The following is a 72089-nucleotide window of genomic DNA, read 5'->3' as shown; positions in this document are numbered from 1 at the left end:
AACACAGGTTAAACAGGTTTAGGGTTAACCTATTGATTGCATGTTAGTCAAAAAGCGCACATGAATACGAGAAGAATGAAGTAGAGGCCTATTATTAGGGCAGATTCTTTCTCTTTTAGATTGTATTTGTACCTTCATACCCGAACTTCCAGTCATGGTTCCAGACCTATTGGAGTTAACGATCTCATGGATCGTTAAGGGGTGTAACCTTCACCCTGTGAACGGTTTACAAGTTCCTAAAATTTGTTGGCGACTCTTTTGCTCTAGCTTCCTTCCCTTTGGACGTCACCATACTTAAGTGTATGATCACAGTGGGGTTCAAATTTGGGGTAATGCTTGAAATATTCCCTACAATATGAAATATGCATCATACTTTCGTTCTCTTCTAATGTAGAAGAACTTTGTTGAGAACTCAACTTAAAATGCAAAGCAAGAGGAGTACTCACTGGTTTTGCTTTCTCCATGTTGCACCTTTTGAATATATGCTTCATGTGACAACCACAACCTTCGAGCCTTATGATCACGGATGATCCTCATGCCTAAAATATTCTTTGTTTGCCTGAGTTCCTTTATAGAGAAAGTCTTACTCAACCGTTGCTTCAAGCTGACAATTCTATTCACGTTTTGCCCTACAATAAGCATGTCATCAACATAAATTAGCAAAATGATAAAATCATTGTCAGAAAATTTCTTCAAGAAAACACAATGATCATAAGAAGTCTTCTTGTAGCCTTGCTCCCCCATAAAAGAGTCAAACTTGCGATACCATCGCCTTGGAGCTTGTTTTAGGCCATACAAGTTCTTCTTCAATTTGCACACATACTCTTCCTTCCCCTTGACTTTGAAGCCTTCTGGTTGTTCCATTTATATGTCTTCCTCAAGGTCACCATGAAGAAATGCGGTCTTCACCTCCAACTGCTCAATTTCTAAATTCAAGCTAGCTGCAAGACCCAAAACAACTCTAATGGAGGACATCTTGACAATCGGTGCAAAAATCTCTTCAAAGTCTATTCCCTTCTTCTGGTTGCAGCCTTTGACAACAAGTCTTGCTTTGTATCGTGATTTCTTAGCATTCTCATCTTGTTTTTGCTTATAAACCCAACTATTCCTTAAAGCTCTCTTACCCTTTGGTAGCTTCACAAGATCAAAAGTATGGTTATCATGCAATGATTTCATTTCATCTTTCATTGCATCTAATCAATATTGCTTGTCATCATTATCTATGGCTTCCTCATAGGACTCAAGTTCCCCCCCATCAGTTAGGATAACATAATCAGAAGAAGGATACCTCGTGGAGGGGCGTCGGTCTCTAGTAAACCGTCTCATAGGATTTGGTTGCTCTTTTGTTGAACCCTGGTCATCAAGCCCAATTGCATCACCATCATCATTATCAATATCATCATCTACCTCGGGAACATGATCCCCATTATTATTATCTTGCACCTGTTCAGCTGGAGTAAGTGAAGTAGTAAAAGGAGGTAGATTTAAATGAACCAAATCATCGTTACTGTGAGATGTAGATTCTTCAGCCTTCTGGATGTCTTCAATTGTCTGATCCTCGACAAATACCACATCCCTGCTTCAAATCAATTTCTTCTCTACAGGATCATAGAACCTGTAACCAAATTGGTCCAAACCATAGCCCACAAAGATGCATTGGCGAGTCTTTGAATCCAATTTTGATCTTTCATCACTTGGAACATGCACAAATGCTTTGCACCCGAAGACACGCAAATGATTATAGGAAACCTCCTTGCCTAGCCAAAATTTATCTGGAACATCACCATCTAAAGGAACACAAGGAGACAAATTAATCACATGTGTAGCTGTAAATAAAGCTTCGCCCCAAAAGTGTCTCGGTAATTTTGCCTCTGAAAGCATGCACCGTATCCTCTCTAAAAAAGTTTTGTTCATTCTCTCTGCTATGCCATTCATCTGTGGAGTCTTCTTTGGCGTGAATTGATGTCGTATACCCTGTGACTTGCAATAGTCATCAAGTGATCCAATATATTTACCACCATTGTCATTACGGAGGCACTTCAACTTTCGACCTATTTGTCTTTCAACCAAAGCTTGAAATTGCTTAAAAGTATCAAGCACCTGGTCTTTGTTTTTCAAAGCATAAACCCACAGTTTTCTTGAACAATCATCAATAAGGGTAACAAGGTAAAGTGCACCACTAAAACTTTTGACCTTGAAAGGGCCACAAACATCAGAATGAACAAGGTCAAGTAAACCTAACTTTCTGGAAGGAGGGTGTCTCTTGAGAGAGACTCTGTTTTGCTTGCCTGCGAAACAATGTGGACACTTGTCCAACTTTGCACTCTTCAAATCTGGAAGTGCATTTTTCTTCATCAAACAACTTAGCCCTTTTTCACTCATATGGCCAAGTCTTCTATTCCACAACTTTGCTGGATCATCATCTGCTACATTTACACTATCTGTGGAAATTGTGGCTTATAGCAAATACAGGCTTGTGTGCTTCTTCCCACGAGCTAACACCAAATTTCCCTTAGTGAGCTTTCACTGGCCACTATGAAAGGTGTTACAATAGCCTTCATCATCGAGCTTTCCTGTCGAGATCAAGTTTAAACGGATGTTTGGAACATGTCTAACATTCTTGAGCACTAACTTTGCTCCAATGTCAGTTATCAAGCAAACATCACCAACACCAACAACTTGAGCTAAGCCATCATTACCCATCTTCAGTACCCCGAAGTCACCAGGTGTATAAGATGTGAAGAATTCCTTCCTTGATGTCACATGTAGTGAGGCTCCACTGTCAATAACCCAACTTGTCTCATATCTAGCAAGATTCACCGAGCTCTCATCATGAACAATGATAAGATCATCATCTGTTGCTGTTGCAGCTCGATCATCACCATCTTGATCTTTCTGATCATGCTTCTTTTCTTGTTTGCCATTACCACCCCTGTTGTTATCTTTCTTCCACTTGTAGCAGTATTTCTGAATGTGACCCAGTTTATCACAATAGTTGCATTTTTATTTTTTGTATCTCCCACGGGACTTGCTCCTGCTTTTATCTCTGCCACTTGGAGCCTTGCTCTTGCTTCTCCCCTTGTTATCAGCAACATATGCTTCCTCGGACGAAGATGATACACCATGAGATTTCTTTCTCATCTCCTCATTCAAGATACCAACCTTAGCAAGATCCAACGTGATTTTTCCTTGTGGTGCAGAGTTACAAAGTGTCATTCTAAAAGTGCCCCATGAATCAAGAAGAGTACCAAGAAATATAAGTCCTTGAATTTCATCATCAAACTTAATTCCTATGGCAAACAACTATTGGAGAATGCCATGAAAATCATTCAAGTGATCTGAAAGTGTCTTGCTTTCTCTGTACTTCAAGCCCATCAGTTTCTTAATCAAGTACAATTTATTATTGCCAGACTTACTAGCATACAAGGATTCAAACTTCTCCTAAAGAGACTTTGCATGCACATCATCATTTATGTGATTCAAGACATTATCATCAACCCATTGGCTAATGAATCCACAAACTTGCTCATGTTTAAATTGCCATTGCTCATCACTTTTACCTTCTGGTTTTCCAGTACTAAACATAGGTAAATGCCAGCTCTTGACATAGAACAAATCTCTCATCTTTCTTTTCTAAAGATGATAGTTAGTCCCATTCAAACTAACCATTCTACTAGTGTTAATATTACCAGATTCCATCCCATAAACTTAATAATAAAGTCATGGATCTTATACCAGATTGTTGAGGATAAACACACCTCTTGCGGAATAATCAATCAACCAAATAAACAAACCACAAGCACTCACAAGCTACTAGTTTGTTCAAAGCTCACACTTAACCCAAGCTAAATGAAATATTCTCCAAGATCAACAAACCACCAACAATATCAACACATATAATGCATCAACTTAAGACAAAGAACAAGCATAAACAACCAAGCAAGAGACACACGATTTTTACGTAGAAAACCTCTTCGATTTGAAGAGTAAATACCACGGGACTTTAGGAGTCCACCCAAATTGTTCTTATTATGATCAAAGTAATGTTACACAAACACAATTCCAAGGCTAAAATATGGGTACTCAATTACCCAACAACAACAATCATAAAAACAAAACAATTGAGGAAGAAATTGAGAGATAAAACCATAATACGGAGCTTCTGTCCAGAAGTCTTATCTCACGAACCAGAGCAAAAAATGACAATCCAACCGTTGAAAAAAATCCCTAGATGTCTTGGAAAAGATGTCGAAATTTGAGCTAAATCGGATCACGGATGAACTTCAAATGGGGCTGATTTCTGAGGCTACGCAGTGAAAACCGTGAACTGGGCTACTCTTGTGAACTCTCTGTATTTTCTTTCACACTCTCAACTAATTTGCTTCCCTCATTAACTCTCACTATAGCTGACAGAAAGTAAGTGATGTTTTAAGGCTTTGTTACTCCATTTCCCACGGCAAAAGCACCACAAAGTCAAACAAAGAAGCTTACTTGTGAAGCTACAAGCTTGGGCAAAAAACTATCTAGCTAGTTGCCCCCAAAATCACAAGATCAAATGGGATTTTTCCACATAGGAAGGGACCCATAACCCAACAAATCTTCCCTCCCGACTATGTGGAGGTAGTTATCATTCTGGCAATCGAATGACAAGTCTTACCTTCCATAGAAAGGAATCTTAGCCTTAGTTGTGTTTTGTTTCAACAGATTAAAAGCACCAGCTCGAAAAGTATCAGTACAAACAAGAGCTGGTTTCCAAACCTTGTTCTAAACAGAATAACATTGTTCCTTTAATTTCTTTCTCTATATTTACGAACAATATTAATTATCAAACAAAGAAATTAAAAAAACAAACTCGAAAAAGATATGTACATATCAAACCAATAAACATAACTGTCACGAAATAATTTTCCGTTGTTTTCATTAGAGTATAGGATGCGTATATATATACAACCTAACAAGAGATTAGGGCTCATTACATAGGCCCGATAACTATTCAATATACACAATAATTAGGCCCTAACACCCCCCTCAAGTTGGAGCATGCAAATCACAAATGCCAACCTTGCCAAGTAAATACAAAAACTAGTCTTTACTTAATACCTTAGTAAAAATATCCGCTAATTAGTCTGTTGTTTTCACATACAACAGAATAATAATGCCATCCAGAATTGCGTCCCTAACATAATGACAATCGACCTCAATGTATAACACAGATTGACTATCACCAAAAAGACTCATCGCCCGCGGATGCGAAGCCCCTAAACTCTCGAGCATTGCCTTCAACCATTTTAACTCATCAATCGGTTTAGACATCGAACGATATTCTGACTCCGCAGAAGATTTAGCAACCGTATCCTGCTTCTTAGTCTTACAAAAAACAGGAGAATTACCAAGAAACACCAACCAACCAGTAATGGAACATCTCGTCAAATGACAACTAGCCCAATCCGCGTCACACCAACCTGTAATATGTAAATCAAAATCTGAGCTTAAAAGGATTCCCTAACCTGGACATCCTTTCAAGTATCTCACCGCACGGAGGGCGGCCTCCCAATGATCCTGTCGCGGTTGTTTCATAAATTGAGATAAGATATGCACCGCGTAAGCCAAATCCGATCTAGTAAAAGAAAAATAAATCAAACTACCCACAAGCTGTCGATACTTCTCTGGATCAAAAAGAAAAGAGGACTCTGATTTTGCTAGAGTATGATTCTGCTCAATAGGATTACCTGCCAGACGAGCCCCAAGCAAACCTGACACTGTAATAATATCAAGTTTGTACTTCCGCTAACATAAAAATATGCCTTCTGGACACAGGGCAACCTCAATACCAAGAAAATACTTCAACACACCCAAATCTTTCATATGAAAACAGTCACTCAAGTATGACTTAAATGTTGAAATCGCAGAAGAATCATTACCAGATATTATCAAGTCATCAAATACACCAGAACACTAAGTTGAATAGACCCAGATTGTAGAGTAAAGAGAGAGTAACTAGAGTACAATTGTAGAAATCCGTAAATCTTTTTTTAGAGATGAGGCCAGTTTAGAGAACTAACAACGAGTTGCTTGCAGAAGACCGTAGAAAGACTTCCGAAGACGACACACCAAACCTAGTTGAGTGTCATGAAACCCAGGGGGAGGTTTCATATAAACCTCCTCATCAAGATCACCGTGAAGAAATGCATTGTGGAAATCCATCTGATGCAATTCTCAATTCTTTGTAGCAGCCACAGGAAGAAAAGCACGAACAGTTTCCATTTTAGCAACGGGAGTCGAAGTCTCGTTATAATCAATACTCTCAACCTGATGATTACCAAATATAACAAGACGAGCCTTCAATCGCTCAAGTGTGTCGTCAGAATTAAGCTTGACCTTGTAAACCCATCTACACCCAAGAGCTTTCTTACCCGGAGGCAATATTTCCATTACCCATGTGCCATTATTTTCCAATGCATCATTTTTTTTCATAGCCTCTTTCCACCCCTAATCTTGCATTGCTCCTTGAAATTACGAGGCTCAACTACCGTATCAATAGCTGCAATAAAAATACAGTGTCGCGCAGAAAATTTATCACAATTCATAAAATGTGCTAAAAGGTAAGGAGTACCTAAGGAGCTTGGAGAAGGTGATGAACATTGCGAGATAGATGGACTAGGTAGAGAAATAGTGTGTGCCACATAATCTCGGTGCCACCCCGAGGCTTGCCTTGAACGTTGAGCACGATCCAACATAATAGGAGAAGAAAAAGAGTGGTCCGGAGCAGCCACATCAAGGCTGTCCGAACTAGTAGACGAGGCAGCAACAGAAAACTCCACGGAGGAGCTGCGGTCAGCACTGGTTTCCGTGGCAGGGGTGCGGTCCAGGTTTCCGTGAGCAGCGGAGGGGCAGGAGACACCACCGAGGTGCCGTGGTCAGGGGTAGCAGCCACGGGTGAGCCGTGGACTAGACTGTCTGTAGTTTTGGGTATGAGGGAGTCCTCACCCACCTCCAACACATTCTCCAAATCGTCCAAAAATTCACTATCAACCCCAACATTTTCGGTTGGCACTCTATCACACCCACATTAGTATCACACGAGTCCCCATTATGCACAAAGGGAAAAAAATTCTCATGAAACTTGACATCACGCGAGACAAAAATGTCACCAATTTCTAAATCATACAATTTCCAACCTTTCTTCCCATGAGGATATCCCACAAACACACATTTTCGACTCTTAGGAGCAAATTTTTCACCCTTTGCTTTTTGGTTATGAGCAAAATACAAACACCCAAAGGCCCGCAATTCATCAAAATTTGGTGGTTTGCCAAAGAGAAGCTCAAATAGAGTTTTATTGGCTAGCAAAGAGGAAGGAGTACGATTAATTGAATAAACCGCCCCAAGGACACACTCACCCCAAAAAGTAATCGGCAAATTGCCTTGAAACATCAATGCACGACTTACATTTAATATATGTTGGTGTTTACACTCTACCCTACCATTTTGTTGAGGTGTTCCAACATAAGAGGTTTGAAAAAGAATGTCATTGTCATTAAAATAGGGGATCATGTGTTTGAATTCGGTTCCATTGTCACTCCGCACACATTTAATATTGATATAAAATTGACATTGAACCATATCAAAGATAGAGCAAAAAGAAGAGTAGACTTCAGTTTTTTCATTCAATAAGTAAACCCAAACACCACGTGAAAAATCATTAATAATTGTCAAAAAATAATGAGCACCACAAGTAGATGACGTCTTACAAGACCCCCACAAATCACAATGTATCATCTCAAAAATACGACTAGCCCTACTATCACTAGTGGGAAAACTATCCCGAGATTGTTTAGCTTGTGGACAAATTTCACATGGTTTAATTAAAACATTGCTACTAGAACTAGCACTAATAGCAGGAACTAACTTGACAATCTTGTCCGACGGATGGCCCATACGACAATGCCATAGCTCGAATGTTAAAACTTTCGGATATGTCACCGCACACACTTTAGGAACCCGTCAAAAGTATTATAGTCCATCTATCCGTTCACCAGCTCCAATCAAGCTCCCTGAATATTGGTCCTGTATAGCACATAAAGAATCAGTGAGTTGGAAAAAACAGTGAGAATCATCAATCATTTTTGACACTGAAATTAGATTGCAAGTTAACTGAGGAACAAATAAAACATGATCAAGAATAATGTTGTCAGTCAAATATACACGCCCCTCCTTCGTAGCAAGGGCCTTAGCACCATCAAGGAGTCCAACCAGGCACAGTTGAATGAAGTGTTCATAAAATAAGCATGTGTCATCACCGATGACATGGTGTGATGCGCCGGCGTCGATAATCCAAGACAAAGAAAGAGACTCACCACTCATCTTATCTTGTTTTGATTATTAACCATTGTCACTAAAGCACGAAAATGTTTAGGTTGTAATGTAGACAAAGCAGAGAGAGTATCATGAGATAGGGACAAAACAGGAAAATGCCCTGTTTATGACCGAAAAGATCTGTCGCTGAAGTTCGGAAATCCGTTACAAAACACGTTTACGACGAAATTTCATCATTAAGTTCCGTCGGAAAACAGTTGGTAGGAAAAATATGTTTTTTCGAGGAAAATTCCGTCGGAAAGGGGTATTCCGACGAATTTTCCGACCAAAAATGGTCTGTCGGAAATTATTTTGACTTTTGAATATATACCGTCGTAATTTTACGACGAAAGTCGCAAAAAACATTTCCGACCGAAAATAATCCGTCGCTGAAGTTGATATTTGCGACAAAATATAATTCCATTGCTAGTTTACGACGGAAATTTCGGTTGCTAACTAGCGACGGATTAAAATTCCATCGCAAAATATAACGCCTACCGACGGATTTTCTGCCCTTTTTTCCGTCGCAAATAACAACGTTTCGACCGATTTTCTGCAATTTTTTCCGTCGCAAATTCCATTTTTTCGACTAATAATATCACTATTTTTCCGTCGCAAATGTTTTTTTTTCATTTCAACACATTCTAATAGATTTCAATAATAAAAAGCATCATTAATAGCGTATATTCCTGCACCTAATACCTGTGATAATTAAAATCATAATCAAATTACATAAATATTAATAAATATATTTCCACAAAAGCTATGCTTAAGTAGAATATACCCAAAAGCTAAATAATATATAGTAAGTTCTACAAAAGCGGGAACATAATCAAATGCTACATAAATTCAAATTAAGTACATGTCTATACTACATAAACCTAAGCTAAGCTAAACAAGTGCAGGGGTACCCTAGCCTGCTTCTCCACTACCCGGGTCATCCCTGGGGTCTCGACGCTGAGGCTGAAAGGTGGAACATGTGTCGTTGTTGCCGAATCGTCTCATGAAGTCATTCCACCTCTCCTCGGCCCTCCTCTCCATTTCGTCCACTTCAGCTCGAATTCAGGTTTGCATCTCAACTTCCATTTCACTCCGAAGTTCACATCAAATTTCACTCCGGAGTTCACTGCAGATCTCACTACGAAGAGCCTCAACCCTGTGCTCCATCTGATCTTGCATCTGAGAAACAATGGACGGTGTGTACTGCTGTGAAGACCTAGAAACTCGACCCATCCGGTGGCCATATTAGAGCTTTGCACTTTGGCCAAGTCCCCTCAACCGAACCTTCTTGTTGCGACCACCCACTGTCTCCCAATACAGCTCATTAGAACTCTTTTTAATCCCTTGAGTGGTGGCTTCTTCAACCTTCTTCAGGTAAGTCTCTTACAAGAAGTACATTATACAATTATATATAATTTTAATAATATACCAACAACATAAGTTACAAGCAAAGAAAATAAACATGTAAGTGAATGTGACTTGAAATTACATAAAAGAAGGTAATTTCTAAGTTTCTGGGTCCATATCATAAAAATAAAGCCATTTTGAGCCAAAATGGCTTCTCACATGCCTATTTTCTTCTTTTTTCAAATTATGAACTTATTCTTTCTCAATCCAACACATAATTACATATTTATAAGTGACTGTGACTTGAAATTACATAAAAGAATATAATATCTAACTTTATGGGTCCATTTCATAAAAAAAAAAAAAAAAAAAGCCTTTTTAAGCCAAAATGGCTTCTCACATGCCTATTTTCTTTATTTCTCAACTTATGAACCTATTCTTTCTCAAACCACATCACAATTACATATTTATAAGTGAATGTGACTTGAAATTACATAAAAGAAGCTAATTTCTAAGTTTATGGGTCCATATCATAAAAATAAAGTCATTTTGAGCCAAAATGACTTCTCACATGCCTATTTTCTTCATTTCTAAACTTTTGAACCTATTCTTTCTCAAACCACCTCATAATTACATATTTATAAGTTAATGTGACTTGAAATTACATAAAAGAAGCTAATTTCTAAGTTTATGGGTCATTATCATAAAAATAAAGTCATTTTGAGCCAAAATGACTTCTCACATGCATATTTTCTTCATTTTTCAACTTATGAACTTATTCTTTCTAAAACCATCTCATAACTAAATATTTATAAGTAAATGTAACTTGAAATTACATAAAAGAAGCTAATTTTTAACTTTATGGGTCCATGCCATAGAAAAAAAGCCAATTTGAGCCAAAATAGCTTCTCACATGCCTATTATCTTCATTTCTCAACTTATGAACCTATTATTTCTCAAAACACCTCATAATTGCATATTTGTAAGTGCATGTGACTTGAAATTACATAAAATAAGCTAATTTCTAAGTTTATGGGTCCATTTCATCAAAATAAAGCCTTTTTAAGCCAAAATGGCTTCTCACATGCCTATTTTCTTCATTTCTCAACTTATGAACCTATTCTTTCTCAAACCACCTCATAATCACATATTTATAAGTGAATGTGACTTGAAATTAGATAAAATAAGCTAATTTCTAAGTTTATGGGTCCATATCATAAAAATAAAGCCATTTTGAGCTAAAATGGCTTCTCACATGCCTATTTTCTACATTTTTCAACTTATGAACTTATTCTTTCTAAAACCATCTCATAATTGCATGTTTATAAGTGAATGTGATTTGAAATTACATAAAAGAAGCTAATTTTTAACTTTATGGCTCCATATCATAAAAATAAAACCATTTTGAGCCAAAATGACTTCTCACATGCCTATTTTGTTCATTTCTCAACTTATGTACCTATTCTTTCTCAAACAACCTTATAGTTACATATTTATAAGTTAATGTGACTTGAAATTACATAAAAGAAGAAAATTTCTAAATTTATGGGTCCATTACATCAAAATAAAGCCTTTTTAAGCCAAAATGACTTCTCACGTGCCTATTTTCTTCATTTCACAACTTATGAACCTATTATTTCTCAAAACACATCATAATTACATATTTATAAGTTAATGTGATTTGAAATTACATAGAAGAAGCTAATTTCTAACGTTATGGGTCCATATCATAAAAATAAAGCCATTTTTAGCCAAAATGACTTTTCACATGCCTATTTTCTTCATTTCTCAACTTATGAACTCATTCTTTCTCAAACCACTTCATAATTACATATTTAAAAGTTAATGTGACTTAAAATTATATAAAAGAAGCTAATTTCTAAATGTATGGGTCCATTTCATCAAAATAAAGCCTTTTTAAGCCAAAATGGCTTATCACATGCCTATTTTCTTCATTTCTCAACTTATAAACCTATTCTTTCTCAAAGCACATCATAATTACATATTTATAAGTGAATGTGACTTGAAATTAATTAAAAGAAGCTAATTTCTAACTTTATGGGTCCATTTCATCAAAATAAAAGCTTTTTAAGCTAAAATGACTTCTCACATGCCTATTTTCTTCATTTATCAACTTATGAACCTATTATTTCCCAAAACACCTCATAATTACAAATTTATAAGTGAATGTGACTTGAAATTACATAAAAGAAGCTAATTTCTAACTTTATGGGTCCATTTCATTAAAATAAAGCCTTTTTAAGTCAAAATGGCTTCTCACATGCCTATTTTCTTCATTTCTCAACTTATGAACCTATTATTTCTCAAAACACCTTATAATTACATATTTATAAGTGAATGTGAATTGAAATTACATAAAAGAAGCTAATTTCTTAGTTTATGGGTCCATATCATAAAAATAAAGCCATTTTGAGCCAAAATGGTTTCTCACATTCCTATTTTCTTCATTTCTCAACTTATGAACTTATTCTTTCTAAAACCATCTCATAATTACATATTTATAGGTGAATGTGAGTTGAAATTACATAAAATAAGCTATTTCTAACTTTATGGGTCCATTTCATCAAAATAAAGCCATTTTAAGCCAAAACGGCTTCTCACATGCCTATTTTCTTCATTTCTCAATTTATGAACCTATTCTTTCTCAAACCACCTCATAATTACATATTTATAAGTGAATGTGACTTTAAATTACATAAAAGAATCTAATTTTTAAGTTTATGGGTCCGTTTTATCAAAATAAAGCCTTTTTAAGCCAAAATGGCTTCTCACATGCCTATTTTCTTCATTTCTCAACTTATGAACTTATTATTTCTCAAACCAACTCATAATTACATATTTATAAGTGAATGTGACTTGAATTGACATAAAATAAGCTAATTTCTAAGTTCTAAGTTTAAGCCAACATAATAAGTTTAGATACAAAATTATATTAAAGTTGTTACCGCAATATTTTTGGATTTGGCATTTGTAGGCACTATTCCTTTCTCAGGGACCTCCTTGAAGTGTTTCTTCATGAAAATCTCATGTGAAGTTGGTAACTAGCCTTGGTTTTTTGCCGCCTTTGAATGTACATGCAACAAAACAAATTAAACTTGTCATTTCAATGTAAACCACAATTGTTATCTATTTCACTTGCTTTAAAAAGAAACTAACCATCCTTTTTGCATGCTTTACAGATGAAATTCAACCCTGGTAGTGGGTTGGTTCAACCACATTGTCCATCAATCCGCCTATTTTGTTCTTCTTGTTTTGTTCGGACCGCTTCTTACACGTATTATCATTGGCAAAAATGTGCATCATCTTCCGGTGGACTTCCTCGATCAGCCAGTCCGTCTTCTCACTGTTCATCTTGTGTGTGATTTTGTGAAACATATCCTTTAGCCGATATGCGAACTTGGATTCGAAGGTTCTCTTCACATGGTCGTTTAACTCAAGTGCCCATGTGCATTGCTTGTGCAATTGACAAACATTTAAAGTTGTCAACCACAACTCCATCAATACATTTAGTAATACGTAGTTATAATTAGAAAATGTCATATGCAAAACAAGTTCCACCAATGCTCCTTCGTTTTAGCATCAACCTCTCCGTAATTCCTCTAAGGCTTTCGATAGTAGCGTGTTAGGGTACCTCAGACAACCCTTACCACAGGTTTATCATCAAACCTTATTTAACGTACATCAAGATCAAAAAGTAAATAAGTAGTTCATGTTGGAGTAATACATAGGTCAGTGATAGGAAATATGGATACAAAGGGATTGAAATCACAACTACATATATACCAGCACGTGGCAGGGTCTATTTCCACCCTCTGAGAAGACTGCGAGGCTTGTTGCCCCTGAAGCTGTTGCGCCTTAAGCTATTGCCCATGATGTTCAAACTGCATCTATGTTTAAGGATCCTCGTCGTCACCCAAATCTTCCGCGTCCTCCATTTCCTCATCATCATCATATATCAAAACTTGCCTTTTCTCCTTTCCCTTTTTTCTCTTTCGACGTTTCTCCTGTTTTCCCTCCCGCCTTTGCCACCTGAAAAAGATGTTAGTAACATGCCATGTATTATTAACATTATAAAAATTACAAGTACAATAAGATGTAACAGAATTAACAATAGAATGACAAACTCTTTAATTGGTTTTACAATAACAATCAAATTAAACCAACAATTACATTCAAAGTACAAGCAAATGAATCCTATTTATTTACAATAACAAGAACATTCTCCTAGTCGTGACTTTCATCGCTACTATCCCTACCGGTATCATCACTACTATCATCTAAAAACACATAGATGTCATCATCCTCCTCACTGTCACTAGAGTCGACGCTAGATTCATCATCTTCATCGCTTGAGATTATTAAGCCGCCATCATCATCTTCGTCGTCATCCTCAACTAGGTCATAGTCAGGAATGTCATTCGGTGGACAAAGCGTTGCATGTACTTCTGGGGACAATGCCTACAAAAACTTAAGGTCCACTGGAGCATCAACCACTGACCTTGCTTGTGTTTTAAACACAACCCACCATTGAACTCGATCCCGTTTTAGGCTAGGGTAGGATGTGTAGTACACTTGGGTCACTTGATAAGATAATACGAAGGGATCATACTTGGGGTATTTCTTAGTATGATTCACTTCGACAAGCTTGTATTGTTCATGTATGTTCATACCCCTACCACAATCCATCCAACTACACTTAAACAAAATAGTCTTATACTCTTTTTTTGGACTAGTGTAGATAAGTTCATTTATATCGTCTAGAATGCCAAAGTACTCTCCACCGTCCTCACTAGACACACACACACCATAATTCATCTTAGACTTGTGTTTGCCATGGGAATGTGTATGAAAATTAAATCCACCAACAAAAATCTGCCTCCAAGTTCGAACTCGCTTGAAAGGACGCATGCACAATGCTTGTAGGACATCCGAATTTGGTTTCTCATCAACCACCTATTTACGTCACAATTCAAGAATTAATTAAAGTGAATTGCAATATCTAAAAATCATATTTAAAGAACAGCTAGAACATTTCTATCACCTTATAGTGAAACAAATCAGAGAATTCAACGTCGCATTTCTCCATGACTTCTTCTCCATACAAAAAAGGTCGGGTACTAAGAACGTAGTCCTCAAACTACCTATTAGGTTAATGACACAAGAGAAATTAGTAATTCAACCATTTTAATTCTTCAAAACTATGAATCAATTAAGTCCTTAACATGTATACCTTTCGTATTCACCAAGAATGTCGCAGTTTTGTAAAACAAACAAATGAGCACACTCGAGTTCCTTTTCATCTAAATACCGAATTTTACCCTCAGTTGAGACACAACCGCTATCCACCGAGAACAACTCTGGTAAGTCAGCGTTGTCCAATGTGGATTCCACGTCTACATTCACATTTCGACTGAGATCCCGAGTTTTTGTGTCAACTGACGCCTGAAAGTAATTTGAGCAAAAGTTTGCTATCTCTTTGGTGAGATAAGCATTGCATATAGATAACATTCAACTCGAGCCTTGTTCCCAATTTTACGTTTCAAGTGATTAAGGAACCTGTAATTAAATTAGTATAAATAATTGTGTAAATAGGTCATGACTATGAAGGGTTTGTATGAAAGAAGAAGTTAATGGGACTTTGATTTACCTTTCGAAGGGATACATCCATCTATATTGAACAGGACCACAAAACTTGCCCTCATATGGCAAATGAATAAGTAAATGCTCCATGGAGTTGAAGAATGCAGGAGGGAAAACCTTCTCAAGCTTGCAAAGAATTTCAACTATGTTTTTTCTCTAATCGCTCCATGTCAATAAATGTGATTGTGTAACAACACAAATCATGGAAGAATTGATTGATCTCTGTAACCGCATTCCAAATATGGGTAGGGAGCAATTCCCTCAAAGTAGTGGGCAACAACCTCTCCATGAACACGTGACAATCGTGGATTTTCATTCCATGAAGATTACAGGCTTGTAAATCTACGCATTTGCTCAAATTGGAGGCATATCCATCAGAAAAGCGCAAATGTTTAACCCATTGACACAACACTTTTCTTTGAGCCTTGTCAAGAGCGAATGGGGCTTTTGGCATGAACTCTTTTCCTCTATCATCCTCCTGCAGATGAAGTTGTGGCCGTTTACAATATTTGGCAATGTCATTTCGAGCCGATGGCGTGTCACATGTATGCCTTTTCACATCCATTATATATGGTGTAGATTAACTGATCAAAGAAGTTCTTTTCAATGTGCATAACATCCAAGTTGTAACGGATGAGCAAATGCTTCCAATAAGGAAGCTCCCACAACGAGGTTTGCTTGAACCACCCTTTTTTTTTTCTTTTTAAAGGTGTTTCAATGCCTTCGGCCCATCAGTTGCCTTTGGAAGGTGTCTCACACATTCCCATAATTCCTCACCTGACATGATGTGTGGCGGTGAACCTTTTTCGACTTTGTTTTTACAAAATGCAGTTTTGATATTTCGAAAAGGGTGATCTAGTGGAAGGAATTAGCGATGGCAATCAAACCAAGAAACTTTGCCACCGTGTTCAAGCCAAAATGCTTTGCTTTTATCCATACAATAAGGACAAGCCTTCTTACCCGCCGTGGTCCAACCAGATAACATACCGTAAGCTAGGAAGTCACTAACGGTCCAAAGGATTGTTGCTTGAAGATTAAAATTTTGTTTCCTTGAAATGTCATAAGTATTTGCGCCAACTTCCCATAATTGTTTCAACTGTTCTACCAACGGATGCATATACACATCCAAATTTCCCTTAGGATTCTTAGGACCAGGAACGAGCAATGAAAGGAACTTGAATTGTCTTTTCATACTGTAGGCGTCGCTCGAAGTGCGCCTACGTTAAAGCATGTGTGAATATGCTTGGCACTCTTAGGAAGTGGGAATTGACGTATACGATTAAGGACAAGGAAAGTAGGGAGCCTCCAACAAGTTTTTAAGGAACTTGTAAACCGTTCACGGATCATAAAAACAACCACGATTAAAGGACAACGATAGGCAACAACGATTGACCCGTGAAGGTTACACCCCATTCATAATCCATGAGATTACTAACTCCATATGGTTCGGAACCACGAAAGGAGGATCGGGGATGATGGTACGAAGTGAGTCATGGAGTCACATTCGCCCGTATTGGCGTCTACTCGATTCTTATAGTGAAAAGTTATTCCTGCGATCTCAAAGGCAAACAAACAAAAATTCAATTTGCTCCAAACTATTATTAGGCTAAATTAGTTGAATATTAATGCAACACATAATTCTAAAACATTGTGATCACTTGATTAAACAACAAGATTAAAAAGGATCCTAAACCGATTGTCCAAATTATCTTATTAGGCGTGATTTTCAACTACATATCCCCTTTAAACATGCAATATAGTGATCAATAAATAATAGAATAAACATTAATATTGGAAGCAATTTAACAATTTAGTAATTTGGCCATAACTTCCTCAATATTCATCGGAATTGGGCTTATAATATATCGTTGGAAAGCTCCTTTCAAGCCCCATCCAACTACACTAATATTGGACCCATATCATGGACCAACCAAACTGGATGGGCTGTTTTATCAAAATAAGTTTTCAAAATCAGAGAGAAAAGAAAGGAAATTAAAACTATCCACAACACTAAACTTTCCACACTTTCACTTCATTCGATTATGATTCGACGTGAAAGGTACTCATCACTGGGTTTGGTTTTGGGGAGACACAAATGGGTGTCTACAGAAGCCCCCACTTTGACTGAGTTTGGAGAAACGCATGTTTCGAAAACAAAAGTCAAAGTATCGATAGGGACAGAGAATGATTCAGAACGTTCTGCGATCCTTAATCATTCTTGTAACGCCAATACCTGCAAACTAACGTTAGTTAAATAGATAAAAGAGTTAAGAAACGCGTATCTTGCACCGTCGAGTACACGTCTCTAAGAGTAACCGATTTGCTGCCGCTTTATTGTTGTTTTGATGACTTCCTGCCAAGAGAATGCCATCCCGCTTGAAAACCGCTACGCTTGTAACTGCTTCCAATATAGAAGATTGCTTCGCTTGAAACAACCTTCTTCCGATTTGATAATATTCCACGTCTAAGGGAACACTATCGAATATTGCTTCGCTTGAAACATGCCTCTTCCGCTTTGTGACCATGTTCCACGTCTAAGGGAACATGATCGAAGACAACTTCGCTTGAAATCACCTTCAGTCGTTTTTGACAACTTTCCACAATCTAGAAAACGTTGTCAAAGATATCTTCGCTTGAAGCTATCTTTACTTGTTGCGATAATTTTCCAAGGAAATTACCGAAGATCTCCGCTTGTCGATCTTTAATGCTCGCTTCAACTTTGCTTCCGATATGCCAGTACGTCGGCAATTTGCTGCTTGTGAACCATTATGTCGGTGTCTCCGTGATGAGCCAATGCTTAGGCGCTTTAAGCTAAGTGAGACGATCTTTCGTTAGGTCAATCACTTATTGCGGTTGTAATCAAACCGACTACTTAATCATGTCAAATTGCTTATAGGGGCTAACTGGCGTACCAAGGAACTCGAAATTGCTGTATGAGGTCGAAATCACCTTTCTGAGAGGCTTCAAGCTCTATCGCTGGTGAAATATCGCTGGGGCCAGGAATTGGCTATGTTGCCAGATGCTGGGATCTAGCGTCAGGCGCTGAACTTGTTGCCAGACGCTGGATGTCATTGTCTAGCGCTGGAGTCAGGTCTTCCCTATTCTGCTCTTGCTGCCGCTCTTGCTTGGTTTTGCTCCGAACTTTAAGCTTGGCCATTTCCTTTCAACCAAATCCGCTCAAATCTTTTGAAAATTAAAGCTCTTCATCTCTAATTTACTTATCTATGTAACTCCTCTTATCTTGGAGGAATCTCCTATATCATATTCGCGGTTTTTTTGAAAAAAATCCGGGAATATCCTTGCTTGTTGGGATGCACTTGCATTTACATCTTTGACTATAGGACTTTGCTTATCTTTCTTTAGGGTTGACCTAAGACTTAGTGTTGCTTGACTTATTGACTTGTCACGACTCAAGGTATAAACTTGACTCGTTGTGATTGACTCGACTCGAAGTGAAATGACACGTGTGACTCATGACCTGTGTGTTCATTGTATTGTGATCGTCTGACTCGAAAATGAAAAAAAGCAAAAAATTTCCGTCATTTATGTGGAGGGTACCGACTTTCTCCCAAAAAAGAAAGACATGAAAAAGAATTGAAGTTTTCGAATGCATGTTGAATGAGCTTAGTCAAATGTTGTTTGATACTATCTCTCAAGGTGCAAGGATTAATCCATCCTAGGCTATCTCAATGGTTGTCTCAATGATGAAAGTATTTGGGTAACTTAGGCACGGAGGCTAAGAACTTCATAGTTCGTGATGCAATGACAATTATGATAGATGAGTGATGTTGATATGACAAGGCATGCTTCAGCATTGTGTTAAGATTCCATGACAAAGGGTTCCTAAGGGAAAGTATATTTGGTCATGTATCTGTGCAGTGTGTGAAAGTGACACTAAAGTTAGGCTGCAAGGGCTAAGTGTGTGGAAAGATATTTTTTTAAAAAAAGAGTCAAATGGTGGCGACTCTTAGGCTAGGTAAGCTAATGATGTAGGGATCAAGCCCCCAAGTCTAGCTCTACATGAATAGGGATGAGCATTGGAGATCCCTTGATATGACCATGATGTGTGAATGTGAGTATGAATGCATGTTTATTACGGTCTCACCTCGATGTGAGGTTGCCTACGTATCCGTTAGGAATCAGGCCGAACGTAGCTCTAGCCGAACCTCGCACAAGTATGTATACCTCAAAAAGGTCTTTTTAAGGGTTGTAATGTGGTTAGGCTAAAGGTTATAGAAGAAGAAGATAAAAGGCTCAAAACCCTAGATAAGCCCCCAAGGTGTGCAACTTTGCTTTTGAATATTTGTATTTTTATGCTTGGGTTTTTACTCTTTTTAGCTCTCTTTCTTTTTCTTTAGCATTTCTTTTATTTTTATAAGTGTGGGCAATCTCGATCATGCGGTCTATCACTCACTTGGCATTCATGTTTCTCAGGCACGGTACCGAGCACTCGATAAGAGACGCAATCTGAGACGTGTTCATATCAAAGACATGTTCATGTCAAAGACATTGGAACACTTGCCCTTTTGTACACTTTTATTATTTTTTTTGCTTATATTTTGCTATTTTAATCTTTTGAAGTCACTCAAGATTTTTATGAAATTGAAAATTACATAAGTTGCATACCATCCCATCCCAAGGTTAGGTAGATGTAGGTTGAAAAATGAAGGGTCTATCGTTAGGCGAGGCTCAAAGTGGTTTACCAAAAAAGGATTGTATATTTGAAGGGTGAAAGGTAATATGATGTGGCTACAAGGGGTGCCTCAAATCATTAGTATACCTTGTGCTTAATTCGACATGGTTTTTTTTTTATTATTTTATTTATTTTTTATTTTAATGCAATGTAATGAAATGATCATATGCAAGGAAATAAATACTCATTTTATTAAAAGGGAAAAAGAAAGATTCTACAAAATTAATCTAAGGGAAAAGAAAGGTGCCTATGCTAGACTTATTGGGGAAAGGGTAAATAAAGAAAAAGAAAAAAGATGTCATGAAATCTCGTCGTTGAAGCTCGCCTCTTGTCTTGTGTTGTTTGCTTTATCATCACTCGCTCTTCTTGTTAACTGGAGGTATGGGAGCTTGTTATTATCAATCAAATGTTGGATAGCCTCCTTTAGCTTCCAACAGCTCTCAGTAGCATGACCCCTACCTTGATGGTACTTGCAGCGCACATTTAGATTCCAACTAGGCAATCTCTTCTCAAGAGGGGGATCTTGAAGAGGTCCAATAGGAGTAATGAGTCCCTTGGCATGGAGTCGATCGAAAGCATCATCGTAGCTAATTCTAATAGGGGTAAAATCCTTTTTCGGTTGCTTTCTAAATCCTCGATTATCCATGGCTAGGATCTCACTAAGGTCGAAAGTACCAACACTGTTGCTAGAGTAGGTGTTTTCGGAAGAAGAAGGATAGTCGTTCTTCTTCCCTTTACAGCCACTGTTACTATCGTTACTAATCTTGGCCTTCTTGTCGAGCGGAGGAACATGAAGGAGATTTGAATCAATGAAATCTTGAACACGATTTTTGAGGGCGAGACACTTTTCAGTAGTGTGACCGCGACCTCTATGGTATCGACAATAGGAATTTGGATCCCAATTGGGAAAACGTTTTTCAGGTGGAGGGTCTTGACTGGGAACAATGGAGTGAATATGACCTTGATCATGAAGACAGTCAAAAGCTTCATTGTAAGTCATTCCTATTGGTGTGTATTCTTCAATGGTCCATTTTGCCCGTGGCTTAGGAGCATTGAGTTCTTCATTAAACCCTTGGCGAGGATTTTGTTCGATGGCCATCACCCGATTTGCTAATCCTTCTACCACATTCAAAAGCATGGCAACGACATCTTGCTGTTTTCAAACGTCCTCTTTTAGACTTGACGAGTCTTTCCTGGTATTATTTAAGAAAAGACTTTCATCCTCCCCAATCATGGCCACTTCATTGAGAGAGGTTATATAAGCTGTCTCGATCATGGGCTCTCCTACAGGTGTGATAAGAAGTGATGGATCGAAGGATGTTTGATCTCCTTCGATGGCTAGAATTTCGGAAGTTTCATTGTTATCGATCAGATCTTGAATAGCTTCTTTGAGTTTCCAACACTCCTCAGTGTCGTGACCCTTTCCTTGGTGATATTTATAGTGCTTATTAGGGTCCCACTTGGGTGGCCTGGCTTGTGGAACTGGATCTTTGATGGGCCCTATGGGCATGACTAGCCCTTTGTGATGTAGCTTCTCGAAAGCTGTTTCATAACTCATACCAAGTGGAGTGAACACTCTTTTTGACCTTTGGATTCGTGATTTAGAGGCGTTCGTGGCATGTACCTCATTAATGGGAGAGGAAGAAGAAGGATGGTTGTTCTTCTTTCCTCTCGCACTATTATCTTTCAGAAGGTCATCTTCAATGTCAATGCCTATGTTATACACAGCCTTGAAAGTATTCAAGTTGTCTTGGTACTTTAAGTGCCTTGAATACTTCCCTTGGAGATTCTTGATAAACATCCTCACATATTCTTTTTCGATAGGAGCCTTGACCATATTAGCGGAAGTTTCCCTCCATTTGTTGAAGAAAGAAGTGAATCCTTCGTTTTCCTTTTGTTTTAATATCTCAAGTTGTCTGTGGTCTGTTTCGTCTTGGATGTTGCACTTATATCTATCTATGAAAGCATTTGTTATCGACTCCCAAGAAGAGGTTTTCTCTTTGTCAATGGAAAAGAGCCATTGTTGACAAACTGTCTCAAAAGATAGAGAAAATATAGAGGGGAACACTTTCTTATCAATACCCTTAATACTCATTATGGTTTCAAAAGCTCTTAGATGAAAGTAAGGGTTATCTGTTGCCTTGAATTTTGGGATGTCAGTGGCGTTGAACTTATGCGGAAGAAGTTCCTTGTCTAGAGAGACCCCTTGTGAACTAATGCCCTGAAATTTATAGTCACTAGATAGCTTGCTCAAGCTTTCTTGCATAAGGTTCATTTGTTGTTGCTTCACAAGGTCATCAATTTTGAGGGTTAAAGCCTTTAACACCTCAGTTACGTCATTCAATTGACTCCTAAGTTCATTGAACTCTTCTTGACTTGTCATTATCTTTTTAGCCTTCCTCTTTTGACGAATTGGTTTATCAAGTACTGTGGAAAAGGAATTTGGGGATATTTATTGTTAATTATTTGACTCAAACTTTATTTAACATGCAATGGATGGAGGAAGTGAAGAAAGATTGGAATAGAATGTGAAGAAAAATACTGTAGATGGAGGGATATGAAGAATTAGGAATAGAATGTACCCTTAACTCAAATGACGGAAAAAACCGACTCATGCATGAAGCTAAGACATGGTCATGGTGATATGTATTCAAAGTGCGTGCTAAGACTAGTGAGTGTAGGTGACATGTTAAGACCTGTGTCATGACCATGTGGCTAGATTATGTGACCAGACTCAATTAATGACTTAACAAGGTATTATTGACAGTAAAATTATTTAACCGAATTATTTAGCAAGCTGGTTAATTAGACACTAGGTGATGACTCGATCAATAATCCGAACTGTCGTCAAAACGACAGAACTGGCGCCTCTCCTTGTAGTGTAGCGCTAGACGACAGAGCTGTCGCCAGGCGCCACACTCTACAGAGTGGAGCTACAGTTCAGACCTTGGCGCTATTGCTGGAGCTTCAATCTGGAATTGTTTTCGGTGTTATTAATCAACAGGGGTATGCCTAAAGTAGGTCAATTCTGATTAAAATATTAAACTTTATTTACTCAAATTAATTAATTAATTAATTAATTAGGCAAAGTCCTTAAGTCATTAATTTATTTAATCTCAACACAAGTCACACAAACGGTTAAGAAAACATAGTATATGCACAACAAATAATGCACAATTAGTCAAGTAAGCACAATATGATGCAATGAGTTTGCAACCTAACCATGGCTCTAGTTCTTTAAAGTTCGGGATATGGTATAGTCAAAGAGGGTCCATGGTTAATTGTCTGGATGCACCGCGCGGAAGCCTAACCGTGAAGGGTTGGCGCGAGTGGTTGGGACACCACGAGTTTTTTTTTTAAAAAAAAAACTCGCTTCCATGGTTTGGTGAGTTCAACAATCTCGGATGTACCCTTTGTTGCTCAGAGCGTTCAATCAGGTAGATGGAGCATGAATTCCCATAGGGTTATATCCGTATGTAGAACACATATGGGTTTCAGAAAAGTGAGAAAAACTCAATCAGGAAGTAGGATCAAGCAAACTGTGCTAAAAACTGGTCGAAATTAGAACGCATATTTCTGGCTCGGTATTGGAAGAACTTGGCGCCAGCAAACAGAGGCCAGCGCCACAATTTGGCTTTACCGGCGCCACAATTCGGCTTTAGCGCCTGGCGACAGAAGTTGTCGCCTGGCGCTAAAGTCAAATAAGTGGCGCTAGACTTTGTTTCCTGACACTAGTTCCTACATGCCTCAGCAGCTTTCTGTGCTCGATAACATTTTCCAGTTTCGCGCAACATTATTTCAGTCCTAGTTGTGAAAGATATTCCTCAAATTTCATACGTGTAAAAATCCTATGTTTTAACTCATTACGGATGGTCTTTCCAATGAGATCTTTTTTATGCATATGACAATAATGTTAATCAAAATTACGCACATGAAATAATTAGAACTTTTCGTGTCTCATCCACTCATTCTAAATCATTGCCGAAATAAATTTCAGGAATTAAAATAGAAATCCTCCCCAGTGGAATCGCCAAAAAATTGTAGAAAATATTTCAAGCGTTAATCCCCTAGCTTGAACCCCACTGTGATCATACACTAAAGTACGGTGGCGTCCAAAGGGAAAGAAGATAGAGCAAAAGAGTCGCCAACAAGTTATTTAAGGAACTTGTAAACTGTTCACGAGGTGAAGGTTACACCCCTTAACGATCCAGGAGATCGTCAACTCCAATAGGTCTGGAACCATGACTGGTAGTTCGGGGATGAAGGTACAAATCCAACCTAAAAGAGATTGAACCTGCCCTAAGAATAGGCCTCTACTTTATTCTGATCGTATTCATGTTTGCTTTCTGGCTAACATGCAATTATTAGGTTTAACCCTAAACCTGTTTATCTATGTTGGTTGAATTTAATGTACAAATAAAACTATTATTGGCGATCACTTGAATTATAATCATATTAACCCTAAATAAGATTATTAATTATCTTATTAAGCGTGATTACAAGTACAAATCCCCTTTAAACATGCATAAAAGGCGTGATCAAGCAATAACAATAATATATATCAAGCAACATAATAATAATCATCATAATAAGATTATTTTAATAATAATAATAATATTCATAACCATAATCATGAATCATAAAAATAATCATAATTAATAATCATAAATCATGTTAAAGCATAATAATAGCAAGATCCTAGGCATGATACTAACAAGATTAATAACAAACCCTAGCATATCACTAAACAATAAAGATCAAATCTTTAACCCTAACATGATACTAACAATCATAAATATTAGGAAGAATATAAAAGGCATCATACTTTTAATCATACTTGATATTAAAGCTACCCTAAACATGATTCTAGGAAGATCAGAACACCCTAACACGACACTAGGAATCAAAATAACAACCTAGACATGATTTCTATATTATGATAACAATAAATCAATTAAAGTACTTACTTGGATGCCTCCTATCTCTTTCTAATAACAAAATACACACGTTAGTAACTTCAAGGAAAATAATAAACAAAACAATTAAATTAAATAATTGAAATAGAGATTTGGGACCAAACCCTCAGAAATTAAAAACCTTTCACGTCTAAGGCGAAGGCAACTTCGAACAATTGTAGGTATGTCTAGTGCTAATGTATGAGGAATTGTGTTTGTAAAAGGCTAGTTTAGAAGAGAGAGAGAGAGAGAGAGAGAGAGTAATCAAGAGATTCTTGATGAGAATTGGTGAGAAGAAAGAATTAGAAAGAATAAGAATTGATGATAATTGGTGATTGAAAGCGGGGTTTTTAGAAAGCTATTTATAGAGAAAATTAGCCAAAAAGATAAAACATCAAAACAGAGTTCTGATGCGGATAAAACAATGTTAGCGCCAACGCCTGCCATTGGCGCCAGACGCCAACATTAGCGCCAGGCGCCAAGCGTAGCGCCAGGCGCTACAGCTGGCGTTTGGTGCTGACTCAGAAATTCACGCGTTTTCTTAAAATCAGATAGTAATTGCCGTACAGGAGGATAAAATCGTATTTTCCTCAAAAATATTCTTTGATTCTAATTAAAACTCTAAAAAGTCAACGAAAGTCAATTTATCAATGCTAATTGAATTAGGAATGAAAAGAACCTTCTAGAAGAATCTAGAAGACTAAAACCATTCCTAATTGCATTAGGAATGATAAATCCATATTAGGCCCTCCCCAGATCATTGGGCCGCATATAAGGCTCAAACCGGGCCCAGTTTAGTAATTTGGCCATAACTTCCTTAATATTCATCGGAATTGGGCTTATAATATATCGTTGGAAAGCTCCTTTCAAGCTCCATCCAAATACACTAATATTGGACCCATATCATGGACCAACCAAACTGGATTGGCTGTTTTTCTCAAAATAAGTTTTCAAAAACAGAGAGAAAAGAAAAGAAATTAAAACTATCCGCAACACTAAACTTTCCACACTTTCCCTTCATTCGATTATGATTCGACGTGAAAGGTACTCATTACCGGGTTTGGTTTTGGGGAGACACAAATGGGTGTCTACAGGTACAAATGAATTTTAACCATTTCTGCATCCCAAAGCCGTTTGTTCTTACATTTAAAACATGGACACCTAACTTCATTCGGGTTGCTGCTCTCGGGATGATCTTCCGTGTATTTAAGGAATTCATCTACCCTTTTCACAAATTCCAGATTAATAAAATGTCCAACCTTCCTTTCATATATCAGCTACGTTCTGTTCGTTTCATGATTACAACTTCTGCACAACTCACGAATATGTATTATCACATTAGTCACAATGCGTGTTGAATATTCATTATCCATCAAAATGTTATGAATATGAAAATAAGATTGTAAATGATGTCCAAAGGTCCTTATCACTCCAACCTAGCCCATCCTTGGACATTTAATCTCACTAGCGAATGTATGCCAGGTTTTCAATTCTATGGAAAATCCAGCAGCATTTCCTTTAAGCTCTCCAAGTACACGATGTAGGCTATCAGACAACCCATCATATGTACCTAGAGAACATTGTAGAAAAATAAAAGGCCAGGATATTCCCTAGAATCAGTAACAAGGCATACATTCACCACCTAAGTGAGAATAAACGTCTAAGGACAGTCCCAACCGGGGACTATTCAAGACATACTCCTAATGAGTATGCCTTGAACGGGTATCTAGGCAAATGATTATGCAAATGATTCATTCAAAAATATATAAAGTAAAAAACACATCCATTGTTATAACACATTCATTATAACACATTCATAATTATAACACGCTCATTTAAAAATATGCCAAGCAAATAACACAACCAGGGGTGGGTCTAGGGGGGTTCATTGAAAAAAAATTATAAGTTTTAATTTTTTTTTTTTTTTGGTTCATAAAGCATGAAAAACGAATATATACAATTGATGTGCATAGATGAGAGTTGAAAAATAGTGGAGCTCAGTGGTTTTGGTCTGGATCATTAGATGCGCTTTGGGCCTTTGGTCAGAGGTTCATTCGTTGTTACAGCCTTTTTAATTTGATTTTCCCCTTGCCTCTCTTTTTTTACTCTTTTTTAAGCCTATTTTCATTTTATCTTATGCGTTGTTTTTTTAAGCCTTTTTTCCCCCTTTGCTTCTCTTTTTTTAATTTTTATTTCAATTTACCTTTTTCTTAAAATATTTTTTCCCCTTTTTCTTCAAGGACAAAGGTTTGCTTACCATGTATCCTACATTAAAATTTAACTTTCTATTGTTTTTTTAATTTGTGATTCTCATCTTGGAAAAAAATAGGTACAGTCAAATGGTAACTTGTTAGATTCAATTGGTCTAGAAAAATGCTTTAATGATATCAGCTTTCTTTAATTTTTACAAAAATATAATCTAAGATATTTAAGTTATAGAACTTGCATTGACAAGCGTAAAATCCTCAACGTTGCAACTTAAATAATTGGGGGGCTATATCTTATTTTGTAATTAACGATACCAAACCCCCACTTCTGAATTCCTGGATACGCCACTGAACACAACCATTATAAAGTAAAGAACATAATTAATTAAATAATAATAATAGTAATTATAAGTAAACCAAATATATCATAATCATCATTAAATTAATATAAATAATCATATATAAACAATTAGTATTCATAATTAAATTGATACAAACAATTATTAATCATTACATTAAACATACATTATATTAAACTAAACAAAACTAAAGAACATTATATTAAACTAAACAAAACTAACATACATTATTAAATTATAATAGATTAAACTAAGCTAACATACATTATTATACTAAACTAAACCAATATAAACTAACATATAATGTCGTACATTATTATAATAAAATATCAACCTAAACTAACATATCGTGTTATACATTATTATACTAAATCAAACAAAATTCACATGTCATGTCTTACATTATTATAATAAACCAAACTAAACTAACATATCAATCATTATTATTTATTATAATAAAGTAAAGCAAACTAAACTAACATAAAATAAATACATGAATTAACTAACATATATCTAAGTCACTAACATGCAAAGTATAAACTAAAGTAACAATTTTAGAAATTATAATGTCACTAACTTGTAGATCTGCACTTTTTATTGAGATTCAAAGCAAGGAAAAGATACAAATCCTTCAAATAATAACAATTAAACATTATTTAGGGTATAAAATGTCAATTTTTATTTAAAAATTTGAAGAAAAAAAATTAAAAATAAAGGAACACTCAACACGGCGGGAGGATGAAGGTGGTGGTGGTTTTGGTCGGAGCAAGGAAGGTGGAGGGACCTGAAAAAAAAAAAGGGGTGGTGGTGGTTAAGGTTTTTTTAAAAAATTAAACAGAAATTAAAAAAATAAACTCACCGGCGGCCGACCGGCTTTTTGAAATGCCGGCAACAGGAACGACAACGATGGGAACTGCGGCTGCTACACCGGTGGTGGATGTTTACACCAACTGGTGTTAGTGGTGGCGATTTCAATTTAAAAAAAAAATAAAAAAAAAACAAAAACAAAACTTACCGGTCAGGGAGAACAACGGGGGGCTGCCGAAGGTAGATCTGGTGACGGCTGGCGTCACTCAACTCCGGTGGCGGCGGGACTTTCTCTTTCTTTCTCCCTTTCTTTCCCTCTCTTCCCCTTTGATTTCCTGTTTCTGTCGTGAAAAGCAAGGGGGGAAGTTTTATGTTCTGAAATTTTGCGACAGAATTCATTTCTGTCGGAAAATGTAGTTTGCGACAGAATTTCCGTCGTAAATTTTATTTACGAAGGAAAATTCCGTCGAAAACTACATTTTGCAACAGAAATGAATTCCTTCGGAAATTCTACAAGGGAATTTCCATAGCAAATTACTATTTTCGATCGATTTTTACGACAAATTTAGTTCCGTCGTTGAATTTAAATTTTGCGAGGGAAAATGTGATCCGTCGGAATAATTCCGTCGAAAAAGGCCTTTTTCTAGTATTGGGAGTAGAGGAAGTGTCACCAAGAGAAGGGCCCACAACATAAGCCCGAGCTGGGGTTCTGCCGTGGGCAGAAGAGGCAGCAGCAGCAGCAGGGGAAGCAGATCGAGGGCCTGCTGTTGTGCGTGCAGGTGGTCTGTCCCAAGGAGGATGCCCCCCTTCTTCCCATATTTCTCAAGCCACCAATCCAGGAAGCCATTAAGGATGAAGCAGCCTGTAGTGTCGTGTCTTGTACGCTTGCAATGGGAACAAAAAGCTTCGACTTATCCACCTTTGGAGTCGATTGAAACGTCCTCCGATCAGAAGACGGCAAAGACATGGGCGTCTTTCTTCTCCTTGCCTTGAGCAATACCACGGGAGCGTGCCTCTTGAAGAAACACTTGATAGGCGCGGTCGAGGGTCGGAGGAGGCTATTGAGACAACAAATAGTCCTCACCACAACATACTTATCATCATCAACACCAATTAAAAATTGATGCAATTTCTCTTCCTCCTTATCAAGTTCATATTTTTCGGCCACATTGCAAATGTAATTGCCGCATTCGCAACCATGAGGGGGTTTGAGACAATTCGAATCATCAAAGAGACCCATAAGCATAGCATAGTAATCCTCGATGCTCATGGATTTGGACTGCTTGCAGCCGGTAATAGCAGCCCGGAGTTGTTGAAGTCGAGGGTCGTTCGCTTCACAAAACCTCTTCTCCAAGTATTCCCATAGCTTTCTGTCTTCTTCAAAATAGGGAAAGGATGCCGCAAGCTTTGGTTCTACAGCCCACAATATTCAAGAGACCAACATCGAGTTGATCGTCTCCCAATCAAGCGTTTTCTTTTTCTCAGTAGGTTTAGAAATTGTTCCATCAATGAAACCATATTTTCTCCTAGATTTCAATGATAAAGTGATAGCCCGAGACCACGCAAGGTAATTGTCGCCCTTTAAAACAACATGAGTGATTAAGTTCCCCGGTTGGTCGCCAGAGCCAAGGTAAAAGGGAGAATAAGGATCAATCTTGGAGTCATCCACCATTGTCGATTATTCAATAGAGAAGATTAGAGAATTGAGATTAGTGCGTAGAGATTAGAGAAAAAAAAAATTAGAGTTTAAGGGTTTAGATTGATTTTAGCTCCGATACCCTGTCATGAAATAATTTTCCGTAGCTTTCATTAGAGTATAGGAAGCGTATATATATACAACCTAACAAGAGATTAGGGCTCATGAGATAGGCCCGATAGCTATACAATATACACAATAATTAGGCCCTAACAATAACAATACTTGGTTTATCTTTCTCTAGGGTAAAAGACGACTTCTCCGAATCCAACATAGTACATAGCTCATTCAATACCGCCTTCAAAAATACAAACAAATCGATTTATTAAACCAGCCAACATTATTTACAAATTAACAGAAACGAATTATATATCATAGCACCTTCTCAATAATCTTAAGCTTGTCAAGACCAGCAGAAAGATTATCAAGATGGATATTGTCCTTGATATTGTTGATGTGGCGCTTGATAAGGTCAAAATTAACATCGGCTTTGCGAAGAGCATGAGTTATCTCACTCAAGCATTTACTAAGCACCTCCTTATTGATCACAGTTGAATTATTCAATTTCTTCAGAGCATTAAGGCCTGTTTAGTTCACCTGATTTTAGCTGATCCGATCTGGTCTGATCTTATCTTATCTTATCTGAACTTATATTTTCTGATCTAATCTGATCTGAACTTATTTTTTCTGATCTGATCTGAACTAAACTTATTTTTTTTTTATCTAATTTGATCTGAACTTATCTTTTCTGATCAGATTTGAACTAATTTTTTTCTGATCTGAACTTATTTTAATCATTTCAATATTCTACTTTTAATGTTAATCAATATTAATGTTTTTTTTAAACATATTAATGTTTTATTATTATTATTATTATTATTATTATTATTATTATTATTATTATTATTATTATTATTATTATTATTATTATTATAAAATATTTTAGATCCATTACAAATATTTTAAAAGAAACCTAAAAGTATTAATATTATCAGATAGTACAAGGTAATAGACTTGTAATATTTGATAATTTTATTACTTACAATATCCCACATCATAAATGAATTTGTTTATAAGAAAGTATTAAAATGGGATCCTAAAAAACCTAAATTACAGATTAAATTTGTCTTAGCTTTTTGTTATATAGAAAAAGAGATTTGACTTGTTTTTGTTATAGGGAATTTTACAAATTTTTTGGTAATGTAAAATGGTTGACTAAATTGAATTGAAAATTATAATTTCATATTTCAATATTCCGAACAACTATGGGTAACACCTCTATTTTCCTATATAAAACAACATCTTAGGGTTTGTTCTCATTGACTGAACTCACCTAAACTGAACTGAACTGAACTGAGCTGAACAGAACTAAGCTGAACTGAACTGAACTAAGTTGCACTGAACTGAACTGAACTGAAACGAATATTTTATAAGAGAAGGAAATTAGGAGCTGAACTGAACTGAACTAAACTGAACTGAACTGAGCTGAACTGAACTGAACTAAATTTAAACATAAGAGAACATGCCCTTAGTGTCATAATTTTCACACTCTAAATCAATCTCCTAAAATATTTTTCTATTCATCTGTTCAATATGTTTTTTGTCTTTTATCTCCATCATAGGTAAATAATTCAGCACTCTATATCATTAATTTTATCATTTGTCCATTGTTTTTTTGATAATGTAGGAAAATATACATTTATTTGATTTTATGAATTTTACATTTGACCTAATGCAAGTAATATTAATGAAAATGTAAAGCACAATTTATATTTTATCTTTAGTTCATTTATTTCAAAAGAATCCTTTTGATTATAATTCTGGTGCCAATTCAACATTAATGTCTATAATTTATGCATGAAATATTGATTCCAAAGTGCTCTTTATTATAGTGTAATGGCTGGTAGGGTAGCATGGTTTGAAGAATGTACGGAGATATTGTTGGACATATGCTTGGAGATGGAAGAATTTGGATATTTTAAAGCTTAATTGGGATAGAATAATGAGTACTTTGATCGTAAAATGTGGAAAGCAATTCAATATCAAACAAGTAACAAATCATTGGTATGATTTGAGATGTTTTGGACAATTCAAATCTCGATGGAAAATACTGACAATGATGTCAAATATGGACACTAAACATCAATTGGCGATTATGGTTGCTGCATTCACACTTCACAATTTTATTCGATTACATGAGTTGGATATTACCTATTGATAGTGGTATAGAAATCGAACCAAGAGCAGATTATGATTTGTTTAACGAGAATCGTAAGGCTGTAATGAATGAAGTACAACTTAATATAGCGAAGGAAATTTGGAACTTCTTGTAATGGAAATTATATTTGTAAACGTTTATGATTTTGGGCTTATAATGAAATTTTAATTATTATCTTTTTTTTTTTTGAAAGAAAATTTTAATTATTATCGTTTATTGTTTGTGCTATTTTTTATAATGAAATTTTAATAATTATCGTTTATTGTTTGTGCAATAATAATAATAATAGTAATAATAATAGTAATAATAATAATAATAATAATAATAATAATAATAATAATTTGTAATAATAATAATAATAATAATAATAATAATAATAATAATAATTTGTAATAATAATAAGTAATACTAATAATAATAATAATAATAATATGTAATAATAATAATATGTAATAATAATAATAATAATAATAATAATAATATGTAATAATAATAATAATAATAATAATAATAATAATAATAATAATAATAATAATAATAATAATATGTAATAATAATAATAATAATAATAATAATATGTAATAATAATAATAATAATAATAATAATAATAATAATATGTAATAATAATAATAATATTAATATTAATAATAATAATAGTAATAATAATATGTAATAATAATAATAATAATAATAATAATAATAATAATAATAATAATAATAATAATAATAGTAATAATAATAATAATAATAATAATAATAATAATAATAATAATAATAATAATAATATGTAATAATAATAATAATAATAATAATAATAATAATAATAATAATTTGTATTATAATTTATATTTAATTTGAACTTATTTTTTCTGATCTGATATGATCTGAACTTTATTTTTCTGATTTGATCTGAACTTATTTTTCATGATCTGATATGATCTGAACTTATTTTTTCTGAAATAAGTAAAATAAGGTGAATTAAACAAGGCCTAAATATGCTTCCCCCTAATTATGCTAACACCATTATTGCACTCCCTAGTTTTTTTTTTACAAGTAAAATCACTAATTTAACTCTCCTTAGATTTTGTCAAACTTTGTGTCTTTGTAAAAAAAAAAAAAAAAAAAACTTTGTGTCAAAAGAGAAAAAAAAAAAAAAAAAAAAAAAAAAAAAAAAAAAAAAAAAAGATTTTGTCAAACTTTTGTGGAGTATGTTCCGTCAATCGAATATACTACATCTGTTACAAGTTATGTGCAACGATTAGACATTTTCCCTTTGTGCTTTATGTCAAATCGTTGCACATAACCTGTAACGGAGGTATTATACATATGTTACAAAAATATTATTCAAATCTGGGTTATTTTAGGAAACTTGATAAGAGTAAAGTATCATATAGATAAAATAAAAGGAGGGGGTTTTGGGTGATAAATTTCACTTAATTTCCCAAGACACCCCTCACAATTTTATCTATTTTATTTTTTTTTTTTGAAAAAAAACTACAATGCTTTAAATAAATAAACCCTACCGTCTAAACAAAAAAGACTACCACCTAAAAAAACCTGAAAAAAAAAAAAATAAAAATAAAAAAAAACCTTCCATCATAAAAGAAAAAACAGAGAATCGAGCCTGATATATCCACACATATGATTCTACCTATCCTTAACATAATTACTTCATCAAATTACTTATAACTAGATTACGAACATAATTTCTCAAAAATTAAAAAAAAAAAAAAACATATCATCCATAATTCCTTATACATTAGAAAAAAAAAAAAAAGAAAAAAAAATTTAAAAAAAAAAAAAAAACCTAACATATCATCCATAATTCTTTATACATAAAAAAAAAAAAAAAAAAAAAAAAAAAAAAAAAAAAAAAAAAAAAAAAAAAAAAAAAAAAAAAACCATCATCCATAATTCCTTAGTAACATAGCCAAAACATCGTGCCATATCATTTTAAGATCAGAATATTTGATGAGAATACGTGACAAATTACACGTATCAAAATTAGTAAAAGACATTGCGTAATAAACATCACACTCAAAAGGTTCTGCTAACTCACCAGAAGATCAGAGGATGAGATTAGAATATGACAAATTACACAGCAAAACTAAAAGGTTAAAGACATTTATTTCAAAGATCATAGATCTTAAGGTAGGTAACACTATTAAAAGATAGTCTACCAAGTGGAATAAAATCCTTATTGAACTTATATGAGTTGATGCTCAGACTTGCTCATCCCATAGTTCTTCAACACTCTTGTAGCCAGCAAATGTCTCATGTACCATTTCCCTGCCTTTAACAAATTTTTCCTGCATCCCCCAAAGAAAAGGTATTTAACATGCGCGAAACCAACATGACACCCTAGCTAGCATACATATGCATTAATCAAATTCAACTTACTTCAGACCAACATTCCAGTAATGAAAATATGCATTCAATTATATAGATTACCAGACTGTAACAGTACTAAACGAAGTTAATTTGCATAAAGTGTTAAGATGGGTACTTGCCTGCTGAATCTCAGAAAGTTTGCAGAGTAAATTTTCTGGAATTGACCAATCAAAAATATCCAAATTCTCCTTCAACCTTGCTTCATTTGAGGTTTTAGGCAGTACACTATGGCCCTTCTGAAGCCCCCAGCGAAGAGCTACTTGTGCAGGAGATTTTCCTAGCTCCTTTGCAACCGTAGTGAGAATAGGATCGGCAAGAAGTGGTTTATTTTTTGCACCAGAAGCTTGAGAACCCAGTGGTGAATATCCCTGAGAGACAAGAAATTTACTTGGAATTCTATATAAATCTTTAAGCAAAACTACAATGCAAAAGGGATACGCCAGTGTACACTACAAATAGTAGCGAGACTAGTGACAAAACCATACATGAATCAATCCCCACACCACTCACAATAAAACAGCTTCAAAAGGTTACCCTTTTGCCAGAATTTACAGGCATATCATATTTGAAAGCACTACAACAAAATCATCAAATTGGGAGTTTGGGGCACTTACAGATAGATGAATGCTCTTTGTTTTGCAAAATTCATGCAGCTTCTCTTGTTGCCACATAGGATGACATTCAACTTGGTTTACAGCAGGAGTAACACGGGCAGCTTCAAGAAGGTTGTCTAGTTTCTTTATAGAGAAATTGCTAACTCCAATGGCTCGTACCCTACCTGAATCATAGAGTGCCTCCATTGCTTTCCATGTACTAGGTATGTCTGCTGGAACGTATCTCTCAGGATTGTTACCAGATAATCCTTTTTTCTCCTTTACTGGCCAGTGGATCTTTCATACAACAATAGGATCCAGGAAAAGGCATTAATATGATAAATCAGAATTCAAATAGATTGAATTTTTTTTTTAAAAAAATAAATAAATAAAAGAGCCATTTAGTAAATTCTCAATTAAAATAAGTTACATACAAGATATAGGTCCAAGTATTCAAGTTGAAGGTCACTCAAAGTCCTATCTAGCGCCTTTGGAACATCTTCTGGTTCATGATCAAAGTTCCTGCATAATCACGTAAACCAAGTGATAAATGTTCACCCTTCATGCAAAACATAATCATCTTCTTAATTTATAACATATATATATATATATATATATATATATATATATATATATATATATATATATATATATATATTGAAAAATTCTAGCCAGGCTTGAATATAAGATTATAGTCAAAACAAGCCTTTTAAAGTTTTAATATTCACCATAGTTTGGAGGTGATAAATAACTCCTCTCGCTTCACTATCCCATCTTCAAACAACTCCTTTAAAACAACTCCAATCTATTAATCAAGGAAAGCATTATCATGTGAGCAAGAATGGGGAAAATTTTCAGTCAAATTGGAGTAGATCTTTATGATACAATAAAAAGAATTCCAAAAAAAAAAAAAAAAAAAAAAAAAAAAAAAAAAAAAAAACAGAAGAAGACTATAAAGTATAAAGAGAACAGTGAATCTTTATGGTTAAATTTTTTAATTACCTCCTTCTCATTTCCATAGATATGTGCACAATCAATGTGTCGGTAACCCAGCTGCATCAGGTAAAATAAGTGAGCTACAGCCTACAGCAGAATGATTTAACATATGCTTTGACGCTTAAATCACATTAAGAGCTGTTAGCCTGAAAGGTACACATCTTTATATATGAATCATTACATACGAAGTATATAATACAAATAATGTATGGTTTATTCTACCAAAGAGAAATTATGAAGGCTCCTGCTAATTTGTTAGACAATGGAAACAACGCTTCAGATACTATAACTACACTTAAATATCTGTCACAATTTTCCACAGCTTGAGAATGTGCTTTGTTACCCTGCTTTTAAGATATTGGTTAATTGACCTTCGTTTCTCATTCATGGATTCACCATATTTCCCCAAAGTTATCATGGCTTTGTGGAAATTTGTAATAATATTTATATTTGATAGAACCCACACTTTGGGTTTGGCAATAAGCAAGACCTAATATAAAATTTCAGAATCATGACTGCTTCTATCTGATCTAAATAGTCTAGAATTAATCATTCAGGCAATTAAAAACCAGTAAGATAGAAACTAATATGAATGCAGACTAATGATGAGGCAAATTGTGGCTATATGGACTAAATCATGTCATCCTGAAGGGACCCTTGTCTATGCTTCTCGAAGATATGATAAAGAATACTGAAGACCACACTAGGACTATGTTCATTACAAGTTTACAACTGAAAACTTCTAATTGTATGTATATGCAGTTGAGTCAAGTCCTATTGAACTTAGAAAACTTCTTTTAATTTTGGGATAAAAATAAGCTTATTAGCCCTTTTACACTTTTACAAACTCGTTTAATTTCAAATTTATTTTTCCTCCAAGATAAAAAGAATGATAGAACATTGCTTAGATCATATGTTGCATAACTATCTATTTCAATCACCCTACTAAAATACTCCAATGTGTCTTTTATTTTCCTTTTTTTTTTTTAGAAAATCCAATATGTATGTTGTGGCCTTTTCAAACTCTTTGCAAATTAGACTTCCAATACAATTCCACCCTTAAGTTCACCCCCACCAAACTCAATAACCACTTATTAGATTTTTCCTCAATAGTACGAACCTTAGGTTACTCCCCGTCTATCACCGTATTGACATGGGCCTATGACACATATGTAAAGTCCCAATTTTGTAATAAACCATAATCTAAATACTCCCTCTGTTTTCAAAAGATGTATCCATATTAAGTTCCACTTCATTAATATTGGATAAGCAAATTACTATCATGCCCCCTCACAATACTCGTACCTTTCTGCCTACTCTCTCACTTTACACTTTTTTCTTATATACAAACCTCGTCTTTCCTCCTGATTTTACCCTCACTCAACTCTATGGGAAACCAAAGTCAACGGTAAATAAATGCTTCGATGTATTTCTTTTAAATGTAAAACTTCTCTACAAAGCCACGAGTAGTTTGTTTTTTTTTTTTTTTTTTGGTTGTGTGTATAATAAAACTATTCACACTTTACAAGCAAGACCCAAGTTATCACATACTAGATAAACAAGTCCTGTTTGTTGACAACATAAAATAGGAGAAGTGAAAATTCATAGTATTAATAATTTGATAGTAGTTTTATTGATACCAAAAAAAAAAAAAAAAAATGGAGGAAGTGGAGATTCATGGGGATTTCAACTTTCTACAAAACATTGGAAATAAATTACTAGTCCCATCAATCAAAATTCATGTATTCCAATGTCAATCAAACAAGCACAAAAAAACGCAAATCAAGTACTAAATAAAGCAACAACTTTATCCATTCAAAATATATTCGTAATAAAATCATAAAATATGAGCCCACATTTAATGAAAGTAGGTTAAGTATTGGCGGATAGCTGCTATTTACATGGTAAGTAAACATTCCCTCCGTTTTATAATATTAGTCTCATATACTATTTTAGGCGTTTCAAAAAGATATACCCATATTGAACATATTTCATTTATAACTTGTTTTTTGGAATTAATTTGTTGTAGATTGATGACATGACTCTAAGTAAAAAAAATTTTACCTTAAATTATACAATTATGACTTGTGCTTTCCTAATAAAAAATCAAAAAAGTTAAATAAGATAAATTAATTATGAATTATGTTGTACTTTAATGTTAGATTTCAAATATATTTATTTTCTTATTTTATGTGATTGATTCTATATGAGACTACCATTATGAAACAAAGGGAGTAGCAACTATAAGACAAAAGAGTGGTGATTTTTTTTTTTTTTTTTTTCTTATAGTGGTTCAAGTATTGTACCACTATTACCTATAATGACTATAAATAGTACTAATAAAACAAATTATACTCTAGTAGTATAAAATACATATATAGTACATTAAAAATACCATTATAAGTATAATAGTAAATTAAAAATACCACTGTAGCAATAAAAAATCATAAAAATTAAGCGATTTTACCAATTAGCCCTCCTATATAAATCCCAAAACAAATTACAATTATGCGCCTAGTTGCATATAGAGTTGGTTATTGGGTAGAGTAGCCCAATGATAATAGAGTCAAAGCCAAGCTTAAAGGTTTTTAATGGACAGTGCCTCTAACGGACAGAACCCTTATTGGGTAAGGTCAATATAAGGCCAAAATGTTTTTAATTTAATTAATAAAGAACATAGATAATGTAAAAATAATAACATAGATAAATTTGTATTCATATATACTTAGATCCTGTTCTAATTGACTTAAATGAGCTAAACTGAATCAAATTGAATATTTTATGAGAGAAGGAAATTAAGAATTGAAGTGAACTGAAATGAAAATAATCTGAAGAGAACAAGCCCTTAATAATGGCTTTGTTCAATATTTATTTTAAGGAAAATGTAGACTACATATAAGTATTAAATACACACTTGAAAACCATTTAAATTTAGAACTTCATAAAAATATAAACACTACACCGATTTATGCGTGTTTTTGTCATGAATTATTAAGTTATATAATTTTCAAGAGTGTATTTAATGCTTATATATAGCCCTTAGAGTTACATATAACATTACCCTTATTTTAATTGATACTCCCTCCCTTTTTAAATACTTGCTCCACTTTTCATTTGTGGCCGATTTTAAATACTTGATCCATTTCCTTTTTTGGAAAGCTCTTACAATCTTTAATTAATTTCTCTCACCTAGTGAACCCAATATGTATTCTCTCTCCTCCTATTCTCTCCACTACTTTTGCCTTTTACATTTTTTAATTCTTCAACTAACCCCACTACTTTCATATTTTATTATTTTAAGTTTGTAGTCCCACCCGCTATTAACCCGCGACCCGCATTGGCCCAACCCAATATTGACCTTATAAAATATGACCCGACCCGCAACTGACCCTTCTATCTTGTTGATAAACTAAAACATTCTCGTTTTATTATCAATCTCTTTTCATGGTCTTCACTCTTAAATCAAACCTTGTTTTTTCTCAACATATACTTAGATACTTACTTAAAAATAAATTATTAACACACTACAAAGTATTTTTTTATATGGAAGGAAGCACATCTAAATTAAACAGAGGATACAGGTTGTACAATGTATTTTTCTTAGGAATAAAATAGGACATCTTCAACTTCTCTGTATACATTTATGTTTGGGTCTGCAAAGAACATGTTTTGATTAAAATTAACCAAATTTGCAATAACTTCAATCACATAGAAATTAACAAATACTAATCAAAAATCAAACAAAGTCCCATTTATCTAAAGAAATTACAATGGTCAATTAATCAAAGTACAGTGATAATACCGAGTAATACATAGAGGAAGAGGAGAGAGAAAACCTTAACAGCAGCAGCAACAATTTTTGGAGGAGTTGCATAGGTACCTAGCCCAATTGATGGAATTTTGGCTCCTGTATTTAACTCAAAATACTGCAAATTCCCCTCCATTTTTAATTATAATTTCTGAATTTTTTGATATAATAAGATAAATTAATTGAAGAGAAGTTCTTCAAAAAAAAATTTAAAAAAAATAATTGAAGAGAAGTGTACAATGCGAGTATTAATAGAATTGTTTAAAGACAAAAGAATTGATGAGAGAGAATTTAAGATAAGAAAATGACGTTACAAAGGTTAGTGGTTCTTTTCGCCGAGAGCCCCGACGCCTCGTGACTTCATTGCAGGCGTCATTCTCGTGGAAATTGTGTTGATTTTTATATTTTGACAGGAGAAAAATTATGTTAAGTTCCTACCATCTCTAAATGGAAAGAGTTTGACAGGTGAGTATTGTTTTTGGCTTTCTCGTTATATGATTCCGGTCTTTGAATCATTGTATGTATGCATTAAAATTAGTGCTGTCAAATTTCAAACCGAAACCGTTTAACTGCCCAAAACCGACCGACCCAAATGAGAACCGAATCGATTAAAAACCGATTTTTTTGAAACCGAAAACCGACTCGAACCGTATTTTAGTAAACCCGAAACCGAATCGACCCGAATAATATTAAACCGTATAAGAATCGAACCCGTTAACAAACCGAACCGAATATAAACCGAACTGAAAGAAAACCGAACCGAAAAAGAACCGAACCGTATCTAACCCGAAACCGGTTCCAACCCGAAACCGTTTAAACTGGCAAAAAAACCGCTTACACCGAACCGTTAGCAAAATGCTACCCGTTTGCACCAAACCATTTAAAAACCGAACTGATTGTAAACCGAACTGGTTATAAATCGAACCGTTTATGAACCAAACCGCTTCTAAATCGAACCGTTTACAAACTTTTTTATATAATTAAATGGATTTTTTTTTATTTTTTTTTTTTTTTGACGGGGATATAATTAAATGGATTAAATATTAGAAATCTTATAATATTTTTTTAAAATAGCAAGGCAAATCATTCATTAAGGTCTTAAGGATAATCAATTGTTCACAAACAAGAGCAAAACAAGCAGGCTTAGGCCCTGCCTCAAACTATTAGCAACACTACTGCCTCTAGTCATGTATACATTTGAGGTGATGAAACCAAATGAACAAAAAGCTTGTAATATTAAGTACCAAGGCTTGGCTGAAGGCGTAATAAATAAAATTAATTCACAGAGACTATTAAGCATATGATTACATTGATTCTGTCATTCTGTGAGTAATAATGAAATAAAGATGGGAGTGTGCTAGTGACATGAATATACTATTAGGCTATGTTTTAATTCAGATTCAACTATAATTTAGTAAACTTGAAATGGAACCGATATGAATAACGTTAAAGAGGTTAAACAATCGAAGAACTAAACCGAAAAAGAACCGAACCAGTTAAAAACTGAACTGAAAAAGAACCGAACCAGTTATAAACTGAACCAAAAAAGAACCGAACTTTTTCTAACCCAAAATTGTTTCCAACCCGAAACTGTTTGAACCGGGATAAAAACCGTTTACACCGCACCGCTAACAAACCGCAACCCGTCTGCATCGAACCGTTTACTACCCGGACTGTTTACAACCCGAACCGAATTAAAACCGCTTAACAATAAACCGAAACCGAATCGAACCGATAACTATTTAAACCGAACCAAAACCGACCCGTGAGACAATTAAACCGATTCCAAACCAACCCGATTAAATACCGAACCGATTTCAAACCGAACCGAAACCGAACTGTCAAATCGTTTTGACAGTGCTAACTAAAATAAAATAAGGTGGTGTTTGGTTGCAATGGGAAATAAGTTTTGATAAGAAATTACTCCGCATACTTTATATGAGCTTTCATTCTTTTCTTTTTTTTTTTTCTTTTCTTTTTATCTTTTTCTTTTTTTTTTTTTTTTTTTTTTTTTGAATTACAGGAACAAACAAAGATAAACAAAATTAAAAGATAAACAAAATAAAAAGCGAAAACAAGGTAAAGAGTGACGGCAAGAAGAACCAATCAGACGATGAGCAAAAGCAACTGAAGAACGAGGCATCTTTTTAACCAAACAAGCCTGAAAAGTAAAAATGATTTCCTGGATTTCTTGAATGATCTAAATGACTGAAATATCCATTATCCTTTAATCACGAATTAATAGAGGAACGGAAATGCAGTAAGTGATAAGTTGAACCTATCGAACACCCTCTATTGAACATGGCGTAAGCCGTCAAACAAGAAAGCAATTCGAACTAAAGTGCAGAGTTGGAAACACATGCCTGACCCCCCCCCCCCCCCCTAGACACCTACAACGGCTAGTCTTCGAAAACACCCACCTAGTACCCGCACTGTGGTCACCAAGATCCCAAGCACCATCAAAGGGAACCAGCAGAATCAACTCTCTAAGAATGAAAAAAGCAAGAGAACACAGAAAATCATGAGGAGAAGTAGGGGAACAAGAAGAAAGAAAAGCCCTAGCATCTAAACTCCGAGTTATCCAAATACTAACATGATCAAATGCCGACTAAGGGGAGTAAATTGCAGACTGAAAGCGCAAATTATTTCTAGTTAACCAAATAGCCCAGCATAAACCAAAGACACAATCCACACCTGCCCAATCCTTAGACACCACGAACCTAGATAGAAATCAAACTTGGGAAGCAAACCTCCAAGGAAAGAGCCGGAGACATCACAAAAGAAATACCCTAAGGCAATAAGTTACATAAACACTACACAAATGAACAATCTCAAAATAAATGCAAAGTCGTTCAATACATTGATGACAGAAATAGCAATAGAGGCTGACTAGAACACCCTTCAGACCAAGCACACCAGTCATAGGTAAACGCATTATGCAAAAGTTTCCAAGCAAAGATTTTCCATTTTGGAAGAACATGCAATCTCCAAAGACGTTTCCACAAAGAAGTAGAAGGAAACAACACTAATTTAAGACCCAGACAACTGACACTCCAAGTGTGCATAAGTTAATTTGGTTAGTTGAAAAAGAACCATCGCGAGTAAATTTCCTATAGACAAAATCATCCATTGGGTGACTTGGCCTTTCCAAACCAAGAATACTCGAATCTATAGACAGAGAAAATAACCTATGTATCAAGGCAACATACATCCTACATCGAATAGCAGCAAATCTGACACCCTAGAAGGTAAATCCACCAAGGGAGTGGAGTCCTTGAACGAAACTGAAACCCTATGCACCCAACTATCCTCCAGAATGTATACGAACCTTCAACCTTGACCCAATCTATAATACCCCGTATTTTTATGTATTTTTATAAAGTATTTAAGTATTTATAAAATGTATTGTAAGGTGGCAGGGTAAAGTCGTATCCCCTAATCAAAAATAATTCCTAAGTCCTCTAACTAAAGTAGATAGGGAAGTAGGGTCGATCTCCACAGGGAAACAAGCCTTTTTACTCCTAATTAATTATTATAATCTAAATTATCTAAGTAACCAATATTTATATTTGAGTATGAAACTAAACTACAAAGAATAAGAATAGGGAGAAAACAATATATAAAAGGATCTAGGGCATAGGTTCACTAATAAATAATACTCCATGGTAAAACATAACAATCAATCATTGACATTGCATAAATAACATGATTAACAGGCTCTCGCAATTTATTAATCAACATAGATCTAACAGGCTCTCGCAATTTACTAGATCTAAGTTCTTATTGAAAATAGCCTTTAATATCAAATTAACATCTTCTCGATTCATCAATTTAATATTGCTATACTTTTACAAGCTGCAATTGTAAAACATTAAAACAATTCAATAAGAAATTATCATGCAATACCAATAATCAATAATAGTCGATCATCAATGCATCAATTAACCAGATTTTAAAGGGCTTTCGCTACGTATTACAATCACACAATTAATTTACCGGTATTAAATCTCATCTCTCGAATCTCGAATTAACCATTTATAAATTAATCTGCCTATTGAAACTAGACCTAAACATCAATTCTCATCTCTCGAATCTTGAATCAATATTGTCAAACTCATGCATAAAAGATAGGCCTAATCTAGTCACAGAGCATTAAATTAATCAATAGGAAATTAATCTAGCATTGATAATTAACAACAACAAATTACCCCTTCATATTATCTATTAGATCCCCATAAACCCTAGAAATTAAACTACTCACACATATTAAAAACTAAACTAATCAAAGTAATAAAATAAATCATGATGAAAGGAATAAAATAAACAACTAAGATTAAGGGAAGAGAAATCGTTACCAAAATAAATTTGGAATTAAGAGTAGAATTAAGAACAAAGGTTTTAGAGAAAAGAAATCTAAGAGAATAATTAAGAGAGTAAAGAGAAGAAGAAGAGATGATTAAAATCGTATTACGGAGAAGTATTTATACTCCGTACAAAATCCTAAACTAAAACAAATTAAAACGACGTTAATCGTCTACTAAAAAATACACGCGCCCGATCGGGCGAGGCACCGCCCGATTGGGCGCGCCTTTTTTCCTCTAATACTAATCTCGCGCCCGGCCGGGCGCGTCATCGGACGCCAGCCTTAGCTTCTCCCGCCCGGCCGGGCGCGCCTCCGATCGCCAGCCTCTTTGGCCGGGCGGCTCATTTGGGCCAATATTTGGACTTCGATTGGGATCCAATTCTTCGGGCCAACCTGGGTTTCCTCTTCCGGTCTTGAATACTCGGTCCAAATGCCCCGGTATCACCTATACCGAGCCCTTAATCACCGGTTCGATGGCTCTAACCGGCCCTGGGCTATAAACTCTGGTCGTGCTTCTCCAATGCTCGTGATTGCTCCAAAATATTTCGGGAAAATACTCCAAAAGCATAAATCCCTGCAAAAGTCAACCAAATCTACGAAAACACTAGAAAACACCAATTAGTAATAAAAGTGGCTCTAAAGAGCCAAAAACACTACTAATTATGACCAAGGGACGGGGGTAAAATACTATAATATAGACACATCAAACTCCCCCAAGCCAAACCTTTGCTTGTCCCTAAGCAAAGATCTCATCAATGAATCAATAAATATGCTTCACCCCAATCCATAAAAATCAAGTACAAACGATCCAGGGTAAATCAAATAAACACGCTTCAAAGTCAACCAATCAAATCCATCTAATTACCAAACTCCCCTAACAATTGTCAAACAGAGCAAACCACAAGAGCATATAGAATTCAAGACTAGTGCTCACACACTCAACTCTCATTTATGTGGTGAGTAAAAGATGTACTCTATCGCTCTCCATCCAACCCTTTTGTGTGAACAATGCCCTCCCAACTCACACTTTCGTGTATATAAACAATGAACGCTCAACCTACTAGTCGACTCGAAATAACTTGCATTGATAAACAACACTTTCACATTCATACAATTCTATGCACAAAGGTCGGAAGGTCTTTAAAGCTTGTAATGTAAGGCTAGGATAAAGGGTAGGATAAATTTGGGAATAAGTGAGAGAAAAGCTATGCTTAAAGGAGCCATATCCTAATAAAACCCATGATAAAAAATAGCTAATGATCATACATCTCCTACACAACCAACTCTAACATCAACCAAATAAACTCCAATCATAATAAATAAACCCAACACTTACAATTTCACTCATAAAAATATAATAATGAAGAAATAGAGTGAATAAACAAACTTTATTTTCCAAACTTGAATTTTTTTTTTCATTGAGGCTCAAAATTATTTTCCTTTGATCAACCTCCAACTAGAACATTTGAACATTTTTTTCCTTCGAAGTTCACTTATTTTTTCACATTTTTTTTCTTGAACTTCTTTTTTTCATAATATCATGCTTTATTTTTTCAAGAAAATATAACTCTCAAACTCATCAAAAATAAACATGAATAACAACAAAACAACTTCTCAAATCCCACCCAAATTGTGCAAATAATAAGCACACTACAAACTTCCTCACCTCACTCACTAATAGCTCCCCCAAGCCAAGCTTGGGACTAGTAACCAATGGGGCAAAATAGGCTTGTAATGCGGCTAATAAACAACAAAAAGTTAAGGCAACAACATGGGTAGCAAGAAGGGAACAAATGTATCTACAATATCTGGAGGCTACCTAAAAGAACAAATGCCTTCGTCCTCCACAATGTGCATAATAGTGAATCATATAAACATTACTTATAGTTGCAAACCAATACTCAAATTCATTGGCATACCAGGAACTATGGAACTATCACACATTCCTTACCAAATCAACTAGTCAAGCACTATATTCACAAGTAGTTGGACAAAATTGACGCAAGTTAAGGTTTCAGGGCAATCAAACATCAAATCATGATCAACTAATCCACAATGCCTATCATCAAATACCAGGAATCAAAATAATTTTTCTCAAGTATGGGGCACAGGGAAGCATAATTTATAATTCATTGGAACGTATTCTTGGATTTTTTTTTATTTTTCAATTTTTTTGTTTTTTTATATATAAATGAAAGCAATAAAACTAACCTAGAAAGCAAGAAATCTAATCTAAGAAAACACACCAAAAATAAAAGGAAAGAGAAAAAGAAATATACCAAACCAAAATCTCCCCCAAGCCAGAATCAGACAATGTCCTCATTGGCTCGGAAACTAGCCCAGCATAGCTAGTCCTCATCATCCTCATCCATCGAGCCGAAACCCGCACCTCCACTGCCACCTGCACCACCTGCACCAGAAGAGCTACCACCAAAATAATCAGCGTGAAAACTCCCCCCCGCCGGTCCCCCGAAAGGAATGTCCTGCCCGTACCCGAAGAAAGAAGAATAGTCAGTGTAAATATCACAGGCAGTGGGATCCCTATCGTATCCTTGGGGTGGAGGCTGAAACTAGTCAGGGTGAATAGCGTTGTCGGGAATGTTTCCCCGACGAGCATAATCATCATACATAGGGTAGAGAGCTCTACCATGGTTCCTCTCTAGGTACCCTAACCTCTGGTCTATGAAGCCTACCATCCTCCTAAGGTCAGTATGTGAATGCTCGATACGTCCTAGGGCCTGACCTATACTATGAAGATCCTAAACTGGGTCAGAGTCAACATGAGGGATGGAATGGGACATACGAGGTGGAGAGAAAGCCACCTCGGGCTGAGGCTGGGGTGGTGAAACTGGTGGTGGTGGTGCCTGCCCCCTAGCGTTGGCAACTAAAGCATCATAAGTGTAAGAAAGTTGCCCTGGGGGAAAGGCGATCAAGTCAGGACTGGGTAGGGGAAAAATGGGCAAAGGTTGCTCGTTCCCAGTCCGAATACACCAAAATGGTGTCTGCTCGCTATCCGGTCTAACCCACCCCACATCCTCAAAATACCTAGTAGTCATGTAGGTATCTGGTCCACAGTTGGTCAGCTGGTGGGGTCCGTCTACTACAAAACCGACCTTTTTTACCGCTATTCGAGTGATAAGGCCACCTGAACGGATAGGGGACTTGGAAGTGGTGCTGGCTGTGGCATGCCTACTCAAATGGTGAACTATAAACCTACCTATGTTCAATTTCCCGTACCCGTATACATAGTGTCCTATGACAGCTAGTTCGTTAGTTTGAGCATTATGAGGCTCGGCCCTACCTAAAAAACACAAACCCGCAAATCTTTGCCAGATTTTTGGGACAGGGTGGTGAATAGGTTTGGTACTAGCATGTTGAGGGTCGGGGGCAGGTAAAACACTCAAAGCATAATATAAGTCACCCATTTTATAGTCTGCATGCCACTGATGAGATAATTCAGAATTTAATTCAAAAATTTTACAAAATTCAACAAAAGTTAAACTAATATTTCTATTATTTAACCTGAAAAATAAATTTGGCCCAATTCTACTACTAACAACATGAAAAGTGGACAGGAATTCACAGGTAAGTTCTCGGTATGTAGGATAGTGCATGTCAACAAATTTTCTCATGCCAATGTCATTCAAAAATCGTTTAACAAAATTATACAAACCAAATTATTCTAAGGTAGGGCGGTGTAACCACCGAGAAGGAATTACCTCACGACCGACCAAATGCTCTTGCCGTTCCTTTTGTTCTCGGCTCACAATCCGGATCGTCGGCCAATACGGGATTTGCAAGTCCGGGTCGTATTCCTCCCTTGAACTGGAGCTCCTACCAAAAATGGACCTAGCCCCCTTTGATGCCATGTTTAAGAAATGAGTTTGAAAATTTATTGAATTAAAACTGAAAAATTTTTATATGAAAGTGAAGAGGATGAAGAGAGGATCACAAATATGTAAAGAGTTTTGAATTTGGGTAAGAAATGGAGGAGAAATCTTAGAGAAGTTAGAGAAAATTTGAGTTCTAGAGAGAGAAAGTTATGGAGAAAGAAGAAATGGAGGAAGAAAGAAGAAAAGAAAGAAAGAAAAACAAGCGGACGTCATTCACGCCCGGTCGGGCGATCTGGGTTATTTCGCAAGCTGGTTCTCGCGCCCGGTCGGGCAGCCTTCGCCCGGTCAGGCGATCTAAATCGCTCGAATTTCGTAACCTTTTGCGCCCGGTCGGGCGCCACTCTCCCGGTCGGGCGATCTGACTATCTGATTCCGTCTTGCTCTCGCACCCAAGTCGGGCGAGGCTTGCCCGATCGGGCGATTTTTAAGTCTAAATTTTCGCCCTTCTCGCGCCCGGTCGGGCGAGGCTTGCCTGATCGGGCGGACAATTAAATCCGTAAACGTCAAGTTTTGCGCCCGTTCGGGCGCCACTCGCCCGGTCGGGCGAAATTTCTTATTTTTAGATCCTTTCTCTCGCGCCCGGTCGGGCCCGAGTCTAAATCGGCGAAATATTAATTTTCTTCTTTTCTCCAAAAATTGGCTAACTCTTTTCCCTCAAACCTGTACAATTACTCATGAAACTCATTAAATTCCCTCATCTCTCCTCCCATAAGAAAAAGAAAAGAAAAACTAGACTAAAAAGCATTAAAAATACGGGTTGCCTCTCGCAAAGCGCTGGTTTATCTAGGTCCCGCACGACCTTCTTACCAAGTGCAATTTCTAGGACCCTTGTCCTAACGCTTGATCGGGTGGTTTCTCACCCGGTCTAGCGGTGTTTAGGCTGCGATACGACTTCCTGACATACCTTGTGGGACGCAAAATCACCTTGCCTGGTGGATCCTCCTTGACTTGGACTGGGGGATCTTCAATGCTACGCACTAAAGATCCTTCTTTGATCGAATGTTGCTTCAAATTGTCATCGCGTTCAACACTTGCAACTCGATCTGGTGGAACACTTACCGTAGGCTCGATTCGCACAACTTGCTCGATCGGTTCCACTTGTTCATCCTCGAAACCAAGACCAACAATGTAGAGTGCTCTTGCTATTGCATCGACTTCCTTCTGCCATTTGTCTATCTCATCTGAAAAGGATGCAACACAAGATACCGCCTCCAAGGGATATTTTTCAAGAGCTTGGGGCTTGTTAGAATAATTTACAACCACATTAACACTGAAACATTTCTCCCCAGTCATGGAGCTTTTAGGGGCATTATTCAGATTAAAAATAACTTTATCGTCCCCTACTGATAGTGTTAACTTACCACTTCTTACATCTATGACTGCTCCTGCAGTGTTAAGGAATGGTCTACCCAAAATAATTGGGGTTTGCATATCCTCAGCCATATCAAGAACAACAAAATCTACAGGTATATAAAATTTACCTACTCTAACGGGGACATCCTCTAAAACACCTACGGGGTATTTGAAAGAACGGTCGACCATTTGTAGAGTTATTGTAAACCCCCATATTTTAAAATATATTATAAATGAAATTATATATTATTTATAATATTTACTTGTATTTTTCCGGAATTTAATTTCAAAAGTTTCAAATTATTTTTGTGGTTGATTAAAAAGAACTTTTTATGAACCTTCCTTCTATAATTTATGTCCAACAAACAAACTAAACCCAGTTTACTTTCTTGATTGACCCATTAATTTAATGAGGCTCAATATCCCTACTTACCCTACTACCCTTTCTCCTATAAATACCCCATACATCCCCAAAAATTTCCCCACACAAAAGTTAGTCTTATTTTCTTTCTCCTTTGTTTTATTAATTTGTGTAATTATAATTATTGATTATGGGTTTTGATTTTATTGTTTGAAATTAATTTAATTAGTATCAAATTGTATTGTGATGATTAAACTTTATAATTTCAGATTTTATAAATGTTATAATTTTCAGATTTTGTAAATTTAATAACCTAGGGTTTTTAATCATTGAAAATCATGATTTTAGGGTTTTTATGAACAACCGATTTAGGGCTTTTATAGTAATGATGTTTTGAAATTTTGGTGATTATACTACTAATTAGTTTAACTTAATTCCAGATTATTTTGAACACGTAAATTCGTGTTTTAATGTTTAGATTTTGGTTCGTTAATATTAATCCCGTTTTAATCCCGATCAGGTTCTGAACTCATCCGATTTTGACAAAAAAATAGTGTTTTCCATGTGGAAACAATGTTTTAAGAAAGACTCACTACCTTTGGTAGTGGGCACCACCCTCTCGTGGCCAAATTCAGCCTCTAAATATGATTTTTGGGCAGTTTTTGATTTTTAACGATGTTTTTTTTTATGCTTAATGTTTATAATTAGTTTTGGGTTTTGATTTTATAGTATAAAGTTTATATTTTTAGTATCAAAATCATGTTTTTATGTTTTAAACTAATAATTTCAGATTATAATTGTTGTTATAATTTTCAGATTTTATAATTTTAAAAACCTAGGGTTTCAATTTATTTAAATTGGGATTTTAGGGTTCTTATCACTAATTAAATTGGGGCTTTTGTTCCTATTGGATTTCTATTGATTAATTAAGCATAAAAACATGTTTTTAATGAAGTTTTAAGGATCTTTAATCAAATTTATATTTCTGGAAATTTGGTTAAGTATTAATTTATTATTGTTGCTTGTTTTCTAGGAAGTGATTATTTCTTAGGAGACTTTTAAGTGATTAAAAGTGGCACAAAGGATTGTTTATACGAGGTACGTACATGTCTACTTCGTTGTAAGTAGTATCATGTTTAGGTACCAAAGAAAAGAACTTAGTTTCATGATTAGAGAACACTTGGATGAAAATTGTTTGGTTATACATTTAATTAATTCATGTGCTTATGTTTATGAGACATGTTTTGGTGAATTGATTATGTTTGTATGGAATTATGGATGCAAACATGTTGAATTATATTGGATTAATTGTTTGTATGGAATGTTGATACAAACATAATTTTATTGGATTGGTTTGTTAACCACATTTGGATTATTAAAGGATTGGAATTGAATGGTTTAAGTGGAATGAATTTATTAATTATTCCACAAGGTTATTATTTATTTATTTATTGCTCAATCATAACTTGTTAGTATGTTGAGTAAAGGTGGATTAAGCCGAAATGACTAGGTGAGTTGACTATGTTCAACAATTTTGAATAATTTGGAAGTTTAATTGGAATTAAAGGTCAATTTGTGATGTGATCACCATTGTCCTAAATAAGATTAAAAATGAATTGATGTATGATTGTTATGTATGGTCTTCTTGATTGAGTCGGCTATTAATTAAAATTGTAATCACGTAAAGTGAAACATGGATGAGCAATAAAACTCTGGAAAGCGTGCACTTCTAGAGTATTGACAATTATGGGTTGGGGTACACGGTGGTAGCCCGTGGCTTTTCGAGACTTGTTTGATCAACATGTCCTCTTTTCTTTTGGTATTTACATTTTTATTTTATAATGAAAGTTAGATGGGATCCTAGACTAACTTTGTGAGAATGGAGTCGCGCCCATTCTTGCATCGCGCTAAACTTTTATTTTAAATGGTCATTTGGGACCAAAATGATTTGGTGGATTGGACAACCTCGTCTATTGCTTACTCCAACTAAATTAATTAAATTAAATATAAAGAGTCAAGTGTTTGGAATTGATTAGCAAGTATGTTGAGTCGATTGAATTGTTTAAGTGTGGAGTCTTGATTAATGAATTTATGTTGTATGTTTATTTACTTTAATTAGTTGAGCATGCTAGGCTTGGTACGTTGTAGCTTGTATGTACTCAGCTTTGCTGATTGCGTGCTTTTGTGTGTTTTCTTTTGGTCATGGCCTTCGCCTTTCAATGACCCTGTGATGATCCAATTATTACACTTGTATTATTGGGGAGCAGTATCGCACATGTTATCTTGATGATGTGAAGTTCGGGGATTTGACATACGCATTGTCAAGGGATTGGTGTGATTGAGAGTATTCGTTCTTTGTATTAAACTTATTTATGCTTTACTATTTTAATTATGTTTTGGGATTTTGGAATATTGGTTTGGTTTTAATAAGGGCCTTTATGGTTCCAATTTGTAAGCTTTGACTTATTGGTTTTCTAAATTATATTATTTTAATATTTAAGTTGGATTTCCGCTGCAATACTTTGATAAAGCCTTAACGTTTTAACACGTGGCGGTAACATGCCAATGGTTCTCCTCTATTTTTATTTAAAGTAAGTGGTTTGGAAAAGGGAGAATTTTTGGGGTGTTACAGTTATATTGGTAGCTTTTAATTTACCCATATTCAACTTAGAACACACAGATAATGGCATGATGCTAACACTAGCACCCAAATCACATAATGCATTATCAATCAAGAGATTGCCAATATGACAAGGGATAGAAAAACTACCCGGATCTTTTAATTTAGGGGGAGACTTATTTTAAAGTACGGCACTACATTCTGCAGTGAAAGCTATTGTCTCTACTTCACTAATAGACCTTTTTCTCGTCAATATTTCTTTCATAAATTTTGCATACGAGGGGATTTGTGTGATCAATTCAGTAAAGGGAACTATTACCTTCAAATCTTTTACCACCTCCAGGAACTTACCAAACTGCTTAACCAAGTTTGCCTTCAATTGACGATTGGGGAAAGGAAGTTTGATATTTGGCTTTGGAGCATTTTTATTCTTGTCTGGAGTAGCCACCTTCTCTGGAGTTTTACCCTGCAATGTAGAATTAGATATGTTAGTATAATCCTTTAGCCCTACAGGGCTATCAACTACATTGTTTAGTTTAATGATATCAAGATTAACATTATTTGATAAAACAGGTTCATCAACTTTGGGCATAGAGGGCCCTTCATAGTTTGAACCACTCCGTAGAGTAGTTGCAAATACTTGATCCGTAGGCCTAGTCGGCTGTGCCGGCAGGGCTCCCTGTTGGCGGGCTTGTAGAGTAGCGGAGAGTTGCGCAATTTGATTATCTACAATTTTATTATGCGCTAGAATTTGATCAATTGTCGCATCTCTGCTCTCCATGTGCTTTTGCATATTGGCCAACATTGCTCTAATTTCCACCAAAGAAGGGTCAGAAGATGAGGAGGGTTATTGTGGTTGATTCTTCTGGCTAGCATTGGGATGATAATATTTCTGCTGCTGTTGCTGTGGCGCCTGTGGTTCTTGTGGTGGAGGATTTTGAACATTAGTGCTCCGGTAGGAAAGGTATGGATGATTCCGATACCCAGGATTGTAAGTGTTGGAGTATGGGTTATTCTGCCTATAAGCTTGGAAGGCATTAACTTGCTCCACGGAACTCCTGCAATCCTGCTCCCAATGACCTACAATACCACAATTTTCACAAAAAGCCACATTAGAATTATTATTATTAATCGCATAAACATTGGCTACATTAGCAGTGCTCAGATTATCTAATTTTTGGCAAATAGAGGTTAGTTGAGCTTGCAAAAAGGATACAGAGTCGACACTATGCTTCCCCTTGTTAGCAAATCCTCTGGGATTCCCATATTGGGAATTGTGTATCGCCATATCTTCAATAACCTGACCTGCATCATCAACATTAAGATTCATAAATCTCCCACTAGCTGCAGAGTCTAAAATTATTCTAGAGGAATTTCCAATGCCGTTATAAAAGGCTTGGATTAACTGCCATTGCGCTAAATTATGGTGAGGGCATTCTCTTTGTAAGTCCTTGAACCTCTCCCAAGCCTCATATAAAGACTCATCGGCTTCTTGGGCAAAGTTCTGAATCGCACTCCGTAATACTGCTGTTCTCTCTGCAGGATAATACTTGTTATAGAAATTCAAAACAAGAGTTTCCCAGTCAGTTATACCAAGTGTAGTTCTATTTAAGCCATTAAAACACAATTTAGCTTTTCCAGTTAAAGAGAAGGGAAAGAGAATCTCCCTGATTTGGTCTTGAGTGACCCCGACTTGCCTGATGGTGTTGCAATATTGACAATAGTCGGCAATGTGAAGATTCGGGTCTTCACCCTTGGCTCCACTGAATTGCTTCCTCTCTATCATCGTTATAAATTGAGGTTTAATTTCAAATTGAACCCCATCAAGAGCCGGAGTAGGGGTGAGATGTGGAAAATCCGTAAGCTTTGGTTGTGAATAGTCACTAAGCTTCTTTGGAGCCGTCATCTCTGATTCTGCGTCTGATGATGCCTCTAAATCGCTGGAATCAGTTGGAGGATCGCGGTGATTATTGTTATTATCACCAGAATCCGCCAGGATTTGCTTGTAGAGATTTTTCTGTCTATGGAAGGAACGTTCGATCTCATGATCGAATGGGATGTAACCTGATCTGGAACACCTGAGCATAAACAAAAACTAGAAGCAAATATGAGATTTGTCTCAGAGAACTAACGCTCGCTGAGACAAAAGAGAAATAATCTAGACTACAAAAACAATCAGAAATAAAAATAAAACCGTTTCCCCGGCAACGGCGCCAAATTTTGACAGGGTAAAGTCGTATCCCCTAATCAAAAATAATTTCTAAATCCTCTAACTAAAGTAGATAGGGAAGTAGGGTCGATCTCCACAGGGAAACAAGTCTTTTTACTCCTAATTAATTATTATAATCTAAATTATCTAAGTAACCAATATTTATATTTGAGTATGAAACTAAACTACAAAGAATAAAAATAGGGAGAAAACAATATATAAAAGGATCTAGGGAATAGGTTCACCAATAAATAATACTCCAGGGTAAAACATAACAATCAATCATTGACATTGCATAAATAACATGATTAACAGGCTCTCGCAATTTATTAATCAACATAGATCTAACAGGCTCTCGCAATTTACTAGATCTAAGTTCTTATTGAAAATAGCCTTTAATATCAAATTAACATCTTCTCGAATCATCAATTTAATATTGCTATACTTTTACAAGCCGCAATTGTAAAACATTAAAACAATTCAATAAGAAATTATCATGCAATACCAATAATCAATAATAGTCGATCATCAATGCATCAATTAACCAGATTGTAAAGGGATTTCGCTACGTATTACAATCACACAATTAATTTACCGGTATTAAATCTCATCTCTCGAATCTCGACTTAACCATTTATAAATTAACCTGCCTATTGAAACTAGACCTAAACATCAATTCTCATCTCTCGAATCTTGAATCAATATTGTCAAACTCATGCATAAAAGATAGGCCTAATCTAGTCACAGAGCATTAAATTAATCAATAGGAAATTAATCTAGCTTTGATAATTAACAACAACAAATTACCCCTTCATATTATTTATTAGATCCCCATAAACCTTAGAAATTAAACTACTCACACATATTAAAAACAAAACTAATCAAAGTAATAAAATAAATCATGATGAAAGGAATAAAATAAACAACTAAGATTAAGGGAAGAGAAACCGTTACCAAAATAAATCTGGAATTAAGAGTAGAATTAAGAACAAAGGTTTTAGAGAAAAGAAATCTAAGAGAATAATTAAGAGAGTAAAGAGAAGAAGAAGAGATGATTAAAATCGTATTACGAAGAAGTATTTATACTCCGTACAAAATCCTAAACTAAAACAAATTAAAACGACGTTAATCGTCTACTAAAAAATACACGCGCCCGATCGGGCGAGGCACCGCCTGATCGCGCGTGCCTTTTTGCCTCTAATACGAATCTCGCGCCCGGCCGGGCGCGTCATCGGGCGCCAGCCTTAGCTTCTCCCGCCCGGCCGGGCGCGCCTCCGGGCGCCAGCCTCTTTGGCCGGGCGGCTCATTTGGGCCAATATTTGGACTTCGATTGGGCTCCAATTCTTCGGGCCAATCTGGGTTTCCTCTTCCGGTCTTGAATACTCGGTCCAAATGCCCCGATATCACCTATACCGAGCCCTTAATCACCGATTCGATGGCTCTAACCAGCCCTGGGCTATAAACTCTAGTCGTGCTTCTCCAATGCTTGTGATTGCTCCAAAATATTTCGGGAAAATACTCCAAAAGCATAAATCCCTGCAAAAGTCAACCAAATCTACGAAAATACTAGAAAACACCAATTAGTAATAAAAGTGGCTCTAAAGAGCTTAAAACACTACTAATTATGACCAAGGGACGGGGGTAAAATACTATATAAAATAGACACATCATAAGGGCTAAAGTATTTTAATTATAAAGTTTTATAAAAGTAAATTATATTTTGGGCCAAAGGTTTATCAATTATATGAGCTCATTTAAATAATCGTATGTATATTCTTCCTACATACTCTTGTTAGACCTATCCATTTCATTTTACTAAGCTCAATTACTTATTTGAACCCTTGTGGGCCAAATATTCCATTACTTAAACCCACATTTTTAATGAGCCCAAACTTAAACCCTATTCTCTACTCTATAAATACCTCTCAAAATCCCAAAAATTTCCCACACAAAGAGGCTCAAAAATCATATTTTATCAAAGTAAGTATTCTATTTCCTTTTTCTTATTTTTTTCTATCTTTTCTTTTTTTCTTTCTTTTTTTCCACTTACTTTTTCTTTTCTATTTCCTTTCATGTTTCATGTGTGAAACATCTCCAAAGAACTCCACTTGCGGCCACCTCATCTCGCTGGCGTCACCACCATGTCACCGCCGCCCGGCCACCACCACGGTGGTCTCCTTCTCTCTCTTCTTTTATCTTGTTTTTATTATTATTCCTATACTTTATAATTAGGGTATTGATTTTAATTGTCAAAACATGATTAGTATGTTTTAGAATTATGTTTTCATGATTAAAGATTATAAATTTTACAGTATAAAGTGTTTGAATTTCAGATTTTATAAACTATTAAAAGTTAGGGTTTTAATTATTAAAGTGTTGATTTTTAGGGTTCTAACTTACAATTGATTTGGGGGTTTTATATACCCATTGATTGTAAGTGATAATAGAGCTTAAATATTGTATCTTTATGGAGTTTTAATGAATTTTTGATGGGTTTTTTATTAAGTTTTACGGTTATTTCACCAAATGCCACTGAGCAATTTAAAAATTCACCAAATGCCATCAGACTTTCACAAAGTGCCATTATTGTCTAACGGAGTTAACTCCGTTAATAGCTAGGGCTTAATCATGACACATGTGGACACGTGTTAGTCAGCTATTGGTTTAAAAAAAAGGTAAATAAAATTAAAATTAAAATTATTTTTTAAAAAACTAAAAAATAAAAAATAAAACAAAAAAAAAACTCTAAATCTTAACCCAAACCAGGCCCCACTACCATAACCACCAGCCAAAGCCAACCGACAGCCCAAAGCCAACCGCCGAAATCCCCTAAACTCCCATCGGAATCCACCGGAACCCCCTAACCTCCCTCTTGAACCCATTGACCCCACCAAAACCACTGACCCCACTTAATCCCCCTTTCCTTCTCCCGATAAATCACCCCAGCCACCGCAACCGTCTCACGCAATGCCCACAATTCCACCTGCCCGACTCCTGCACCTTGACGACGACCTACAGAACTTCACCTACCCGACACCCCCGCCGTGATCCCCACCCCAGCCCCTGCAACCACCTCACGCATCACCATAGCCACCGAAATCGACCATGGAAACCAAAAATAAAACCCGACTATGGAAACCCTTCACCCTCAAACGGCCGAAATCGACCACGGAAATCTAGAATGGTCGATTTCTATGGTCGATTTCATCGTTTCAAGGGTGGAGGATATGAGTGGTTTTGCGCGGTGGTGATGTTGTTGTCAAAGCTCGTGCTTGCTGTTGGTTTTTGGGGTCGGGGAAGTTTGTGTGGGTGGTGTTGGGGGTCGGCGGTGGGTCAGGTTGGGTGTTAAAGGGACAACCGACCGATTTTTGGTGGTTAATGTGGTGTCGGCCGTTTTTCGGCGAGATAAGAGCAGGGGCTAGGGTTTGGCGGTGGTGGGGGTGGCTGGGAAAATTTTGGGTTTTTTTTTTATTTTTAGTTTTTTGTTAAATTTTTTTTTATGAATTAAGATAAATGGACCAATTATATCATGACATGTGTCATGATTAACCCCTAATGACTAACGGAGTTAACAGTCGTTAGTCATTAATGACACTTTGTGATTTTTTTTGAAACTCGGTGGCATTTGGTGAATTTTGAAAAGTTCGATGGCATTTGGTGAATTTTTAAATTGCTCAGTGGCATTTGGTGAAATAGCCGTAAGTTTTAATGCTGGAATTTTTCCTAAAGTACTACTTTTGATGGTTTTATGAAAAGGGTTTAATTACCCATTAAAGAGGAGTTTAATTAAGGGTTTTACTAATTTTCAGATTATTTTAAGTAGTCTAAAGTGAATTTTCAGATTATTTTCAGATTATTTTAAGTAGTCTAAAGTGAATTTAAGTCGCTGGAAATTGTGTATACAAGGGTAATTAATATAGTATTATTGTCCCTTTATGTAGGAGACTTGGTTCGGGAGTTGTTGTAGTGTAATCGGCTACTTTAAGGGCTTAATTGAGGTACGTTCACGTACCTTAGCGTATTTTGGTGATGTAGTATCATGCTAGGCTTGATTTAAATTAATCCAAGTAGTATCATGCTAAGATTTTGATTGGAAATTTTAGATTATTGATATTGGTGATTAAATTGGAAAGCATGATTTATTTGTGATGGATTAATGGTTGAAAAATTATTATTATTTGGCATGTTGTGTATGAACCATACTTTTAATTATGGCATGTTGGAATGCATGTTTAATTAAACTACATGTTTAATTTGGTTTGAAATATTGAAAAGGAATTTATTTTTGGTTCATATAATTTTTATTGATGCTTTAAGCATGAGGAAAGAGCTATTTAAGTGTCTTTGTACACGAGGGTTAAATTATATTTTGGTGCCTTAGTGCACTTAAGGTGTTTTTAACACCAAGGGATATGATTTGTGGCGCTTTATGCGTTTAAGGTGTCTTTGACACTGAGGTTGTAACACCCCCAAATCCCCCTCTACGAAATACTAGTATTATCCGTATAATTATACCGTAGAGATAGACTTAGGCGTTTTACTACCGCGTAATTACGCAAGGCTACTCAACTTACTAAAAATAACAATACTTTGCAGCGGAAACTTCAATACTCTTCTTTATTAATAATAACCATAATAGTAACCAATGTTATGAGTACTCCAAATAGATACAAGACCAAATTCCTAATTTAGTGAAAACCAATCCCGGGACTCCAATGCATCATTTATTGACTCCAACCTGAAAATAAGCAACACTGCTTACCATTACGGTAAACAGGGCGACCAAAACAAATAAGAAGTACGGGTTAGCAAAATATGCTAAGTACGGTAAGTGCAAGATAATTAAACTAAATTTATTCGCAAACTTGCTTTAAAACCAATTTCCAATAAATAATCCAATAATTCCAAAGTCATGGTTTAAAACCAATTCTCAATAATTCCAATATCGATTATCAATAAAACCTATTCCAATTATTTAAAAACCAATTTCTCATATTAAAACCAATTCCTCTCCCAAGTGTGCACACCCCCCAAGTCAGTCTCCTTATGTTACAAGGCTATTCTTGAGGAAAGACCCGGTCATGCAAAGTCCAAGGCCTTATCAATAAACCAAATACGCATAGTGGGATTACCAACATGCTTATAAAGCATAAATAATAATAAATCCATGATTCAATAAATCCTCTTTTAAATCCAATAATTCAACCTTTAATGAAAACAATCCAAACTCCTTTTCCATAAATCCAACTTGCTTTCAAAATCAATCCTTTTTAAACATGAATAATAAATTAATTAATCAAAACATGTTATAAAAATCAATACTCCGATTTAATTATTAAAACCAATCCTTTAAACATACTTTTAATTCATAAACCATAATTCAATTCAATTTAATTCAATTCATCATAAAATCATTCAAACATGTTATTCAAATCGATTACTTTCAAGGTATCTAGCCACCTAATGTACCTTGATCTTCACTTAGCCAACAACACTTCAAAAAAAGTCTCAAGTAGCTTGATCAAAAACCCTATACAAATAAATATAACCTTAATCAATATAAGGTTAACAAATAATCACAAATAATTAAATTAAACCCTCCCAACTATATGTACATGAACCTCTTAAATTAATTCAACATGAACATTATTAAAATCTGATTTTATATAATTAAAACTACTCATAATAATTTTATATTAATCTCCCATAATAATAATAATAATTGAATAAGTGAAAAGGAGAAAAAAAGAATTGAATTTGCGTAGGAAATAATAGGCAGAACTTTCAGAGGCTATAACTCCTTTGATATAGCTCCGAATTGGGTGATTCTTCATCCTAAACTCAAGAATTTTTTGAAAGGAACAACGTTATGTGAAACGTCACTACCCCAAAAAATGACCAGAAGTGCCCGAAAATTGGCTTCAAAGATGAACGGGATGATTTGTGTAAAATTGAGGAGAAGAAAAGAAGAGAATTGGTGTGAAGAATGTGAGAGGTATGAAGGGGTATTTATAGGCTAGTATGAGCATGAATTATGGTAGGAAAATGTAGGAAGAATTATGGTAATTAGGGTTTAAGAGATTACTTGGAGAAGTGAGCAAAGATTTAAGGAAAGTTTTGATATTTGAAGGGATTGTGTATAATTGAACATGGAAGGTATGTATGTCATGGAAAATATTAAGGAAATTGAGATTGCTTGGGGAATAATTAATAAGAATGAATGGCAAGAAAATATAATAATTGGATATCAAAAAGATGGAGATTAAAATTATGGAAAATAGGAAATTTTAGGAAGATAATTAAAAATACAAATTACCAAAATATTTTCCCAAAATCTTTATGGGATGGCCGAAATTATTGAGCTTTCCTAAGCTCATATTTTCGGCCTTTCTATTTAGTATTTAGGAATATATTTTTCTAGTTTAAAGGAATAAAAATAATTGTGTAAATAATATTTATTGTAATAAATAATTAAATACCAAATATTCACCAAATAATTTAACTAAATAAAAATCAGATTTTCACATAGGAAAATCTGAAATTATTAGCTAATTAATTGGGATTTTTGGACCTATTAAAATAATAATTAAATATAGCTTTTGCCTTAATTAAAATATCTTAAATATAAATAATCCGGTTTTTAAAATAGGATAAATGGATAATAAATCTTATCCAAAATAATGATTAGTTTTCAAAATACTTTTGGCGCCAAAATTCAAATATCATTTTGGCTCCAAGATTTAAATAGTAAGTTGAATTACTAAAATACCCTTTTTAGAAAATAATAATTAATTAGGAAAATACGTATGAAAATACGGGGTATTACAGAGGTAGATTTTAAAAGGGTTCAACATTAAATATTATGTTGTCACTAACTATTCAAGAATTAAATTGGTATGTTTGATTGATTGAATAATTACTGTTGATTGAATGATAGTGGTTTGTGAGTCATCATCAAGTCTAATAATATGTAAATAACATAAAGTTAAAGAGATTACGCACCAAATCTCTTGGAACGTATATACCTTGAGTATGGACATATGGGGGAAGTTATGGGGTTTTATATTTAACCATAACTTCTACTGGAGTACAGGATGTTGTACATTCCTTTTATTATTATTATGCGCAGGAATTCCGCCACCTATGTGTGGTTTTGATGCTGGCACGGTTAGCCCCCGTGTTAATAACCTCAATTGATTTGGGGGAGGTAGAGTTAGAAACCCGTTCGATGCGTGATCAATGCTAAATAAATTATTTAGTGTCTAGTTGAAGAGTCTTGTTGGTTGTTGTGTGTGTTTGTAAACAGGTGCATTGAGGTAAGAGTGTGTTGATAGGTGAAAGCATGTTAGTGTGTTTAATTATGCTTATGTACTCAGCTTTGTTGATTGTGTGTGTTTGTCTGTTTTGGCCATGTCTTTATCTTGGTCCTATGATGACCCATTTTTAATGGAGAGTAGTGGAAACAAGTAGAGATAAGCTTTTCAGGTATTGAAGCATATTCATGGCGGGGCATGAGTAAAGAGCGAATCTTGCTAGTTTTCATTAGTTCATGATGTGTTTTTATGCTTTGATTATTTATGGTATTATTTATATGTGGACTAACGCAAAGATTTGGATTTGGTTTGGTTTTTAATAAGGGCCTTTGATGGTTCCAAGTTGGTGGTTGATATTGTTTGACTTTGGTTTTAACTTTACTTTCGTTTGGTTGACTTTTGAGTCGACTCGTTTTGAATGGTTTTGATATAAGTCTTCCGCCGTGTGTCTTTGATAATTTCCTTAGCCGTTCTCACGGTGGCGGTAATGTCTTAGATATTCCTAAAACGTATTTTAAAGAGTAAAATAGGTATTTTTAAAGGAAAGGAATTTCTAGGGTGTTACACAATCTTCCAAGCTATACCTTGTGAAAGAACCCTACCTTCCACAAGCAAGCTACGACAACTCCTAGACAAACGAGAACAAGAAATAGAAGCATTATAAGTAAGTAAAGCATGGTATCGAGCCGAAAAAACGAGAAACGAGAAGCTAGGGATGCTGAATACGCTAAGTCTGTTTAGCAAACAATACCCAACCCTTCCCAAGCCTTTAAGTAAATGGAGGACTTGCAAAGAAGCCAAAGCCTAGCCTCGAGAAGAACTATTTGAGCGCCACCAAAATCTTCCTGTAAATCACCAATCCTATCGCAAACAGTTGACGAAACCTTAAAAATTGACAGAACATGATTAAAAGAAGCAACCAGAATTGAGTTAATAATAATCAAATTTGTTACCGTTGAAAGACAGAGAGAAGCAAAGGTACAAAGACACTTGACCAAACTGTCAATCAAAGGCTGAAAGTCCTTATATTTTTTTGTCTCATATCAACAAGGACACCAAAATAACTACCTAAAGATGGACGACCCTGCATCTGCAAGGACGATGCCAAATAGTCTTGATAATCAGCACGAGTATCAAAACTGAACTTGACAACTGATTTTTGTAGTTTAATCATTTGCCCAGATGTCGAACAAAAATCATTAATAACATAAATCAACTGTTCACAAGCTGCAGGAGACACCTAGAAAAACAATAAAGCATCGTCTCACTAGTGGAAAAATAGTTATCCGTAACGGGCAAAAATAGCCTATCCGTAACGAGCAGCAGGCGTTACGTATGCTGCCATTACAGATAGGCTATGTTATTCATAATGGCCAGTGCCCATTACAAATAACGGGTTATTCGTAACGGACAGTTTGACTGCCCGTTACGAATTACCCGTTATTTGTAACGGACAGTTTGACTGCTCGTTCGAATAACCCATTATTTGTAACGGGCAGTCAAACTGTCCGTTACAAATACAATTGAACCTTAATTTTTAAAAAAAATGCAGCAGGTGATAACTGCTACACTGCTAACCTGATAACCTTTTATGTTGCCAAATTTTAATTACTATTATCAATACTCAATAATAATAAATGTAAAATTTAATTAATTATAAAATCAAAGATACAACTTTATAACAACTCTCTAACATGAGTCAAAAGCTACTACATAAATAATAGTCCTTAATACAACATGAAAATTTATAACTATATAGAGTGAATAGTTAATTTGTATGCGAGGCTCGACCAACTGACAGAAGATGAATGCACCCTTTGCATGAACAACATTAACCACTTTCTTCCATGCTTAGACTTGCTCATTAGTGTATTTTCCTGGGCAATGGGGAAATCTGCAGCATAATTCTATTTGTTACACACGGCAGTAATATGTTTGACCGGATGACCATAATATGAACACAAATAGTGAGCTAAAATCAGAAGAATGTTACTAGCTAACTGTAAAAAACCATAGGATGGGAACCCGAAAACCAATTTGGTTTTTCCAGTCCGGGTTTGTTATATGATAATTTCTCAAGTAGCAGAGATGCTATAAGAGACAATGCTGCCATATGCCTTAGAGCCAGGGACAAAACTAAGAAAGGGGTGGAGTATTCCTAGCTACTAATCCCCACCTCCCCGTCTCAGCGTCATGGCCCATCTATTTTATAAGATGGCACGAGATTAACCCTGTATATTTCAATTTCAAAATCCAAAAAGCCAGAAAACAACAAAATGCTTCTTTTTTCATCCACTCCCATTCATATATTCACAACCATACATAATGAGGTTACTCAAATTGCTCCAATATCTTACATTTTGAGCTCAATTAGTTGAAATATAAGTGGGAAATTTACTGTAAAAGAAATAAATTCAATCATTAAAGCAAAAATAGAGAGATGAGCATTGAAATTTATTTTTATAGCACAATAACTTCCTGGTACAAAATTCAGCAACACGAGTTAGCAAAAGTTACCTGGGTCTTGGACTCCAACATTGGTGATACGGAAGGAGTGGACGGCCCACTTCAAGTAGCTACCGTGCTCAGACTTCCTGAGTGGCAAAACTTCTCTCAAAGCAACCTCGTCAATTTGGATAACATTGATACCAGCCTTCTCAAGATCCTCAACCTCATCCTTGATGGCCAAAGCAATTTGGTAGCAAGTCTCGTACATGAATACACAATAATACAAATAAATATATGAGAAATTGAGCCACAATCAAAACAATCTATTTGGAGCAAAGTTTTATTATATTCCCGGTTTTTGAGGATCAAATATGATATTCACAACCAAAGGAATTGTCACAAAACTATATAAAAAGTAAGTGTTAATAAAAAATAAAAAATAAATAAGAAAAACTTATGGAAAGCAAAATGTAATAGCATAGGGGTTTACCTCATCCTTCTGACTAGACAATGCCTTGGCCAAAGCGTTAACTTCAACAACTTTCTGTGCAGCAAATGCAAGCCATGACTTGATTTCATCATCAAGCTTTAAGTCTCGTTAACAAGATCAACAGTAGTGTGAAGAAGTGAGCAGGAAGTGGAGACCACAAGCTTGTCTGCAAGCAAAGAACAACTAAGTTAGCCAAACGTCGTCTTTATTAGGCGACATAAATTTATTTGTTTGAGATACAAGTTAAGTCACCCTTAGCAGGCTTGGACAACAACAAGTAGGAGACTGGTCCAACAAGAATTGGGACAGTGTCTACTCCAAGCTGTAGGACAAACGATAAGATAAGTTACTTTGATAATCATGAAATATTTATAAAAAAAAAATAAAAAGGGATTGTACTGGACTTATAAAGACTACTTAAGAACAAAAGTAGCTCATATCAGCAATACATATCCCCTGACACCCCCTAAATAAAAATTAAGAACATGACAATCAAGAACCCCCTGGGGACAAGGGTTAGTTATTGATGGACCAGAAAATAACAATAATCTAAGGTAAACAAGTGACAAGAAATCCTCAAGGGAAACCTTAAAACTATTTGTGAAAATTTATTTTGAAATTACTGTTCTAGGCACATTCAGTAATTTCTCCAAGTTAAATTCGAAAAGAGAAATTATTGTTATGGGATTCTATGCTTTCAACAATTATGTCAAAATTTAAACAGAATCTTATCAACTAGATACTCTGCATATCTTTTCACTCATTATAGCTGGAAAGTAAGTGAACTTGACTTGAGATTTAAATGAGCTAGGCCAATCACTGCATAACTTGGCTCAAATAAGATCATGAACAAACTTGCAATTGTAGATTAAGGAGTTCTAGTTATAAACCGCAGTTAATATCACGAAACAGCAAAAATATATGAGTTGGTAAACCAAGATAGGCTATCATTAGCTCTAGCTCTGCTTTTATCAACTAGTTGAGAATATATGTACATACTTAGCTGCTTCATGGCCAAAAATGCGAGGAAACAATTGTGTAGCAGTACTGCCCTGCAGAATGTAGAGAATATTTGGAGTTTTCAGCTCTTGAAAAACATAGTTCAGAAACCTCAAGGGATACAAACTAGTATGGAATGAAAATAGAATGGTAGGTGAATAAGATATACCTTAGCTTCCCAAATGTAAAAGTCAATACAGCAAAGTTTAGTGTACTTGATCTTAAATCTGACTTCCAAGGTCTGTGGTGGAGCAACCTCTACTTGCTCTATCACCAACGGCTTCCCGGCCTCCCATGCTATAACAGCTATACAACAAACCAATAATAAATCAACAAAGTGAAGATGAGATTTTGTAGTTAACACGATGAGGCTGAGATTCATACCTTTGCAGGGTATCACAAGGCGAACAGTACTAGACATTGGCAATGTTCAGATCAATTAGATGAGATCTCACTTCGAAATTATTTTCCAGGCACATTCAGTGTCAACCTTGAATTCAGACAATTTTAACAAGCCCATGGCCCGGGTAGGATCCTTGGCAGCCCCTCTCGTATGTAATAAATCAAGTACTTCGAAATTAGTAAGAAAGCCAGCATTGTAGAGGTTGCGTAAAACAAAACCTAACATGAAGAGGCCATTGCAGTATACAAAAATTTCTAAGCGCATGTAACCTTATCAGGTAGAAAACATCAACTAAAAATCACCAACATTCACCAATTGCAGATTAAAACACCAAAGAATGAAGAAATGAAAGAACCTTGCATACAGAATCAATAACAAATACCCAAATTCTCACTTCAACAACAGATTAACAGAGATTATACCAACAACCCATAAATTACCAATAAAAATAAACGAATTGGGGATAAATTGATCGATTTCGATAAAGAACTCGAAGAACCCTAGAATTAATCAATATGCCATATCAGGTTTCTTAATTCTCTCTATAAACAAAAAAAATTACAAAAAAATTCGACAATCAGGTATTAATCGACAAAGATGAACTAAATTCATTACTGATTGCATGTATTACTTGTTTCAATTGAAGAACATTTTTTTTAGATTTATTATTCGTTTAGACATACAAAGGATAATCGAACCATATAAATGCCAAAAATGAATCAAATACAAATTGCATGTAGAAAAAAATAAAGCAAATTAGAATTCACAAGAACAAATTCAATAACTTAAACAATTAGATGCCCATAAATCAATTCAAGAAGAGGAAAAAACAATTGAAGGACTTCTTACCTCACGATCTAAAATGCCCAGAAATCAATTCAAGAAGAGGAGAAAGGGCTTGAGTTTGAAATGAGAGAAAGAGGTGAATGACGGGAAGGAGATCGGGGAGAGGAGAGGAGAGAGGGAGGGATTAAGGGACCGGTGAGAGAGAAATAAAGGTGAATGACGGCTTTAGGTGAAACCCTAAAAAGCTCTCATCAGTTGGGCCAAGTTTGGGCATTTGTATCGGGCACAATACGCCTGTTACGTGTAATATAGTATTCGTAACGGACAAATTAGTGTCCTTTACGAATAAATAAGTATTCGTAACGGACACTATTTTGCCCGTTACAAATACATACGTATTTGTAACGGACACTATTTTTCCCGTTACAAATATCTTAATTGTAACGGGCAAAGCTTTGCCTATTACAAATAGCCTATTACTGTAGACACCCAAATGTGTCTCCCCAAAAAACCAAACCCAGTGATGAGTACCTTTCACTCCGAATCATAATCGAATGAAGGGAAAGTGTGAAAAGTTTGGTGTTGCGGATAGTTTTAATTTCTTTTCTCTTCTCTCTGTTTTTTGAAAACTTATTTTAAGAAAACAGCCAATCCAGTTTGTTTGATCCATGATATGGGTCCAATAGTAGTGTAGTTGGATGGGGCTTGGCAAGAGCTTTCTAACGATATATTATAAGCCCAATTCCGATGAATATTGAGGAAGTTATGACCAATTTACTAAACTGGGCCTGTTTTGAGCCTTATATGCGGCCCAATGATCTAGGGGAGGGCCTAATATGATTTATCATTCCTAATGCAATTAGGAATGGTTTTAGTCTTCTAGATTCTTCTAGAAGGTTCTTTTCATTCCTAATTCAATTAGCATTGATAAATTGACTTTTGTTGACTTTTTCAGAGTTTTAATTAAAATCAAAGAGTATTTTTGAGGGAAAATACAATTTTATCCTCCTGTACGGCAAAATTTATCTGATTTTAGAAAACGCGTGAATTTTTGAAATCAGCGCCAAACGCCGGCTGTAGCGCCTGGCGCTACGTTTGGCTCCTGGCGTTAACGTTGGCGCCTGGCGCCAACAGCCAGCGTTGGCGCTGGTTCGTTTTTTTGTGCGCCAATGCTATGTTTTGTTAATTTTATCTTTTCGGCTGATTTTCTCTATAAATAACGTATTAAAAACTCCGTTTTCATTCACCTACAACCAGTTTTCATCAATTCACAAATTTTCTTTAATCATTCACCGTCTTTCTCTCTTTTTTCTAAACTAGCTTTTCAAATACAAAATTCCGCATTCGCAAGATCTAGATACACCTAGCCATATTCGAAGTTGCCTTCGCCCTAGACGTGAAAGGTTTATTTCTGAGGGTTTGGTCCCAAATCTCTCTTTCAATTATTTAATTTAATTGTTTGTTTTATTATTTTCCTTGAAGTTACTTACGTGTGTATTTTGTTATTAGAAAGAGGTACGAGGCATCAAAGTAAGTACTTTAATGGTTTAATTGATATTATGATATAGAAATCATGCTTAAATTGTTATTTTGATTCCTAGTATCATGTCTAGGGTAATTTTAATATCAAATATGATTGATATGATGCTTCCTATGTTCTTCCTAATATTTATGATTGTTAGTATCATGTTAGGGTTAAAGCTTTGGTTTTTATTGCTTAGTGACATGCTAGGGTTTGTTATTAATCTTGTTAGTATCATGCCTGGGATCTTGCTATGCTTTAACATGATTATTATAATTATGATTGTTATTATGATTATTATTATTATTATTATTAATTATAATTGTTATAATTATTGTGATGATTATTTTTATTATTTTTATGATTGTTATGATTATAATAATTATTATGAATATTATTATTATGTTGCTTGATATATTTATTTTTATTGCTTGATCACACCTTTTATGCATGTTTAAAGGGAATTGGTACTTGTAATCACGCTTAATAAGATAATTAATAATATTGTTTAGGTTTTTTTTTTTAGAAAAGGCAAAATTTTATTAAATCTCAAAAAAAAGGTTACACAGAGGCTACTAAGCCCCTAAGCACAAGTGCTTTACCCAAGCTAAATCATTAGCTCTAACTTTACAAGAAGCTATACTACTAATTCTGTTATATACATCCATACACAATCTATTAATCACTAAGTCTGGTCTAGAGATCCTAGCTTTCCAAACTGCTTCATTCCTTTGCTGCCATATGCTATACACTAGCCCTGTACACAAGCTCTGCATGACATATTTTTGAAACCTGTTCCTTGTTTTCCAACACCAGTCATTACACTCAATTAGAGAACAAAAATTCATCTGGTCTGCAATTCTTCCCTGAAGACAATTCTTAAGCTGCATACTATAATTACACTCAAAAAATAAATGCAAACAAGATTCCACATCTTCCTGACAGAGAGGGCACAGATCATCATCCACGGCCCCAAATTTCTTCAGCTTATCCCTAGTACGCAGCCTTCCCCACATAGCCAACCACATAATGAATCTCTGTTTGGGAATATTATATCTGTTCCAAACCAGATTACACCATGTAACATCAGGTTTCTCTTCTTTTAACCAGTGATAAGCACTAGACACTGTATACCCTTTCTGATTCAGTTTCCAAGTGTCTCTCACAAAGCCTTCCTTAATTTTCTCCTTTACTTTCCAAATTTGTCTCCATTGCCAACTGGCTTGAGTAGGACATCCAACTCTTTTCCAGTTCCTTCCTCTGATATAATGATGATTAACCCACTTCAACCAAAGACTATCATTTTTATTGGCAATATCCCATATATACTTGCCCAAAGCAGCGATATTCCCAGCAACACAATCATGGATTCCCAAACCCCCTTGCTTCTTAGGTCTGTAAATTATATCCCAAGAAATGGGAGGGGACCTTGTGAAAATAGCTTTGCCATCCCACAAAAAATTCCTACAAACAGCCATCACTCCATCAAGCACCTTTTTAGGAAGGATAAACATGTTTGCCCAATAAGTGTGTAAGGACAAGAGAACAGAATTAAAAAGCACCACTCTAACACTATAAGAGAGAGTCCTGCCACCCCAAATTCTGATCCTAGCCACCACCTTATCAATAAGCACATGGAAATCATCAGCAGACAGTTTTTTGGCATTAACCTTGATCCCCAAGTATCTAAAAGGGAGGGAACCTTCCTTGAAACCGGAGCTATTAATAATAGCATTCTTTGTGACCTGGTCAACATTACAAAAATATACATTGGATTTTCCTTCATTAGCAACCAAACCAAAAGTGGCTGCAAAAGTTGCCAGACCTCTCATAAGAAGAGAAGCAGAATTAGCATCACCCCTAGCCATGACAATTAAGTCATCAGCAAAAACTAGGTGATTAAGCCTAACTCCCTTACACCTTGGGTGAAAAAGAAAGGATTTATGACCCCCAATCTTAATCATGATTCTAGATAGATATTCCATGCACACCACAAATAACAAAGGAGAGAGGGGATCTCCCTGTCTTAGCCCTTTTTTACCTGGGAAGAACCCTTTTACTTCACCCTTAATCCCAAGAGAAAAAGTATGAGAAGTAACGCAAGCCATAATGAGCTTCACAAAGTGAGCAGGAAACTTCAAGGCAACCAACATGTCTTCTAAAAATCTCCAATTCACAGAATCGTATGCCTTTCTGATATCAACCTTAAACATACAACCAGGAGGAGAATTCTTTCTCTTATATCTGCCAATAAGATCTTGAACAATGCAAATGTTATGACATATTCTTCTACTTGAGACAAAGTCATAATGATTTTGAGCAATGATATCAGGCAGAATCCTTTTGAGTCTCAAGCACAGCAGCTTAGTGATAAGCTTATACACCACATTACAACAAGCTATAGGTCTAAAATCAGTGACTGATTCAGGCTGCTCACACTTAGGAATCAGAACAAGGTTTGTGCAATTTATTTCTTTCAAGAGAATCCCTGTCTCAAAGAATTGCAGAACAACATTAGAAATATCTTCACCAATTATATCCCAACTCATCTTGAAAAAAGAACTATTGAACCCATCAGGCCCAGGAGCCTTGGAACCAGGGATGCTAAACATAGCCTTCTTTATTTCCTCTCTAGTAACTGGAGCCTGAAGAATATTGTGATGATTCTCCTGAATTAAAGGACCAAGGGCAATAATAGAATGATCAACTGTCCTAGTACAATCCTGAGCTGTGCCTAACAACCATTTATAGTACTCTATAAAAGCATCAGCCATTGAGCATCTGTCAAGACACCAGTTACCTCTCATATCTTTGACAGAGATAACTCTTCTCTTATAATTCTTCATTTTTATACTCTAATGGAAAAATCTAGTATTTTCATCTCCCACTTTTAACCAATTCATCTTGCTTTTTTGCTGCAAAAATGAAAAGTAATCTTTCCTAAGTTGAGCATAAACAGCTAGTAACTCAACTTCTTTCTTCTGAACTGCAATATTGCTATAGTCATTTTGAATCTTCTTTTGAAAAGCAATTACATCCTCCTTGGCTACTAAAAAACGAGCCCCAATTTTAGAATATTCGGCTCTATTCAATCTTTTTAGAACAGTTTTAACCTCCCTGAGCTTCTTGATAACCTTGAACATCAATTTCCCTGTAACATTAATATTCCACGCTTGCTTGATTAACTCACCATAAGCAGGATTACTACTCCACATATCAAAGAATTTAAATGGCCTAGGACC

General features: G+C 35.4%; 1 protein-coding gene, 1 long non-coding RNA gene and 1 other non-coding gene across 3 annotated transcripts; 1 reads left to right on the top strand and 2 right to left on the bottom strand.

Moving 5' to 3' along the window:
* Window positions 1-34139: 34139 nt before the first annotated feature.
* LOC145596993 (NADPH-dependent aldo-keto reductase, chloroplastic-like) lies at window positions 34140-40301 on the bottom strand. The gene is made up of 7 exons (XM_081653182.1): window positions 40116-40301; window positions 36286-36336; window positions 36012-36088; window positions 35718-35805; window positions 35305-35580; window positions 34810-35058; window positions 34140-34608 (listed from the first exon to the last, which is right to left on the bottom strand). The coding sequence occupies exons 1-7, from the start codon at window positions 40221-40223 to the stop codon at window positions 34522-34524; spliced, it is 936 nt and encodes a 311-aa protein (XP_081509308.1). The 5' UTR covers window positions 40224-40301; the 3' UTR covers window positions 34140-34521.
* Window positions 40302-54095: 13794 nt separating this feature from the next.
* On the top strand, window positions 54096-54202 carry LOC145607104 (small nucleolar RNA R71). Its single transcript, XR_014105503.1, has one exon. It is a non-coding gene; the product is annotated as a small nucleolar RNA R71 (small nucleolar RNA).
* Window positions 54203-63827: 9625 nt separating this feature from the next.
* On the bottom strand, window positions 63828-64905 carry LOC145597005 (uncharacterized). Its single transcript, XR_014103299.1, has 2 exons — window positions 64717-64905; window positions 63828-64093 (listed from the first exon to the last, which is right to left on the bottom strand). It is a non-coding gene; the product is annotated as an uncharacterized LOC145597005 (long non-coding RNA).
* Window positions 64906-72089: the final 7184 nt, after the last annotated feature.

Source organism: Chenopodium album, chromosome 2 (assembly GCF_948465745.1).
Source record: "Chenopodium album chromosome 2, dcCheAlbu1.1, whole genome shotgun sequence".
NCBI lineage: Eukaryota > Viridiplantae > Streptophyta > Magnoliopsida > Caryophyllales > Amaranthaceae > Chenopodium > Chenopodium album.
This window is presented reverse-complemented; position numbering and strand designations above follow the sequence as displayed.

Excerpts from the sequence above, each read along its gene's own strand:
- LOC145596993 (XM_081653182.1), bottom strand. The coding sequence starts at position 40,223 with ATGGAGGGGAATTTGCAGTATTTTGAGTTAAATACAGGAGCCAAAATT. Across the intron at positions 36,337-40,115 it reads TTGTTGCTGCTGCTGTTAAG|CTGGGTTACCGACACATTGA; the intron begins GTTTTCTCTCTC and ends TACCTGATGCAG. Across the intron at positions 35,806-36,011 it reads TTTATCACCTCCAAACTATG|GAACTTTGATCATGAACCAG; the intron begins GTGAATATTAAA and ends GTGATTATGCAG.